Source organism: Somniosus microcephalus, chromosome 2 (assembly GCF_052327205.1).
Source record: "Somniosus microcephalus isolate GS21.2 chromosome 2, FLI_Smic_1.0, whole genome shotgun sequence".
In the NCBI taxonomy this organism is placed as follows: domain Eukaryota; kingdom Metazoa; phylum Chordata; class Chondrichthyes; order Squaliformes; family Somniosidae; genus Somniosus; species Somniosus microcephalus.
Genome location: NC_140988.1, coordinates 194,348,936 through 194,421,024, shown reverse-complemented (window position 1 = coordinate 194,421,024; position 72,089 = coordinate 194,348,936).

Here is a 72,089-nt window from a genome sequence, read left to right as displayed (position 1 = left end):
TGGAATCCTCCATTCGAACACAGAGTTCTAAGGTCTCTTGACAGTGCGATAGCATCGTCTTCTGTTGACATGGACTTCAGACAGTCATCGACATAAAAGTTTCTGAAGATTGTCTCCACAGCCTCGGATGGTGCTTTGCCCTTGCCATCTTCTGCAGTTTTTCTGAGAGCGTAGCTTGCACAGCTGGGAGATGATGTGGCTCCAAACAGGTGTACGGCCATTCTACATTCCACCATCGCTTCACTAACGTCGCCATCTGGCCACCAAAGGAAACGCAGAAGATCAGCATCTTCGTCAGGGATTCTGACTTGGTAGAACATTGATTCTATGTCTGCCATCATGGCAACGAGCTCTTGTCTAAACCTAGTCAAGACGCCAATGAGGGTATTAGTAAGATCAGGACCTTGAAGCAGCTGGTCATTCAATGAAGTTCCTCTGAATGAGGCGGCGCAGTCAAACACTACACGGATCTTTTTCTTCTTTGGGTGATACACCCCGTGATGAGGAATGTACCAGACCCTTCCATCGTTTCTGTTCAACTGTTCTTTGGGCACTTTTACAGCATAGCCTTTCGCTATGATGTTTCTCATGAAGTCTTTGTAGTCTTCGTGAAAGTCGGGGTTCTTGTTCAGCTTTCTCTTTAGCCTGATGGCGCGTTGCTCTGCTATGCAGCGATTGTTCGGCATCTTCGCGGTCTGTCTTCTCAGTGGCAAACCAATGTGATAGTGGCCATCAATGAACTGTGTAGACCTTGTCATCAAACCCATGAACTGATGGTCTTCTTGTGACATCTCTGTCTTTTCCTCACAGCTGTGTTCTGAGAAGTCTGCGTTGAACTGCTGTATCAACAGCTCTTCAATGCTTGCGATAGAGATGCGATTAACTGTGACGTTTTGTCGTTCCTCCTTGTTCGACTTGTGGCCATCATCTCTCCTTACCGGTCCATTGATTACCCATCCAAGGGCTGTCCTGACGGCGTAGGGTCCGTCATCCTTGCTGTTTATCACCTGCCATGGCTCCATAGTTTTGTAGGCATTGGTTCCAATTAATAGGCCAATTTCTGCTTCAATGTATGGGAGACGCACCTTTTCTAGGTAGGGCCATCTATCCACATCCTTCTGCAGGGCTAGGTTCCCTATTCTAACAGGAATCTCCCTCTGTGTGAAAACATTAGGCAGGTCTATGAAGTCCTTCTCTTCAAGTCCACACACTTCTAGGTCTGACAGGATATAACTTTGCATTGACTTCTCATGACCCATGGTGCGTAATAGGATTTCTGTTCTTCTGCCTCTAACGTTCAGCTGTCGCATGAGTGATTCTGTGCAGAACGTTGCTGAACTACCTGGATCCATGAAGGCGTAAGTCTCCACAACCTTCTCACTCCTCTTAGACTTGATCCTTACTGGTACGATGGCAAGAATACAGTCACTGTCACCGGCCCCAGTGAGTCCACAAGTCTTTGGTTCTAGCGACACCAGAGCACTTGAAACAACCTTCTCGTCGGTATTGTTTTCTTCACTCTTCTTAGAGACTTGTTCTTCTTTATGGATATGCAGCAGACTGGGATGTTTCCGAGTGCACTCTCTGCATGTTGTTCTTTGCTTACAATTTCTACTCAGGTGCCCCTGAGAGAGACATCCAAAACATAGGCCGTTGTACTTCAGGAATTCGATTCTGTCCTTATGTGGCTGTGCTTTGATGTCGCTGCAGAAATCCAATGTATGATTCTTCTGGCAGAATAAGCATGGCTTCTGAAAGGCATTAGCAGACGTCACTGTGCTGCTATTTTTGGGAGATGAGTTCTGGGGCCTTTCTTCCTCGGCCTGAGTGACGATAGTTGCAAAGCTGCTTCCCCTGGAACCACCTTTCCTGAGAGTCTTTGATTCAGCAGGCTTGGCTTTCACTCTTCCATCGGTGGTCGGGCTGACATCCTGGATGTTTCCAAACAATGGGTCCCTAGCAATTTTAGCCTGTTTGTCTATGAAATTCACTAAGTCTGCAAACCTGGCTCTACTTTTCCGTCTCTCCATTATCTCAAAGGCTGTTCTTCTCCATTGTTCTCTCATCCTGTAAGGAAGCTTAGAGATGACGATTCTCATAGTCGTAGGATTGTCCATCTCTTCCATGAATTCAACATCCTCCATGGTGTTGCGACATCCTATGAGGAAGAGAACATATGCGTTCAATGCCTCTCCGTCTTCCGATCTGATCTGTGGCCGCTTGGTAGCCTTTTCGATATATGCAGTGGCTATCTTCAGCTCGTTACCATAGTGCTCCTGCAGCAACTTCCTGGCTTCTATGTATCCCCGGTCTGGTCTCATGTGTTCACAGCTTCTGACCAGGTCTTGTGGTTTACCACTGGTGTACTGTCCCAGGTAGTACAACTTATCACTGCTGCTCTCTGTCTTGGAGTCAATGGCTTGTTCAAAGGATCTGATGAAGGGCTTATACTTGAGTGGGTCGCCTTGGAACACTGGTATGTCTCTTTGAGGGAGTCGAAACAGATTCTGTTGTTTTACAAGCATCTCTGTAATTTCGTTCTGACGTTGCATCACTCGGTATAGGCTTCTCCCTGTGTCTTCAGGCCTCTGGTGGTCATCAGCAGGGTCTAGTCTAGACCGTCTGACGTCTGGGGTAGCATCACGTGCTCCTGTTAGTGGAGAGGCCAGTCTTCCACGCTGTAATGCCGGGGAATTGCTTTCGGGCTCTGTTGTAACTCTTGAAGGTGCCCTGGATCCAACTCTATGTGGCAACGTTGACTGGCAGTGGCTCCCGCCGTCCCGTGAGCCTTCATAATCTTCGTACGCACTCAACCTGGCATCTGAGACCTCGATAGCTGTTTTCATCTCCAGCCGTTCTTTCTTTGCCTGCACCTGGGCCCGCTGGGCCTGTTGGGCCTGCACTTGGGCCTGCAGTTGGGCCTGTTGGGCCTGCAGTTGGGCCTCTTGGACCTGCAGTTGGGCCTCTTCCCGTTCAAGAGCTTGCTTCTCATCTAAAGATGCTGCGCGCGCCATCAACGCCGCCCGTTCAGCCTCCGCTCTCATGCGTCGCGCCGAGCTTGTGGTAGAAGCGACTGACCTGCGTCCAGAAACAGAGCTACCTTCTTTTCGATTTTTGCTCGGTCTGGCGGAAGTCTCTGAAATGCTATCGTCTGGTCCGACTTCATCGTCAACCTTATCTTTCTCTGCTGTATCAGCATCTTGACGAATTTTTAACATCCACTGCTCCGTGGCCTTGATATAGTCCTTAATGCTGGTTGATTTAAGATCAAACCAGTCGTGCTGATCAGTGTTTCCCTCTTCTTCAGACAGAAGTGCTAATACATCTTCATTGAGTATATTAAATTCTTCATGCAGCTTGGAGAAATCGTAATACATCATGTCTTCAGCTTTCTTAATATTAGCATTATCTTCCATGAGACGATCAATTATCTTCATTTTTCCAGTTATCTGAACTAATTTAGCCTTCCTTGCACCTATGCTTCTATGTAACTTCTCTTCCCTTGCCTTTGGGGTGAGCTTTATTTCCCTCTTTTGGCCAGCAATCCTTCTGGCTGGGGGAAGCTCCTGGCTCCTTAAGGCCTCGGCCATTTTACCCGCAGCTCTTATTTAGCTTCTCAACAGAATGAACAAAGCAAGTAACAGTCACTGTACCTTCGCTTTCTTAAATTGTCGTCTGGCTCCGTGACCATTCATGTATACGTTCGCCGACGATTCCGTCCCTTCCTTCTTAGGGAGCTAGTTTTTGACTAATGAAGTGGCGCTTCTTAGTTTCCAAACAGGCAGGCCACTGCGCTGTGGGGCCTTTAACAACGAGTAGACGCGTGTCGAAATAAAACGTTCCCAAACGTAGCTTTGTCTTTTAAACTGTTTACTATAACACTTAACAAACAGAATTACAAAGCAAACACGTATAAACGAACACGGTCAAAAACTGTACTGCTCCAAACCTCACAGCTTCTGCCTCTTTCACCACGTGCAGTTTAAACTGTGAAAAGGCTGCACCCATGTGTGGCTTAGGGACTGTTCCATTGTGGCAAGAATGAAGGGGGTGTCGGACTATACCACTGGAGCAAGAAAATAGGGGGTTTCTTAATACAATAAGTCGTTCAGGTAAATTAACTGTATTATGCCATTTAGCCACTATTTTAAAGTATTTTCTTAAGCCTTTATGGCTCTTACACCTATTATGTTCTCTGATTTGGGGTAGATTTTAACTTTCAATGTTGGGCAGTAGCCGGTCGAGCACCTAATATAAAGCTCGCTGAATCTTCCTTTGGATTGGCTTCAATGGAATGGAAAATTAGGCGGCTTGTATTACGGGCGGCCAATCTGCTATCACAGTTTTTCGCCCAGCAATTAAAGCTAAAATCTACCCCAAAGTTTTCATATTTGTAAACTGTAATTTATAAAATTGATGCATTATTATTGGTTTGACACATTTCAATAATATGTTTTATTGGCCCAGAAATTCGGGTCTCCATGGGTGAGTACGCACGGGGTACTCACCCGTAGGCCCGATGGAAGTGCCGGTTTCCTGCATGCACTGCGCATGTGCGGGAAACCGACACTTCCGTTCCTCTGAACGAAGAGGTTCAGAGGTCGAACGCATGCACGGGGGAGGCTGTGCGTGCGCATCAAACTTACGTTTTTTTTACAGGTTTCTCCGGGATACGTAAGCCTGCAGAAGTTAGAAGTGTAAAAAGCAGGTGTAAGGCCTGCTTTTTACAAGGTAAGTGGTGAATTAATGAAAATTAAAACATTTTTTCCACAGGTTTATTATTTTTAAATACTTTAAAGCAAGGTAAGTTTATTTTTAGCCCCGTTAGAATATAAAATTATTTATTTCAAAAATTTAAATTATTGTTTAAAATAGTTATTTCATGTAATTTATAGTTTATTTTAAAAATGTGATGATTTTTAAAAATTTATTTGAAGGTTTAGTGCTATTTTGAGGCCGTAGTATTTATAATTCTTGACAGCACTTCCTGTCAGACTTATGAATGGAGCAGTCCCTGCTCCGATTGGCTGCCCATGGCCCACATGATCCCAGGGGACCCATTGAACTAACTGCGCCCCTGGGATACGCAAGCACTGCACGCCGGCAGCGGGACCAGGCCCCGGATCGGAATTCCACGGGGCCCTACAGCTCAACGGCCGGCGCGCAAGGTAAGTGCAGGTCGGGGGCTTGCACCCGTGGGAAACCCCCGACCCGAATTTCTAGGCCATTATAATGACTGCTTGTGTATCATTTTACTTTACAGCTGTAAGCATACAATTAATTGGGAATAAAGAAAGATAAAATTAGACAAAGAAAAATGCCGATGAACTCAATCTATCTATTTTGCTAAACTTTGGTTTGCCAAGCAACATTTTTAAAAATCACTTGCTCAAGTACTACACCCTGCTGAAGAAATGATGATGGACAAAATGTTTACTCCTTTATATCAATTTATGCCACACTGTGACAAGTTAGTTACTTAGCCCAGGAAGAAAGGAACCATAGACATGTGAAAGCTGCACATCATGGCCCAGAAATTCAGGTCGGGGGCTTCCCGCGGGTGCAAGCCCCCGACCTGCACTTACCTACCGTGCCGGCCGTTGAGCTGTGGGCCCATGTGGGATTCCGATCCTGGGCCTTCTCCAACTGCTGGCGTGCAGTGCTTGTGTATCCCAGGGGCGCAGTTAGTTCAATGCGTCCCCTGGGATCACGTGGGCCATGGAGAGCCAATGGTAGCAGGGAATGCTTCATTCATAAGTTTGACAGGAAGAGCTGCCAAACCTAAAATACTATAAGCCCTAAAACATCACTAAATCTTCAAATAATGTTTTATTTAATCACATTTTTAAAATAAACTATAAATTACATGAAATAACTATTTTAAACAATAATTTAAATTTTGAGTTGGTTGGTTCTGAACAAGATGACAATTATATAAAAATCCCAGGAGCCTATTAGGCTCTGATAATAACTCCGAGGAGCGTTTGGAGCTGGAAAAAATAGTGGTGGTGGGGAGGGGGAGGGGTTGGGGGAAGGGGGCGGGAATGTTGATGCGATATTGGGTGGGAAACTCAGAAGAACTTTCAGCATGTTAGTCTGTGGTATTTTAATGCAGCCAGCTAATTATAATATTACTTCTGGGTTTGGCATTGAATGCACGCCGACAGGTGTGATGCTGACCTATGTGATGTGAACTCAACTGCATTATTTAAAGGGCCAGTCTACAGATGGAATTTGGAGGGGTTAGGAGTTGAACCAAGAGAGTGTTGTGTATGTACCTTTAAGAGAGAACTGTTTTACAGCTCCTGTATACTGTAGTACCGGCAGTGACCACACCTGTATATAAAGCCGGAGCAGGCTTCTGTACTTCAGTCGTGAGACTACTCTACTCTAGTAAAACACCTGTTGATTGTTAAGTTACAGCCTCCGTGTAGTTCTTGGGGAAACATCCTATTTAAAGAATCACAGATCTAACAGTGGCGACGAGGTTGATTCGAATCTGCCTGCAACTCTGCATTTCCCGTCAAGGAGTCGCTCCGGGAGGACGGTGGAAGAAAGTCGATGCCAGAAGCATGGGCGTCGACCACGAGCAACCACCCAGTCATCCGGCAGCAAGTGAACATCGCAGGAGTGGCTGTTGAGTGCCACGACGAACCAGCAACAGACTGGCAACAGGTGCAGCGCACACCCTTCTCGGACAGCGGCGGCGGGAGCCGACCGACGGCGTAGAAAAGCCGAGCAGCGTCGACGGGGTAAGAGAGAGGGTGAAGCGCACAGGGCGCGGCCGGGGGTTAAAGAACCGAGCGGCGTCGAGGAAAAACAAGCAGAGAGAGAGAGAGGGTAAAGCAGCAGCCGGCTTCAGGACCGAGCGACGGCAACGGGAAAGGCGCACAGGAGAACGCGCAGAGCACAGCCAGGGCTCAAGGGCTGAACCGCGTCCGCGGGGAGAAGAAGGGAGAGCGCGGGAGACGCCATTGAGCCGTGGAGAAGAAGGGAGAGCGCGGGAGACGCCATTTTTTTTGAAGCCGCAGCAGAGAAGAAGGGCGAGCGCGGGAAGGAAGGAAAGCGCGGGAGATGCCATTTTGTTCCAGCGGAGAAGAAGGGAGAGCGCGGGAGATGCCATTTAGACAGTGAAATTACACCCAGGGATGGCGAAGAATGGCAGTATCACGGCGTTCGACAATGAAGTCGATGATTGGGCGACATATGTGGAACGCATTGAGGTGTACTGCAGGGCGAATGAAGTGCCAGATGCTAGAAAAGCACTGGTTTTGTTAAATTCCATGGGTGCAAAAACTTATGGCTTACTGCGAAACCTGATAACCCCAGGGAAGCCCGTGGAGAAGAATTTTGAAAGTATAGTAGAAATCCTACAGGACCATTTAAGCCCCACACCGCTGCTGATAGCAGAAAGATTTAAGTTCCACAAAAGGAACCAGCATAAAGACGAAAGTAATGCTGAGTACTTAACGGAACTGCGCAAGTTATTGAAACACTGCCAGTTTGGAGCGGGACTATCAGATACGTTAAGGGACAAGTTTGTGTGTGGGCTTCAAAGTGAAGGAACGGCTTTTATCAGAAAAGGATCTTACGCTGGACAAGGCTTTCAGCATGGCAGTATCACACGAAGCAGCCGCACGGGGCACTGCAGAGATACAACAGAGACCGCAAGAATATGGCACTAATGAAATGTCATATGGAGCAGGGAAGTGTTATCGCTGCGGCAGAACAACACACGATCAGAAGGATTGTTGGTTCAAGGACCAAGTGTGCAGACAGTGTGGAAAAACAGGACACATAAAAACAGTCTGCAGGTCAGGGAAGAAAACCAACAGCAAGAAATCTCCACAGGAGAAGTACAAAAAGGTACATAAGGTGATGGACAGTAGTTCAGATGAACAGGGAAATGATACAGACTCCAGAAGCAAGGAGCTGGGTTGTCTGAAACTACATAAGGTAACCAAAATGGAGGATCACCAGACTATCTGGGTCACACTCAAGATAGACGGAGTCCAAGTGAAAATGGAATTGGACACTGGATCAGCCCTAACAGTCATAAACCAAAGGGACTACAAGCGGCTATTTCCACATATACCCTTGAAAGCTACAGAGATTGTCTTGAAGACGTACACGGGGCAAAAAGTCTACCCCAAAGGAAAAATAAGGGTGAAAGTGATATACAAAGGCCAGGAAATACCTAAAATGGACCTATATGTATTGCCAGATAGAGGACCACCACTACTAGGACGTGAATGGATCCGGAAGATACAATTAGATTGGCATTCCATACAGGCACTGAAGGTTGAGGCCAAAAAGGATGATGACGCCACACCTGGACGACTGTCAAAAATGCTAACTGATGCACAAGAAGTGTTCCAGGAGGGACTCGGAACACTAAAAGGCATAACAGCAATGATTAAAATAGAGGAAAATGCAAGTCCAAAGTTTTTTAAGGCCAGACCAGTGCCTTATGCGATCCGACCAGCCGTTGAAGCAGAGCTGGAAGGGTTGGAACGTTCAGGAGTACTGTCCAAAGTAGACTGGAGCGAGTGGGCTACACATATCGTCCCTGTAATAAAGAGGTCGTTGAGTAATACGCCTGGGGAACCAAAGAAGGTCCGCATCTGTGGGGATTTTAAGGTGACAGTGAACCCAGTCCTTCACACAGTACAATATCCGCTTCCACGAATTGAGAATATTTTCGCCTCACTATCTGGAGGTAAATGCTTCACCAAAATTGATCTGGCCCAGGCGTACTTGCAAATGGAGGAAGAAGAAGCCTCGAAACAATACCTCACTATCAACACTCATAAAGGTCTCTATCAATACAACCGACTGGTGTTCAGGGTAGCATCGGCTCCGGCTATTTGGCAAAGGGCAATGGATCAAGTCCTGCAAGGGATTCCAGGGACCCAGTGTTATTTGGACGACATCCTCGTCACGGGCGAAAATGACAGTGATCACCTCGCCAACATGGAGAAGGTGCTCACTAGATTAAAGGAATATGGGCTACGAGCTAATCGCCACAAGTGCGAGTTTTTCCAGAAGCAGATCTCGTATTGTGGCCACATTATTGATGAAGAAGTGTTACATAAGTCTCCTGAAAAGATTGAGGCAGTAGTCAAGGCTCCAGCACCGGAAAATGTGTCACAACTGAGGTCGTTCCTCGGGCTGGTAAACTATTACCATAAGTTCTTACCAAATTTGTCTACAGTACTACACCCACTGAATACCCTACTGCAAACGGGGGTACCATGGAAGTGGAATGACGAATGTAAACGAGCTTTCCAGAAGTGCAAAGAATTGATCACATCAAAAGAGGTGTTGGCCCATTTCAACCCAGCACTACCAATTCGGTTGGCATGTGATGCATCACCCTATGGTATTGGAGCGGTGCTGTCGCACAAATTCCCAGACGGGTTGGAGAGGCCAGTAGCCTTTGCGTCTCGGTCACTAACCTCAGCCGAGCGCAACTATGCCCAGATCGACAGGGAGGCCCTCAGCCTAGTATGGGGAGTAAATAAATTCAACCACTATCTGCATGGGCAGAAGTTCACCTTGCTGACTGACTGCCAACCACTTGTCTCCATCTTTAATCCAAAGAAGGGCGTTCCGGTGATGACTGCACAACGGTTACAAAGATGGTCCCTTTTTCTAGGGGCGAACCAATATGAAATAGAATATAAAAGGCACGAAACAGCATGGAAACGCTGATGGGCTATCACACTTGCCACTGCCTACTGTGGAGGAAGCACCAGCAGTGGACCCTATCAAGATAATTTATTCGTCAATAATTGAACGATTGACAGTAACTAACGCGGATATAGAGAAGGAGACCCGTAATGACCCGACACTGTCTCGGGTATATGATTTGACGGCGAAGGGATGACCAACACATGGCGACTCACTGTTGCCAGCATTCTCATCCAGAAGAGAACAGCTGTCAGTATGCCAGGGGACAGTGATGTGTGGATCCCGAGTGGTAATTCCACCCAAGTTAAGGGAGAGAGTGCTCAATGAGCTTCACGAAGTTCATCTGGGAGGGGTAAAAATGAAAAGCCTTGCTAGGGCTTATGTGTGGTGGCTGGGGATTGATCAGCAAATCGAGGACCTAACCAAGAGCTGCTCAGGATGCCAGAAGGTCCAAAATGCACCACCACATGCCCCTCTACACCCATGGGAGTGGCCCTCCTCTCCATGGCAATGGGTGCATATTGATTTTGCTGGTCCATTCATGGGCTCAATGTTCATAATAGCAGTGGATGTGCACTCGAAATGGCCTGAGGTGATAAAAATGTCCTCAACCACTACAGAGAAAACGGTTGCAGTCCTACGGACCATATTTGCCAGGAACGGCTTGCCAGAGCAGATTTGCTCTGATAATGGACCACAGTTTGTGTCCGAAGAGTTTCGGAAATTTATGAGAAGGAATGGGGTAAGGCATTACACATCCGCCCCGTATCATCCAGCCACAAATGGATTGGCTGAGAGGTTCGTACAAACCTTTAAAAAGGCGATAAATGCCATGTGCGATGATGAAATTCCACTACAGCATAAGGTGGACAATTTCCTGTTAGCCTACAGAAATGCAACACATGCAGTTACCAACCAGACCCCGGCCATGATGTTCTTTAACCGAAGGCTGAGATCTCATCTGGATTTGCTCAGACCAAATGTGCGAAGAAATGTTGAGGATAAACAATTCCAGCACATCAATGAGAAGCTGACAAGGTGCTTCAATGTAAGACAACCAGTCTTGGCCCGTGACTGCCGAACAGAGAAATGGCAACCCGGAACGATATGCACACAGCAGGGGCCATTAATGTACACAGTGGATGTCGGGGAGAACATTGTGAGATGCCACGTCGACCAGATCTTAGCGTCACAGGAACGAATCAACCCCATGTCTCGCGTACCTGGGGATGAACCCGACATACCGGTAGCATCTACCTCAGAAACAGTAGCAGTGGAAACTGATGAACCAACCGACGAAAGGGGGCCAGAATCACCTCCGCACCAAGAACAAGAACCTCAGGGAAGGCGCTATCCAGAAAGGATCAGGAAACTGCCCCAAAGACTGAATTTATAAATGGACTATTTTCAGTTAATGTTGCATGTTAAAAATGTTAATTGTTAAATGAATGTTATGCTACTGTTAATCTAAAAGGGGAGGAATTGTTGTGTATGTACCTTTAAGAGAGAACTGTTTTACAGCCCCTGTATACTGTAGTACCGGCAGTGACCACACCTGTATATAAAGCCGGAGCAGGCTTCTGTACTTCAGGCGTGAGACTACTCTACTCTAGTAAACACCTGTTGATTGTTAAGTTACAGCCTCCGTGTAGTTCTTGGGGAAACATCCTATTTAAAGAATCACGGATCTAACAGAGAGGAAGTAGTTTCTTGATGGATTCAGGACGGTCAAGTGTTGCACCTCAATTTAATGATGCTGTGGCAGAGCCACCAAGGGACTCTTATATCGATGTACGTAATTATCTGTAACAGAATGAATCTGTACCTGTATTCTGTTAAGTCTGTGTGTTCTAGTTGTAATTACTAACACAGACTACAAGATTAAAGTTCAACAGGTCTTTACTGGTTGGAGGTCAGGACTAATACTAAATACAATATTACTACACAGTGCTTATATACCGGTGGTCACCACCAGTATTATGTATACAGCAGCCAGAGAAAGTAGTACATCTCTTAAGGTGGAACAGGCTTAAGTTCTCTTAAGGTGGAACAGGTTACATACACCACAATCCTCCCTTTTTAGCTTAACAGTCAAATCCCCATTTAACATAACATAATAACATATATAACTTCAGGTATAAACAGTTCAAAGGTTCAGTCTTTCAGGAGGCCTTCTGATTCGGTTTGGATAACGCCTTTCAGTGGTCTCTGATTCCTGTTGCTGAGGTGACTCCTCTAGTTGGTCTCCCATGCATTGGGTGTTATCATCATCAGGTACATTCCCTGCCGAGGTAGATGCTTCAGGTTCATTAACGTCTTCCACAGTTGTCTCTGTCGCAACCATGGGTTCGACCCTTGCTCTCGATTCTACCAGTTGATCCGCATGACGCCTTATCACATTGTTACCAATATCTACTGTGTACATCAGAGGTCCTTGTCTGGCCCGAATTGTTCCGGACTGCCATTTTTCGTTTCCATAGCCCCTCGCCAACACTGGTTGTCCTACGTCGAAAGTTCGAGTGGTCTTGTTATTAATATGCCGGAACTGTTTGTTTTCCACTTCCCTCCGCACATTTGGTTTTAACAAATCCAACCTGGGCCGCAACCTCCTGTTATAAAACATCATGGCAGGACTTTGGTTAGTCACTGCATGAGCAGCGTTTCGATATGCCATTAGGAAATTGTCCACCTTGTGCTGTAGCGGAATCTGATCATCGTTCATGGCCTTTATTGCCTTTTTGAATGTTTGGACAAATCTCTCGGCCAACCCGTTTGTCGCCGGATGATATGGGGCAGAGGTATAATGTTTCACCCCATTCTTCTTTAAGAATTTTTGGAATTCTTCCGACACGAACTGTGGTCCGTTGTCCGAACAGATCTGTTCTGGCAATCCATTCCTTGCGACTATTGTTCTTAACACCGCAATTGTCTTTTCTGAAGTAGTGGTATTCATCTTGATCACTTCTGGCCATTTGGAATGTGCGTCCACCGCAATTAGGAACATGGAGTCCATGAATGGACCAGCAAAGTCAATGGCCCAGAAATTCCAGAACGGGGCTTGCAGCGCGTGCAAGCCCCGTATTTGCACTTACCCCGCGCTCGTGCCGATCAGCTTCTGGGACGCCTGAACTTGCAGAAATAGAAAGCACATTCCCGGGCAGCGTATGACGTCACGCCGCCCAGGAGTGCAGCCAGCACGAAGCCAGGAGCGTGCAGTGTAAGTGAGACACGCCCCTTGAGGTCTCAGTTTCACTGGACACGCCCCCAATGTTTCTGTCAAGCTGCTAAGGACTTTTACATGCAAAGCAGCAGTTTAAATAGGTTTTTGGAAGTTTTTTGAAGATTTTGGTAACTTTTATAAACTTTTTAAAATGTTTACATTATTTTAAGTAATCTGAAGTAGTTTTAAAGAGAATTAAAGCAATTTAAAGACTTTTAAAGCCCTAAAAGAATTTTTTTAATTCCATTTATTTATTTAGCAATGTCGTCGTCATACGTGTCTTCACACTGTTCCCTTTGGGGAACTGTATGAAGTGGTGGAAGGATTTATGGCCATGATTAACGCTCATTCCGTGACCGTAACCATCTTTGAACCAGCCATTAGGGCGGTTAGTCCTATGGCGGGAGGGTTTTACGGGCTCCCACAAGCTATACAAGGAGGGGGGACCACCCACACCCACGGACGCAAATATCCCACTGGATGTCAACCCAGAATTTAGAGCCGGAGCTCCGACTCCACTTGCCGGGACTGTCTGGAGCGGGGTTCGAAACCCTACCCTGATCTGGCCCAGCGGCGGGGATCCTACCGCTATGACAAAGGCCCAATCCAATTAGCAACGTGAAATGGCAGCATAGGGCTCCAGTCACGGAGAGGGAAAAGGCGCAGGAAACGTATGGGTGTCACCTTTTGTGCGGAGTGGGCCTTTTGCGTAGCAGTAAGCATCCCCGCCGCTGGGCCAGAAGGAGTAGGGTTTTGAACCCCACTCCAGACAGTCCCGGCAAGTGGAGTCGGAGCTCCAACTTTAAATTCTGGGTGGACATCCAGCGGGATGCTTGCGTCCGTGGGTGTTGGTGCCCCCCCCCCCTCAGATGGGTTGTGGGAGCCCGTAAAACCCGCCCGCCATAGGACTAACCACCCTAATGGCTGGTTCAAAGATGATTACGGTCACGGAATGAGCGTTAATCACGGCCATAAATCCTTCCACCACTTCATACAGTTCCCCAAAGGGAACAGTGTGAGGATACGTACGATGATGACCTCTTGCGCAATGCACCTCCTTGGACCCTCAGTCGCAGATGCGAGGGGGCAAGTTGTGCAATTGTTAAATTTTTTATTTTATTGACATGTAAAATGTTGGCCCAGTAATTCCCTTCCAAATGCGCTAGTACGGTCGGGGTACTTACGCATCTGGCCGGATGAAATGCCGGTTGTCAGCATGCACAGTGCATGTGGGGAAAACCGGCATTTCCTGTCCTCTGAACGAAGGGGTTCAGAGGCAGAACGCGTGCGACTGCACAGGCAGCGCGTGCGCAGTATAATTCGCCGCTTTCATTAATGCTTTCAGTGAGGTCCAGTCATTACAACTTACACATGAAAAAAGCATGGGTACAGTTGCTCCACAGGCTGCGGAGGAAGATATTTCTTATCGTGGAGCTTCTGAAAGTATGTATGTCTGTATATATTCCTTTGCGTGTTATGTATATATTCCTTTACTTATGTGTATGAATGTATTACTTAATTATGACTTTCAGAGAAAGTAACTTATTGGAAAATCATAATTAAAAATATACATTCATACACATTAGTAAAGGAATATAAAACATACATACATATACGTAAAGGAATATATGTGGACATACATACATAACTCATTCTCACATTCCATTCACACAGCCACAATTGCTCCTTCTACCTACCGTTCTGAAAACCCGTTTAAAAAAAAAAAATTAAAGTTTGAAACTTAGTTAAAATTTCTTAAAATAACTTCCCTCCCTTTCCCAAACCTAAATATTGCATTTCATAAGCTCCTCCATAAAATATATCTCCTTCCCCAGCCAATGAACAACTTTACACTTGCTTTTTTCAAGTGCAAGTTCTAGGGACTTACCCTCACTGAATCCATCAGTGAAATCTACAAAGTTCACTGCGCAAGCACTGCCTGTGCAGTCGCATGCGCTGTGAATAGACCTCGGGTCTGGAAATGCCGGCGTTCCCCGCATGCGCTGTTCCTGCTGAACGCCGGCATTTCCAACGGCCAGATGCGTGAGTAACCCGACCGTACTCACGCTTCTGGCCTGGAATTTCTGGCCCAATATGTACGCGTTGCCATGGGGCTGAAGGCCATTCCCATGGGTGTAGTGGTGCGATCGGAGGTGCATTTTGCACTTTTTGGCACCCAGCGCAGCTTTTCGTCAACTCCTCTATCTGTTAGTCAATACCCGGCCACCATACATAAGCCCTAGCAAGACTTTTCATCTTAACTCCCCCCAGATGACCTTCATGCAGTTCTTTTAGAACTCTTTCCCTTAACTTGGGAGGAATAATCACTCTTGTCCCGTACATCAAAGTACCATGGCAGACGGACAGCTGGTCTCGCCTTGCCGAGAATGCCGGTAACAGAGGATCACCACGTGTTGGCCATCCTTTCACTGTCACCTCGTAGACTCTGGACAGTGTCGGGTCGTTCCTGGTTTCTCTTTCAATACTTGCATTGGTGACTGGTAAACACTCGATGATGGTCGAATGAAATAACTCAACAGGGTCAACTTTCGTCGTTTCTTCTTCTTCAGGTAATGGCAGGCACGACAGTCCATCAGCATTGCCATGCTGCTTCGTACCTTTGAATTCTATTTGATATTGATGTGCCCCTAGGAAAAGGGACCATCTCTGGAGACGCTGTGCTGTCATCACTGAAACACCCTTCTTAGGGTTAAAAATGGATACCAACGGCTGATAGTCTGTCAGAAGTGTGAATTTTTGGCCCTGCAGGTAATGATTAAACTTCTTCACTCCCCATACAAGGCTGAGAGCCTCCCTATCGATCTGCGCATAGTTGCGCTCAGCGGAGGTCAATGATCTGGATGCAAATGCGACTGGCCTTTCCGTGCCATTTGGCAACTTGTGTGAGAGTACTGTCCCAATACCATATGGAGAAGCATCACAAGCCAACCGAATAGGCAGTGTCGGGTTGAAGTGAGCCAACACTTCCTCTGAGGTGATCAATTCTTTGCTTTTGCGAAATGCCTTCTTACAGTTTTTGCTCCATTCCCATGGTACCCCCTTCTGTAAAAGAGCGTTTAGCGGGTGCAGTACCGTGGATAGATTTGGTAGAAATTTATGGTAATAGTTAATCAATCCTAGAAACGACCTCAACTGAGAGACATTATCCGGAGCGGGAGCCTTTACAACTGCCTCTATCTTGTCAGGAGACTTATGAAGCCCCTCCCGGTCAATGACATGACCACAGTACGAGATCCGCTTCTGGAAGAACTCACATTTCTGTCGATTAACTCTAAGTCCATACTCTTTCAGTCTGTTGAGCACCAGTTCCAAGTTTGCGAGGTGTTCTTCATCACCATCACCTGTAATCAGAATATCGTCCGGGTAACATTGTGTGCCTGGAATTCCCTGTAATACCTGCTCCATGGCCCTCTGCCAAATTGCTGGAGCCGATGCCACTCCAAAAACCAGCCTATTGTACCGGTACAAACCTCGATGCGTGTTGATCGTGAGGTATTGGCGTGACTCTTCTTCAACCTCCATCTGCAAGTACGCCTGCGCCAGGTCTATCTTGGTGAAGTGTTTCCCGCCAGACAACGAAGCAAAAATATCCTCAATCAGCGGAAGCGGATACTGCACCGTGTGAAGCACCGGATTAACGGTGATTTTGAAATCTCCACAGATGCGAACCTTCCCTGGTTCTCCTGGCTTGTTGCTCGAAGGACGTTTCATAACGGGAACAATGGCGTAGCCCACTCACTCCAATCTACCTTAGACAGTACACCTGAACATTCTAGCGCTTCCAGTTCCGCTTCTACAGTAGGTCGTATTGCATAGGGTACCGGTCTGGCTTAAAAAATTTTTGGGTGTGCATGTTCATCAATCTTGATGTTTGCCGTAATTCCTCTCAGTGTTCCCAGTCCCTGCTGGAACACCTCTTTAACATCATCCAATATTTTGGACAATCGTTTAGTTTTGACACCTGTTTCCCCGGAATCTACCGTTAGTGCCTTCAAGGAGTGCCAGTCCATATTCATTTTCCTAATCCACTCCCGTCCCAGTAGTGGTGGACCTCCTTCAGGTAGCACATATAAGTCCATTACTTGGCTTTCTTCGCCCTTGTGGACCACTTTTACCTCTATCTTTCCGATGGGGTACACTCTTTGCCCCGTGTATGTTTTCAATATAATCTCCGTATCCCGTAGGGGAATATGTTGGAATAACCTTTTGTAATCTTTCTTATTCATGACCGTCAATGCCGATCCAGTGTCCAATTCCATCTTTACTTGGACTCCTGCTATCTGAAGGGTGACCCAAATTGCCTGGAGATCTGCATCCTTACCAACGTTGTGTACTCTTAAGCTACCCAGTTCATTACTGCTAGCGTCTGAATCTGACTTCTGTTCGGTCGAACTGTTCTTTGTCATCTTGTGTACCTTTGTGTATTTTCCTTGCGGTGACTTTTTGTTGCTGGTCTTTTTTCCTGACCGGCATACTTTAGCTATGTGGCCAAGCCTGCCACACGTTCTGCATTCTTGGTTTTTAAACCAACACTGGTTCTGATCGTGCGTTGTCTTTCCACAACGATAACATTTTACAGTACTCTAACCCAATTTATTTGTACTGAGTTCCGGTAACCGTAGCTGCATTACTGCCGTGCCTCTCGCTGCGGCTTCGTGTGCTGCTGCCATAGTGACCGCTTTCTCAAGCGTCAGCTCATTCTCCTCGAGCAGTTGCTTTTGTGTATCTTCTTTTAATAAATCACACACAAATTTATCTCGTAGCGCCTCTGTCAGTCTCATTCCAAACTGACAGTACTTTGCTAGCTTACGCAATTCCATTAAATATTCAGCATTGCTTTCATCCTTCAGCTGCCTTCTGCTGTAAAATTTAAATCGTTCCGCTAGCATCAGCGGCGTGGGGTTTAGATGATTTTTCAGGACAGTAACAATCTCCTCGAACGTCTTATCCACCGGTTCATCTGGTGATAAAAGGTGTTTCAATTGCCCGTATGTCTTCGCACCCATTAAGTTTAATAATGTTAGTGCTTTCTCTTCATCTGGGATTTTATTTGCTTTACAATAATTTTGTATGCGTTCTACATACATGGCCCAATCTTCGATGTCGCTATCAAAGGTATTAATGTTCCCATGTTTAGGCATCATTGCAATTTAATTTATTTTTATTTTTATCCAAGATGGCGGCTTCCCGCACTTGTCTTCATCCTCCGCCTACAAAATGGTGGTTTTCCTGCACTTGGCGGTCTTCACCCGTCCCCCGACGCTGTCTCCGCTTCACCGCGGCTCTCGCGCCTTCAGTTGCCCCAGACGCTGCGCCTTTTTAGCCCGAATGCGGCCCGGCCCTTATCACCAGCCCCAATCGATGTCCCCGCACTGCGCCTTTCGGCCCGAATGCGGCCCGGCCCTTATCTCCGGTCGCGATCGATCTCACCGCCCTTATTCCTCCGTCTTCCCTCCCCGTCTGTACAGCCAACGCGGCCGACTTTCTGGTCGCGTCGCTGCCCGGCTTACCCACCACCGAGGTAGAAAGAAGATAGCTGACAGCCGCTGACGGAGGCTTCGAGTTCAGGATGTCTTCTGCACTCTGGTTTCTCGATGTCTGCCGCGCGACGTGTCTTCCAGCAGGGTGATGAGTGTGGAAGCCTCTCTTCGACGCCCGTTCTGTGGACGAAGCTGCCGTGGATATAAACTGCCGCAGGGTAAGAATCGGACTCGTCGCCACTGTTATGTCTGTGTGTTCTAGTTGTAATTACTAACACAGACTACAAGATTAAAGTTCAACAGGTCTTTACTGGTTGGAGGTCAGGACTAATACTAAATACAATATTACTACACAGTGCTTATATACCGGTGGTCACCACCGGTATTACGTATACAGCAGCCAGAGAAAGTAGTACATCTCTTAAAGTGGAACAGGCTTAAGTTCTCTTAAGGTGGAACAGGTTACATACACCACATATTCGTTTTACTACATGTAAATAGCACGGTCTCTAGAGGGTTAAGACCAAATGCGATGACGTCACCATGTGGGTCATGTGACGTTCCCAACGGCGGGAAACGTGATGACGTCATGACGTCAGAGGGAGGGGCTCTCTCTCTCAGTCCTCGTGGAGCCAGCATTGAGCATAGACCTGTTTGTTAGTTCTCCTGTGTTTGATTGTTACTCCTGCAAAACAGTATTAAACTTCGTTTGGTTAACAGACTGACTCAATCTCAGTCTTTCGATTAGGAATCTGACAATTCCTACAATGCATCACTTAATACACTGCTGGGTGCAGTGAGGAATCAAAGAGAGATATTCTTCCCTAGCAATGGCAGGAAGAAACCTGCTGCTGCAACAAAGAAGGTGTGGTTGGGAAGTGGCTGTGGAGGTCAGCAGCAGGAGCCTTGTGCCATGCCCCTGGATTCAGTGCAGGAAGCACTTTAATGACTTAACCAGGTCAGGAAAGGTGAGCACAGTTGTATATTCACCGACAGGCTGTTGTGCACATCACCCCCACCCCGCCCCCCCGCACCACAACCCCACTCTGCTTTGTCAAGCCTACATAACTCCTCACACCCACCTCTTTTTACGTACCTCAATAACAGCAACAACAACAACTTGCACTTATTTGTGCCTTTAACATCCCAAGGCACTTAACATCCCCAACTTCCTCACATTACCATCTATTTATCTACCAGTGCCACTCACCCTGCTCCTTATGCAATTTGATGCTGTTCCCTGACAGTCACCCTCATCAAATGCATTGCATCCATCGGGTGAACACATGTAATTACAGTCACTCATAGGACTGTTCTTTCCCCGTCGCAGGAGAAGTGAGCACAAAACACAAGGGAGAGGGGGAGGACCTCCACAGATTTCCCACTTGACAGCTGCAGGGGGGGAAGTGCTGGAGATCTGTGGTGTTTTGCCATCCAACACTCACTCATGTTGACTTGATATCAGCAGTGAGTAAAATATGATCATCTTCATAATGATAAGTTGCAACATTCTTACATTGCCAGTACTAATTTTGATGCTGTACCCAGTGAGCCATCAATGAAAAGTATAATCATTGAGAGGCAGCAGAAAATCTGCGACGTAATGGCAGGCCTTCCACGCACATCGTCCACAATTGCACAGAGAATGGAGGAGTCTGCCTCAAGCATGAGTAGGTTAATGTCACTGGGTATTCCAAGGATGCCTTCTTCCATTGATAGAATTTCCAACTCCGTTGAACATCAATCGTGGCAACCAAATGAGTCCATACCGGCCTTGACCATGGTGGTGCAGGCTTTGGATGCTAACATGTCTGGTGCCTTAAATAGGATGACAGTCACTTTAGCCTGAGGCTTACAGCGTGTCACTGATCTGCACTAAGCTGCTCTCCAGGAGAGTGGTAGGAGTGAAGTGCGGCAGGTGCATGAGGAGGATGATGGCAAAAGGGGACATGGAAGTTGGAACTCCTTTCAAAGCGCTCTGACTTCTCACCTGTTGCACCCCCCCCCCTCAGTCAATAGCCAACATGCTGCCTCCTCTCCTGATGGCCAAGTCTGCCCCTGCACACGTGAAGGTGGAGCAATCTTTGGCGGGGCCCTCACGGACACCAACACCCAGTGGTCATCAGCCAAGTGTATCTCAACAGTCAGAGTAGGGATTTAAGCAGCCTAAATCTATCTCTGCTGAAGCCAGAGAGGTTGCATCATGTAGGAACAGTAGGAAGAGTAAAGCTTTGTAGTTGTACAAGGGTATGCACATGGGTGTTTGAAAAAATGATATATTGTTAAGTTTCTGTTGTTCAGTAGAATAACATAAAATGTATTACTTTGCACCACTTTCCCGTGTTGCCCATTCTTGGTCGCTGGGTGGCAACTTGCGTTGCAACATGAATTGATGGGGACCAATGGGGAGATGTGCAATGAGTGACTGGTTAGTTACAGGACTGCATTGTGTCGGTGGCATTGTGCGGGGGGGAGGTGGTGAGTGTTGCTGTTCCATGTGGTTGTTGCATGGGTCCAGTGGTGATAACTAACTGAATCTTAGAGCTATAAGGGAATCCCTAGAATCCCAGGCAGATATGTGAGTGGCTGGTGCTGTGTTGTGGTCACAATATCCATTCTCTGCCTCCTCCTCTCTTCATTGGATTTTCCGCAGATGATGTGTGCTCAGTGCCTTGTTCTTCCTGCAGTTCCAAACCTCGCTGCTGCGCAATTTTGTGCAGAGTGCAGCACACCACGATCAACCTGGAGACCTTGGGTGCCGAGTTCTGAAGGGCACCTCCAAATCTGTCCAGGCGCCTGAAGTGTTGAGCAGGCTGAACACCTGCTCAATGACACATCTGGTTGTATATGGCTGTGGTTGTACAGCTCTTGGTCGTTATTGGTTGTGCTTCTCATGGGTTTCATGAGCCAAGTTTGAAGGGGGTATCCTTTGTCTCCTAGAAACCACACTTTAAGTCTGCTTGCCCAAAGAGTTCGGGGAGCATGGACTGCCATAGGATGAAAATATCATGCAAGCTCCTTGGGAATCTGGACCATACCTGCATGAACCTTTTTCTTGTGGTTACACACCATTGATGGAATGGGACCCCTTGCAGTTTATGAATACCCCTGGTTGATCTGGGGGGGTGTGGATTGCCACTTGTGTGTAGTCGATGATGCCCTGCACCTGTTCAAAACCAGCCAGAGATGCAAACCCGAGCGCCCACTCATTCTGACTAGCATCATCACAGGCAAATTTGACATAATTGCAGGCCCTGGCAAACAATCTATCAGTGACCTGCATTATGCATTTTTATGCAGCCGACTGGGAGATCCTGGATATGTCTCCGGTGGTGCACTGTCTCATAACAATCGCTCTCACGCTCACGTATGAATAATAGTCAGTTGCAAAAAGGTATTGGAGGTGATCTGTGCCCTTTGAACTGTTCCTCAGCTCTTTCCAGATCGAGGAGGAGAAAATTGCCAAGAAAACAAACAAAACAATTCCAGGTAATGGCACAAGGCCATGTTTCCCCACAGGTAGCATTCATAGGGGGTGGGACATATTGGGGTCAATTTTCCCAAAGCTGTCGGGAAGAAGGCGGGACTGCAACTTTCGGGTTTTAGAACCGCCTACATTGACATCCGGCCAATCCGCGCGATTTTCCCTTGATTGACCTTGTTGAGCCCGCCCAGCGGGCTCAGCAGGCCAATTAAAGGCCACCCGGCAACAGGTGATGTCACAGACTGCAATTTCATCTGTCAAGAGTTCTTGACAGATGAAATATCAGTGTTTCACAGCTGTTTGAAGCTGCCAAACACTGACAGTCTGAGTTCTAACATGAGTCCTTCTGCACAGACTCAGTTAGAACTCTCAGCAGCACTCAAAGCTGAAGCCTGTCATTTTTCACAGATCGCAGCCATTCAGCTTTACGTGCCGGCTGAGTGATGTGCTCCTAACGCCTACAGGAAGAAAGGCTGTTAAGGTAAGTACAGGTAAGTAAAAGTTCTTTACACACTTTAGGCACACCAAACACACTTACCTTTGCACTCATGCACCCATCACTCACCTGAACACCGACATCGTGACCCCTCCAACTCCTTCAACCCGACGGCTCACCTGCTCTAACCTGGCGTGGTTTGGAGCCATCGGGAATCCCACACGACACCCCTCAAAATAGGGATTAGGCTAAAAACTGCCTGTTAATTGGCACTAATCCCTTCCCGCCTGGGGTCGGCGGGTCCCAGTGCGGGGCGGGTACCCGCCGCCTCTGAAATTTGCATGGAGTGGGGTTTTGGGCGGGATGGTGTCAGGACCCCCAAATTCAGGATTCCCCCCTCCCCCACATGCCTGAAACCCCGCCTGATGGCTCCAGGAAAATCGACCCCTTTGTGTCACCACAAGTACGCCCCACTACCGGCATGGACAGCACATCTGGTGTCCGGTGAGTGACGGCAGTTTCTGTTTTAAACCCGAGGCAGAAGTTCAAGTGGCCCAGGAACGGATTGTACCCATCCATGAACCCTCAACTGTTCACCTCATTGTCAGGGAAAACATCACCAACCTGCAAACTTATGTAGCACATTTTTGCTGTGAAATTCCCCCTCGACCAGAACATCTTACCACCCTATTAAAAGCAGTGGTCATCTCACAGAAACATTTCTATATATTAGAGCAGAAGACAGTCAAGATAGGGGCCAAGATCTTGGATATTGTAGTTCCACCCTGGTGGGATATTTTTGAGAATATAGAGGTCCCTTCTTGGATTTGACTGGCTTCACATCTTTCAGTAGTTTGCCAGCTCGGCAGAGTTTTATACCTGTTGTGTACAAAGTGCAAAGGAAGGGACCGGATGCTCCGCTCTCAACATGAGGGAGCATGGGACAAAAATAAAGTCTATCACCAGGTATAAACCAACCTTGACCGTTATTAAAAATAAAGTTTGATGAGTGTGTGTGTCATTTATTTTTCCTATGTGTAATTTTTCCAAGTGGTGCAGGGGTGTTGGACCCCTTCCGTGCTTGGATGTGAATGTAATTGAATTTTTCATAACTTGTATGTATATTTGTTAAACACCACACCTGAAAGGGAACGGGAGAGAGTGTTTTGTTTTTGGGTTTTAGTTTAGATAATACAGGGGAAGGTTGGTTCCTGAGGATCAGAAAATTTTGCTCACAACTAAAATAATAAAATAATGCAGGGGTGTGTGTAAGGATCGCAAAATTATACAGATTCCCCAAAGTAAGAAAAGAAGAGATATTGGACTGTTTGAAATAATATTGGGCCAAAGGGGACCTAAAATCAAAACCCCAGGAAGATTTGGCTAGTTTAAAAGGCATGTTCAGGCCTGTGGAAAAAAACTGCGACTAAAGGAGGTGGGATGGGCCCCCGAAATACAGACAGTTTGAGTATTGGAAAGGCCAGATTGTCTGGGAATGTTCTGGGCCATCCCAGTCATTCTACATAAAGACAATAAGCCCATGGAAAGACTGTTCCTGCCGAAACCCACAGGGCCACCAAGAACATGAATTATACAATACATGCCAACAGTCAACAAAGGAGAACCAGGCCTCAGCAGGAAAAGACAATCAAACAACAGTTTAAAACCAATCAGAAATATTTCCAAAACACTTTGTACATTTTAAACTGATTTCAAGGCAATCCCGAAACCAGTTAAAAGCCAATTAAAAATAAATGGGACCATCCCCAAAACTCAATGAGAATTGAAACATATTAAAAATAACAAGCCCGCCAAAATTAACAAAGGACCAGAGATTTGGTGGTCAGATAAGCCAGGCCTCAAAACAGTATAATTGAGGCCTGCTTGTTCAGTGAAACAGTTCACATCATCAGACAGCACGGTAACATCCAGGAGAGATCAAGATCATTGCTGCGTTAGAAAGACACGGTTCAGTCGGAGACTTGAAGAAAGGATAACAAAACAGAAGGAAAAGGAAAATCGCGGCAACCAAAGGCCTCAAGAAACCAACAACTGCCAATATTACCACCAACTAGGTAATATTGGGCCACCGCGACCAACAAGAAACCAACCATCGAGAAATCGAAAAATCACAGACTTGTTTCCACTCTACAGGCTAGTCTGACTTACCCCTGGGTAAGATTTGACACAAAAGACTGTAAAAACTAGACCTAACCAAAGAAAATTGGGTACTCACCCGATAAATCCAACTATGTATCAAACCGCATCAGCGGACAGGCGAAGACTGAAAACCCAACGCAGGTGCAGTCTTCCATCATGTCTGGGGTATGGCAGGCCCCAGCCGCCACAACTAAAGAGAACCCCGAAATCGCAAACCTCTACAATCTGTCAAGAAAGTCGTTTGGTGAGCATTTCCTGGTCCTCTGGGATTCAACTTAGTTAGTGTAGTGAGGTTGGGAGGGTAAGGTATTTTTGTCTATTGTAATTCTCTCTCGCATATTCCGAAGTGTTCCCCCTTTTAGAGTATAAGATTTATTGCATTGTACATTTTCCTGCCTCAAAATAAAATCTCAATTCTTTTGACCAACTCAGTTGTCTGTTGCAATTTCATCACAGCCCCCAAATAAGTCCAGGTCTAGAACCAAGGGAGTGGGAGTGATTCGAACCACTCAGGGAGTCAGAGGCAAAGCTGACCACACACACCACCCCATACAGATATTATTTTGGCTTCAGGGTACAATTAATCAGCTTAGAAGATATCACTGTGGAAGAAAAATATTAATTGCATGAAATAGTTAAATATGTTTTGATATTTTTTATTGTTGGTTGAAAAAAATCAGCATTTTTTCTCAAACAGGAAATAATAAAATATTATAGATGCAATTGCATTATTGGATGCAGCTTCCTGCTGCTAGCATCGCAATCACATAATTATCCCTTACAATCCTTCTGATTTATCTTTTCTGTAACCACAATGGCATGAAGGGATAATTCTCTGAGTAATCCCCCCATCCAATGCTCTGCTAGAAGACTGAGTAGGTTTGTTATTTGTCACTTATTATTTGTTACATTGCAGTGTATACAGAGAAATTAGGGTGTGAAATTTGGCTCCTTTATGCCTGCCATTAGCACCTCCTGGGGGCGCTAACAGGGTGCAAAGGGGTTATCGCCCGGGGAAGAGGAGAAAGGCAACTCCCGAGAAATTCGGATGGGTGTTGCTGAGGTGCTACCCGATAGAGCTGTGCCCCCGCCGGTAGCTCCCCGGGGGCCGCGCCTCCGGCGATGACATCATCCCCATGCGCGGTGACCCATTAGTGCCCTGCCGTGTCCCCTTACCGCCCCATGGCAGAAATTCGGCTGTGCCCTGAAAGGCTGCCACAGGTGATGTCAGCTCTAGCCTCGCGGGTCGCGAGCCAGGTCGACCGCCGCTCACGGGGTGGTAGTTAAAGGGGAGGTGCGGCTGCGACCCACGCTGCCATTTTCTTTTTCTGGCCAACCTCCAGGTCGGCCCTCCATGGTGGGCCACGGCATGGTCCTGGCTGCCATCGTGCAGCCCGGCACCATGCCCTGGCACCGGGCTGCTACCATGGCACCATGCCGCCCTGGTACCACGCCGCCCTGGTGGCCGAGTGTGGGCCTTGGATGCCTTGCAGAGTGCGCAACAGCCCTTGTAAGATTCGAAATTTTCAGCAATAATCACGCAAGAAAACAGGATAAAATAAGACAGTTTATTGACCAAAGTAAGCTTGCACAGAAAAACCTTTGATAAAAGGGCATACAAAATGGCCGCCGGGCCTCGTGATCAGTTTTCTGGACCGTTTGATTTCTGTTACTGCAAGCCAGATAGGCTTGTGGATTGAAGACAGTAAGCCCGCGAAAAGCCAGTATCGGGGAACCGAAACTCAGGGAAACAGCATACATATTCAATGGATTCTAAGTACAGGATGGGGCCCATCAAGATATGGGCGGACAATGCAAAAACACTTATACCCATTTAAGGTACAAAGGAGAAACCGTTTAACAGCCATCAAGGAAAATCTCCAGACCGATCAATATGCGAACCGAGTCGCGGTGACAATGTAAAAGACATTAAAAGACATTATCGGCCAGGAAGGCCAGTTAAGTTATCACCGGCTCCCGTTACAAGACAAAGCGCCCCTGCAGAGATTTCTGCCCGCCAAAATTAATACAAAGACAGGACTATGATTTGGCGGGAGATAAGGCTGTCCCAAAAGGGTATAACTATGGATTGAAAGTCCATCAGAACGGATGAACGGAGAAACGGAACGAACGGACGAATGAAGGACGGACGGTGACGGTTACACAGATCCAGGATCGGCGCCTCTTCTACCTCGGTAGCTTTGGAATCGATGAAGACGCTTCGTCTTTTTAAAGACGCTTCGGACGGACAATTTCGGTGAAACGACAACGTGGTCGGTGTTCAGCCAGACAAGGCTCGGTGACGACGGGAAGACGACGAGGGTGGCCCGGGTACTGTTGTCGGGAGATCATCGACGACTCAGGCCGAAGGAGAAGACACCCTCAGGAAAACTGACGATCCAGGCCGGAGAGAAAGGACATTCCGGGCCTGACACTTCCGTGCCTCAACATCCCATCGGGTTGTTGTTCTGCTCCATGAACACAAATCGACAACAGATCTAGTGGATCCAACCTTGACGAGCGCTCATCAAGGCTGTGTCTACCCCGCCGCCTCGAGAGAGAGAGAATATCGACTGCGCCAGAAGTTTCCCAATCCACGTGACGACGGAAAGCTGTGCCAAAAGGCTGCGAACCCCTTTTTCGCGATTTTGAGAGTGGTGAGCATGATCCCAAGTTCCTCAGGTCGAAACTTAGTTTAGGTATAGGGGAGGGAGTTAAGGGTAATCGTAATGTGTTTTCCCTTTTACGATGTGCCGTGTGTTCCCCATTTCCATAGAGTCAAGTTCATAAAATTGTGCATGATTGTAGTTACTTTAATCTGTGCCTATGACATGCATTTTGTAATGCTTCAAACTGTTTAAAAATAAAAGCATCCATTTCGTGCTATTCAACCTGGTCTATTGAGTCCTTTCTCTGCACTACAGTTCTCTGCATCTAAGTCCAAGGTCTAGAACCGTAGGGGAGAATGGGTCGAACCACTCAAGGGTAATTATTGCACAAAGCCTGGCAGGAGACCAGAATGAGCAAGAGAAACCCCCTACAGAAATGGTGACCGCGGCAGGACCTTGGCAGCAGGAAAGTAGTGTGTTAGATCAAGGTCTGAATAAACGAAATGTGATGGATGAAAGAATAGCGGATTATGTTTTTGGAAATGTCAACCTCACAAAACAATGGATATCTGACCTATTAAGGGATAGGTGCCCGCTAGACGCAGCCATCAAGTGGACAGAGAGTAAAGAGCATAAGAAATCTGTAGAAAAGGCGGTCTGGCTGATGTGCTACAAGAAGCAAGTCCAGCTTTTGGACCAAGTCGTTGCAGCACAAACAGCTCAGATCAAAGGGTTGCTTACAGACGTAGAGGATAAGGTTGCGGGAGGTCAAAAACTGATTGAATCGCTTAACGCGCTGAATCAGGAACGCCACTCCACAACTCACTGCCACGAAACCCGGGTAGAGTATTTAAAATGTCAGGTCATTGAAGCCAAGGCCTGTGAAGGTAGAATGAGAGAGAAGTGTTTCCGTCTAGCTAAGCAAATAGAGGCCCAAGAGGAAAAACTTCTGGGAGCCAGGGCAGCATATAAGATGGCCATGGAGGATAGATCTGAGAGCACCGACCACAGCGCTTGCTGCCGGGAGCAAGAGAACCTGAGAACGGCCCTAGCCAAGGCAAACGGGTTGGTGTGTCTCATAAATCCACCAGCGAGCCAGCTATTGCTAGCCAAGGAATCCAAAAGACCGATTCCACAAAAGATAGTTCGGGAACCAACCCCCGAACCCTCTGCGCCTCCTGCTTATGATGAGTCTTGGACTCCGGGGAAGGAGACGGAGACGGTAGATGAAGAGATTCTTGAGGTAGAGCAACACCAGATAGTAGAGTCAGGGCCGGCGCCGGTGTGTCCAACTCGACACCGGAGGCTTGGTCCGAATGAAGACAATGGCGAGGACGGACCCCTTGTGAATCAGATCATAATGCCCCACAGCGCACAACAGCTGAGGGCAATGATAAGTCACATCCCAAAACTCTCCGAGTCAGGAGATCCCTCCGTCCATTTTAGGGACGTGGAGCAGACCGCAGCAGTTAATGACTGCGACGGGGTTGAACAGTCTAAAATGCTACTGTTCTCCCTGGACAGCTCGCTCCTCCAGTGTCTCCCTGACGAGAGCAAGAGAGGGCACAGGGACTATGAGTTGCTACGGGACGAGATCCTGGAGATTATAGGAGAGGGTGACGGAACTCCGTTCCTCCGTTTAGAAAAGACAGTGCAGCTAGAAGGAGAACCCCCACGGGTTTTCGCCGAAAGGTTGTGGCCCGTGTATCGGCGCAGCTGCCCGGGAGGACCGGAACGGAACGCGCTAAATGATGAACAAAGGGCTCATTGGCTCCGGTGCCTGGTAGCAGGTTGCTTGCCAATAGTGAGGGAGCAGGCCAAAGCATGGTTTGACCCCACTAACGCCCGCTCCACGGAGGAACTAGTACTTGATCAGCTCACGATCAGTTACAGGAACAACAAGGGTAGGAAAACGCCTGTTTTAAAAGGAAAGGTGCATGAGGTGAGGCCCGCAGCTTCTGCTAAAGAGGAATGGCATCAGGAGGGAAATCGCCCTCCCCAAGCCAACAGCAGTTGTTACGGGTGTGGGAAGGAGGGTCATTGGCGCAAGGACTGTAGAAATCCATGGTAGGATAAGAGAGAGAGAGCGTTCGCCGCAGCCCAAGCCCGAGCCCAAGCCCAAGTCCAAGCCCACGCCCAGACCGTTGCCCCAGCACCAGTCCAAGCCCAGACCGCTGCCCCAGCACCAGTCCAGAACCCAACCGTAGCCCCTGCCCCAACAACAGGGGGTGGTGCGGTTGTGGATCCCGCTGCGATCGAGTCAGTCTTGGCGACTATGCGGTCTCTGATGACCTGGCAGGGGAAGGTAGCGGTCGCCAACAGCCCTATCGCTCCCGAGACCCCAACCGAAACACCTAAATGACTGACGCCTGCGCAGCCCGTCTACTTGTATCCGCTCCGCTATGACGCCTGGAGAAGACCTGTGGTGGAAATGGAGGTGGAAAGACAAAAGGGTAGTTACCTGTTGGATATGGGAGCTTCGTGTACCGTGATCCACACAGATAAACCTTTTGCCTCACCTCTGTCCGCCCAGGAGCCATACTTAGTAGCGGGTTTCACAGGCAGAGAACAGGCTGGCGCGTACTCCATCCTGCTCTCCATTCATTTGGGAGCACTCCACACCACATGGACGTGTATCCTATTGAAGTGGAGTGAGGGGGGTGGAAAAGGCATCCTCGGGGCTGATTTCTTGGTGGAACACGGGATCCTCGTGGACCTGAGAAATCACTGTCTCTGGGGAGCCGAGAGTGGTTTAGGTAAGGTAGTCGTAATCCCAGGGAGGGAAGAAAAGGGGGCCCTGTGCACCATGAAGCCGTCAGGAGGTTACGATCTCGAGCTCATGGTAACGAACGTCCCAACGGACTTGCAGGCGTGTGTGTCGGAAAATCTGACCGCGTTTGCCACCCACAAGCACGACTGTGGGAGAGTCACTGGGTTTGAAGTCAGCGTAGACGGGGACCCCATGATCCGACCCCAAAAGCAGTATAATTTCCCCAAGGAGGCAGAACCCGACATGGAGACCGCAATATCTTCATTGGTGCAGCAGGGCGTATTGAGAACAATAGCCACTCACGTGAACTCCCCATTATGGCCGGTAAAGAAGCCGGACAATTCGTGGAGGGCCACGGTGGACTACAGAGTCCTCAATAGTAACATCCCAGCCTGCGCACCCACGGTTGCAGCAGTTGCAGACCTAATAGGGAGTATTCCAGCATCGGCGACCACGTTCACGGTGCTGGACATCTCGAATGGTTTCTGGTCCATTCCGCTGCGGCGGGAGGATCAGTACAAGTTTGCCTTTACTTTCAGAGGGCAACAGTACACTTGGAACTGCTTGCCACAGGGTTTTCACAACAGCCCCAGCATTTTCCATCAATGCATGGCGGGGAGTTTAAAAGAGTTTGGCCAGCCCAACCAGATAGTACAGTATGTGGACGACCTACTCCTGTTCATGGACACAAGGGAGGAGCACGGCCCACTATTAGCCGAATTATTGGAACTGTTAGAAAGGAAGGGTGTCAAAGTAAACCCAAAGAAAGCACAGATCGGCCAGCAGGAAGTCAAATTCCTGGGTCTGGCCATCCGCGCTGGAGAAAGAGCCATAGATAAGGCCAGAAGGGAATCAGTACAAGATCTGCCGATCCCCAACACAGTAACGGGTGTAAGGTCCTTTTTGGGATTGACCGGGTACTGCAGAGATTTCATCGAGGACTATGCTGCCACAGCAGCCCCGCTACTTCGACTCTTACACAAGGGAGTCGAGTGGTCTTGGGATGAGGGGTGCCAGGCAGCATTCGAGAAGTTGAAAAGAGATCTGCAGACCGCGCCAGCCCTAGGGGCCATAGATGGGGGAGAGGAGTTCTTCCTGGAGGTAGCTGCTAGTGGGGACAGCCTGAGCGCCGTGTTGCTCCAGGAGCGGCACGGCAAGCTGAGACCGGTAGTTTATTCCTCCAGGGTGCTCACGGATGTAGAGAGGAGTTTCTCCAATTGCGAACGGCATCTCCTGGCCACGCATTGGGCTGTGAACAGATCAGTGATCTTCACAGGAACCTCTCCCATCACGCTCCTCACCCATCACACCCCCACAAAGATGCTTCTGGATGGAAGGATTAAGGATGGGACCGTAAGCAGCGCTTGGATTGCGCGCTGGACCCTCCTCCTTTCCCAGATGGATCTCAAAGCTAAAGGCCTCTGCGCGCCAAGGCTCGCAGCCAACATGGCATTTCCCGGAACAGCCCATCGGTGTTCCGTAGAAAGGGTATGGGAGGTCAACATAGGTTTACGGGCCGGGATACACCCCACAGGCCGCGAAATCTACGTAGATGGTTCTAGCACTGTATCTGCTGGCGAACGACTCACAGGGTGTGGAGTTTATGACCCTGCGGCAAACATTGCCCTGGCAATTAAGCTCCCCAGCACTATGAGCGCACAGCAGGCTGAACTGTCCGCGGTGGCGTACGTGGTTACCCACCCCGAGATTTTCCCAACCCCATACACGATTTGCTCAGACAGCATGTTCACATGCAATTCGTGTACGGAGTACCTCGCCATCTGGTCCCGACGCAGATATACCTCCGCGGACGGGCGGCCTTTAACAGTTAAGCCCCTGCTGGAAAAGATCCTGGCAGCTGTGGGAGAGGAAGGGGAGGTGTTCATCCATAAGGTGAAGGCTCATTCCACCACAGAACCCCGCAGCCAGGGCAACCAGCAGGCGGATGCGCTAGCCAGGGAGGGTGCCCGCAACGGCATTCTCTGGGACCCCTATGAACCCGGACCCGTGGCGGCGATCCAAGGCAGGGAGGGAATTCCAGGGAACACAGGGGTGACACCGCCCCCAGACCTAAAGACCGTCCAAACCCTGGATCCCGCCCTAAAAACAGCCCTAAATGCCATCACAGAAGGCAAGCAGGTAGAGGGTCCATACAGTACGGCAGCCCTCTCAGTCAAAGAAGGCATGCTGTTCCGAGAGGAGCAGTGGGTTGTGCGGCAGCAGCACCGGAGGGAATTCCTACAACTGGCCCACGAGGGTCCAGGGGCGGGACACCCCGGGCCTGAGGTTACCTGGCAGCGGGTAGAGCAGGCGGGATGGTGGCCGGGACTTCGGGACGATGTCCGCGAATTCTGCACAAGCTGTCTTGTGTGCGCTGCAAACAACCCAGACCCCCACAAAAGGAAGGTGCCCATGGGGCACATCAGGAGGGTAGAGGGACCATGGCAGTCGATTCAGGTCGACTACATAGGGCCCCTGCCCGCCGCCCAGGGAGGATATAAGTACTGCCTTGTCCTGGTAGATGTGTTCACCAAATGGGTAGAAGCTTTCCCGTGCAGAACAGCTACGGCACTGGGCACTGCTAAGATCTTGATTCGGGAAGTGTTCTCACGGTGGGGACTCCCCCGTTTTGTAGAGTCCGACCAAGGGAGTCAGTTCACCGGTCAAGTAATGCAGAACGCCCTCATGCTCTTTGGCATTGAGGGGAAGTGGCACGTAGCATACAATCCCCAGTCATCCGGGATTGTTGAACGCATGAATCGGACCCTCAAGGAAAAGCTGAGGAAAGAGACAATGGGCTCGCCCCAGAAATGGGCGGAGGTCCTGCCTTTAGTCCTCATGGGGATCCGAGCCAGCCAGTCCAAAAGTACGGGGTATTCCACGCACGAATTAATGACTGGAAGAATCATGCGAACACCCACCCATGTACTAGCCCCGGTGCTCACTGAGGGCCAGCTCCGAGAGGTAAAGCGAGACAAATTCGTCCAAACCCTTTTGGAGCGCCTGAAACAGATTTATGGGCAGGCGGCTGGGAACATGGGAAGACAGCACCAGGGAAATAGACTGTTACTAGAACCTCGTAAGCAACAAGAGTGGGTAGTTGGAGACCAGGTCATGGTCCGAAACTACGCCAGAGTAGGGAGTTTTGAACCATTGTACATGGGGCCTTACAGCATTGTGGACAAGGCCAGCCCCATGGTTTATGCAGTGAAGGTGCCCCGACGTACCAAATGGTTTCACATTAACCAGTGTAAACTGTTTAAATCGGGTGCACAAGGGCCAACAAAAGGGACCAGGTCTGAGAACAAAGATCCTCAGCCTGTAACAGAGTCACAGACCACACAGGCTGGAACAGTAGCCTGCGTGAAGGGAGGGGCCACCCCATCGGAGTGGGAGGTCTCCCCTCTAATTTGGGATTCGGACGAGGAAGAGCCCGAACAGCTCGACCTCGCCTTAGACCCAATCACGGAGGAGGAAGAGTCAGAGGACGACGATCCCGCACTCGACTCAAGCTTGGGGGAGGTAGGGAATGGGGGCGGAGACTCACTACCCGTAGGGACAGGTGAGGTGGAGTCGGAAGCCACAAATCCCGGCCCCGGGGGGGCGGAGCCAGAGGGAGGGGAGCTGGAGCCGGCAGCTGTGGAGGAACCACAGGCTGTGACGGTGACAGTCCCGACCCCCGGTCCATCAGCCCCGGGAGCCCAACCCAAAGCGGCCCCTCGCAGGTCGGCTCGAGCGCCCAGCCCAGAAAATTTTGGCCAGATTCTCCCCATTTTTCCCAACCTCGGTTTCGAGCAGCCCCAGGAAGGCATGGTTCCCGTTCAACAGCGACAGGCTGCGGGGGTCAAAGCCGAAGGCCAGTGCAGCCCCACCGCAGGGTGTGGCACGCTGCAGCCCTCACAGGGATTCAGTAGGCCGCCCCGCGGAGGGCGGCGCTGTACATAAGTTAAGTTAGGTAATTATGGTGATAGTTTGAGGAATATAAAGTTTACGGTGTTAAGAAATGTTAAGAGTACAATTTTGAAGTCTGCCCGGTATGTGTGCTTGTTTGGAAGCGGGGTCCAGGAACCCGCGCGTCCATTTAATTAGGCCAGCACCTATTGGGAGCCCGGCTACATCATTTTATTGGTTACAGAAACCTGGGATATGATGAAAAAGATTCTCATCATGTTCGTGGCGATCGGGTGCGGGTGGGCCTACCGAGGCCGCACCAAGGACGTCATCATCTTCGGGTGTTCCGGGGACACGGTCCCCATCGCAACGGATGGGACAGGGGAGCGAGAGGTTGAGGAAACCGCCACCTACTTCCACCAGGGGAGATGGCCAGGTTGGCTGGGGACGAATTCTACGGAATACTCCAGCAATTTCGGTTTTGCCTACCAAGAGACTTCGTTAACGTGCCCTCGGGTGAGGATCCTTGCACCCAGAGTCAGCGTTACCGTGGGAAAGAGGATCTGTCTGGTGTGTAATGGGAACGTACCACTAAGGCGATGGTGGTGGCTGCGAAAGCTGGGAAAGGACATGAGGAACTCTATGGTCGAGTGGGAGCGACTGGGTAATAATACCCATCGGACTATTAAGGGGACTCACGGACAATTACGTGTGTGTTGGGACAAATGGTGGGAACCAGATGAAGGAATATATGTCTGTATGTGGGGTTCAAAACACGTTTGCCCCAAGGGCGTATCCATCTTCTTCCAGAGGCAGTGGCAGGATGAAGGAAAGGGGGTGAGATGGGATGTCAGCACTCGAGCGTGCGGAGCCCCATACTCCCCTATTCCGGTAAACGCCACTGAACTCATCACCCGCCCACGCAAGCCCCTGCCCACGCTTCCGGTAGCACTAGCCCAGAAAGAAGGGTGCCCAACCACCACCAAGGGACCCGGGAACGGTTTAGTATTGGTACCCACCGGTCAGGTGCTGTACCAAGGGGTACACTACGCGGTGGCCTCAGTGATTTTAAACCTCACTGAGGTACGATTGCCGGAGTGGTGTCCCAAAGAAACGGAACAATTATACCAGGTCCTGTTAACCCGAATGTTTAGACAGTTTAACGAATTTGACTTTGCCGACATCGACAAAGACAAATTATACACCACACCACCAGAAGTTTTGGATCGAGTCGGGAGGCAAAGAAGGGGTACAGTAAATGACATATTCACTGCTTTTAATACCGGGACATCTGTCGTCAACGCTCTAGATAACGTGGAGCTGCAGACACAGATCAACGGTTTAAAAGCCCAGTTAAGGAACATACTGACAGACGAAAATAAGGTAGTGGGTTCTGAGTTACATGAGGACCAGGCCATGACACTACACTTTAAGGAAATAATAGCTGAGCTGGAGAAACACGCGAGAACGGTAAATGCGCTCATTAAGGAGGATCGGAATGCGTCCGATCAAGCTGCGCAAAACGAGGCCTGTGTGCTATACGGGGCGTGGTTGCTGGGCGAGGGTCGCAGTAATCTTGAGGATTTGAAACAGGGTTTGGTCCCGTCCTGGATCAGCAACAAGCACTTGCAAGCGCTCCACCCTTTTGAGAATGCATTAAGCCCGTGCCAGCTCAGACTAGCTGCAGAAGCGTACCCAGTCCCAGTGGACTGCGGATGTTCGAATCATACTATCATGGGGATAGTGGTAAGAATGCTGGTGTTGGGTCCTGCAGCAAAGCCCGCCCCGGTATACAGGGTGGAGAACATTGGAGTCATTCAGGGGGGTGCACACATTCGTTATGCAGTGGTCCCGCCTTACGTCATCAGATGGGAGCGTACGATGACAGGCACTGACCTCTCGGGATGTCGGAGCCGGGGAGCACACATCATCCTGTGTCCCCAACACCTGAATGCCTTTTTGAAACGACAGTGCGGGTTCAGAACCGCTAGCGTGAAGCCAATAAATTGCACCATGGAGGCAATGGCAGAGGACCATGTGCCCCCGCAGGTAGCATATATCGGGGGTGGGACATATTGCGTCACCACTGCAGTGCCTCACTACCGCTACGGACAACACGAGTAGTGTTCGATCAGTGATAGCAGTTTCTGTTTCAAACCCAGGGCCGAGGTTCAAGTGGCACAACAATGAATTGTCCCCATTCCTGCACCCTCCACCATTCACCTCACTGTCAAAGAAAATTTCACGGACTTGCAACGATTCATCGCGCATTTTGGTTATGTCATTCCCCCTCTTCCCAAACACCTCACCAAGATTTTAAAAGCCGTTATAGTTTCACAGAAACATTTTTACACACTGGAGCAGAAGACTTTAGAGATAGGAAAAGACATATTGGACATAGTCATCCAACCATGGTGGGACTTGTTCACTAACATAGAGGTCCCGGCCTGGATTAGAATAGCATCCCACATTCTAGTAGTGTGTCAGGTTTTAATTGTGATATTTTTGCTATTCGTGCATTGCAAAAGAGGCAAACGCCTCCAGAGGCACGAGAACACAGGAGAATGGAGAGAACGCTATGTGCGAATGGGGGAAGAAGACACCCCATTTTAAGCTGCTAGTATTGAAGGTTAAGCGTCCCTCCATTTTTTTAGATTTTGGCCATTTGCGTGTTTTTGTTTTAAGGATATGAATATTGTTATGTTATTAGTCGTTCTTAAGTTTTTGGATTAATAAAAGGTGTATGCAGGTGGTGCAAGGGGGTATCAACCCCTGCACATCTGACAGATGAATGTGTTATAGTTTAAGAAGTGCTGCCTAAGATTGTCCAAATGTGCACAAAGTAATTTTCGTTTTTTTCGGAAATGGGAACTGCATGTGTCGTGAGGGTCATAGATAGTTAAGTGCCAGGAATGTTTGGATGTGGGGAATCAGGGAAAATTTGCTCACCAAGGATTATTGATACCTCTAGCAAGCTATCAGTATCACAGGGGGGCCTGTAAGATTTGAAATTTTCAGCAATAATCACGCAAGAAAACAGGATAAAATAAGACAGTTTATTGACCAAAGTAAGCTTGCACAGAAAAACCTTTGATAAAAGGGCATACAAAATGGCCGCCGGGCCTCGTGATCAGTTTTCTGGACCGTTTGATTTCTGTTACTGCAAGCCAGATAGGCTTGTGGATTGAAGACAGTAAGCCCGCGAAAAGCCAGTATCGGGGAACCGAAACTCAGGGAAACAGCATACATATTCAATGGATTCTAAGTACAGGATGGGGCCCATCAAGATATGGGCGGACAATGCAAAAACACTTATACCCATTTAATGTACAAAGGAGAAACCGTTTAACAGCCATCAAGGAAAATCTCCAGACCGATCAATATGCGAACCGAGTCGCGGTGACAATGTAAAAGACATTAAAAGACATTATCGGCCAGGAAGGTCAGTTAAGTTATCACCGGCTCCCGTTACAAGACAAAGCGCCCCTGCAGAGATTTCTGCCCGCCAAAATTAATACAAAGACAGGACTATGATTTGGCGGGAGATAAGACTGTCCCAAAAGGGTATAACTATGGATTGAAAGTCCATCAGAACGGACGAACGGAGAAACGGAACGAACGGACGAACGAAGGACGGACGGTGACGGTTACACAGATCCAGGATCGGCGCCTCTTCTACCTCGGTAGCTTCGGAATCGATGAAGACGCTTCATCTTTTTAAAGACGCTTCGGACGGACAATTTCGGTGAAACGACAACGTGGTCGGTGTTCAGCCAGACAAGGCTCGGTGACGACGGGAAGACGACGAGGGTGGCCCGGGTACTGTTGTCGGGAGATCATCGATGACCCAGGCCGAAGGAGAAGACACCCTCAGGAAAACCGACGATCCAGGCCGGAGAGAAAGGACATTCCGGGCCTGACACTTCCGTGCCTCAACATCCCATCGGGTTGTTGTTCTGCTCCATGAACACAAATCGACAACAGATCTAGTGGATCCAACCTTGACGAGCGCTCATCGAGGCTGTGTCTACCCCGCCGCCTCGAGAGAGAGAGAGAGAGAGAATATCGACTGCGCCAGAAGTTTCCCAATCCACGTGATGACGGAAAGCTGTGCCAAAAGGCTGCGAACCCCTTTTTCGCGATTTTGAGAGTGGTGAGCATGATCCCAAGTTCCTCAGGTCGAAACTTAGTTTAGGTATAGGGGAGGAAGTTAAGGGTAATCGTAATGTGTTTTCCCTTTTACGATGTGCCGTGTGTTCCCCATTTCCATAGAGTCAAGTTCATAAAATTGTGCATGATTGTAGTTACTTTAATCTGTGCCTATGACATGCATTTTGTAATGCTTCAAACTGTTTAAAAATAAAAGCATCCATTTTGTGCTATTCAACCTGGTCTATTGAGTCCTTTCTCTGCACTACAGTTCTCTGCATCTAAGTCCAAGGTCTAGAACCATAGGGGAGAGTGGGTCGAACCACTCAAGGGTAATTATTGCACAAAGCCTGGCAGGAGACCAGAACGAGCAAGAGAAACCCCCTACACCATCCCCTATAACTGAATGGGAGGGGCATTTAAATGCACAGCACTGCCGATCGCGCCCCGACATCGCCTCAGTTACCGCCCCACTAGGAAATGGAGAGCTCAACATTGCACTCCACTTCCTGGGCGGGGCGGTCAGGCGAATTTCGCGGCTGGGATGGGCCTTCCTTGCCAGGTACAGGATGTCCCACCTCGCTAGCATTACCACCCCGAAACGGGGCACTACGGATTTCGCGCCCTAAGAGTTATGTTGGAAAATGCTACAAGAATATGCCTCTTCTGTTTATTTGTTACCTTGTGAAAGACCAGTTGACATAAAGGGGGTAATTTTGACTTTTATGAAAGTGTAAAACATGTGATATTGGCCATACGTTAAACACCTCTCCCTATCTTTGTTTCTATTGACCTTAAAGGGAATGAAAATCGTGAGAGATGTTTAATGGGTTCCCAAGCCAATATTGCCCATTTTACACTATTAACAAAAGTCAAAATGTCTTCTGTGCCAAACTGTCCTATATTTTGTAAGTTATCCCTGATGGGTCCTTTTATGTTTCTATGGAAAGTAGATCTCTACGAGACTATAGTTGTGTGCAGAAGAATCCTATTCCATTGGAAATAGCTGCAAAGAGACAACACTGGAGCATAAATGATTTATTATACTGAACAATGCACAAGGCAGGTAAGGAGAACACACCAATAAAATTACACGGTAAGCAATAAAATTACTTCTATTTGTAAAGATCAGTATTTCCATCCCTCAAATTTTCCTTCAATTATATACAAACAAGTAGCTTGAATAAGAATTTTCTGCTTTCAGATGCAAAATACAGGTATAAACATTTTTTAATTCCTTGTATGATGTACAGTGTCTAAAACAATGCTGGTTTCATATATCTTAGCCAGAATAATTTCCTATTTTGCAAGATACTTCATTTATCAATTCATTGGTTTTACGTTTAAGAGCTGCTCTGGGTGCAAAAACCAACCAGAAATGGACATAGTCTGAACAGAAATAACAACAGAACTCTGACGAACTGTCATCGCCCTGAAACGTTACCTCTGTTTCTCTCTCCACAGATGCTGCCTGGCCTGCTGAGTATTTCCAGCGTTTTCTGTTGTTATTTTGGATTTCCAGCATCCGCAGTATTTTGCTGTCATAATAGTCTGAACAGACTTCTCCTCATCACCTGAAATAGTGCTGGAGGTGAAACCAGAAAGAACACTAAGTAAAACAGGAACTGTATGGGAACCACACCAGCTCAGTGCCTGACAGTATCCCACTCTCTTTACCTCTTACCATCTTGTTCATTGCATCTACAAAATTATGTAGCCTTCCACACAGCTCTCAAGATGTTTTACTGCCCAGCTCCAAAACATCCTCCTGAAATGGATTTAGATATTTGCTAAATGGAAGGCTCTGGAAAGGAGAAGAGCTGTTCCTGATCTGGACACTTGAGTAAATGAAGCTTTTGCTTGGTGTAAGTGTTGTGCTGTGACATGGATGGATATGGCTCTGTTCTCCACTGCTGGGTGGATTCCTAATTTTTAAATAATGGTATGAAATAATGGCTGGATATATAGTAAAAATTGATCTGTGTTCTATAAATGAAGGGCTAGATTTTCAGTATAGGCAGTTTTGGGGCGCTAACATTAGCGCCCGCCCGAAGTTAGCTCCCGCCCCAAAGTAGCGCCCCGTTGCCGGGAATTCAGTGGCTTCGCCCTAAGAGGTTGGTGAAGCGCTAAAAGAGGCGTTCCACTACTCTCTTTAGGCGCTAAGCCGGCGGTCCAGAGGGATAGCGCCCAGGCGGGGCGCAGCGCGGGTGCGGTCATTTTTGGACTGACAGCAGACCCCGTGGCGCCGACCAGCTCTTAAAGGGGGAAGGGACGAATTGGTCTGCTGCCACGCCCTGCACACTGCAGCCTTGCAAAGAGGCCTCAACACTGCTGCTCAGCCCCAGGGAGTCATGGCAACGCCAGAGAAGGCCCGTCAGCGTGCCCTGCGCTTCTCAGAGGGTGATCTGGACATAATGGTCACAGTTCTGGAGGTGAGGCGCAAGATCTTGTTCCCAGAGAGTGGGAGGAATCCAACCCACCATGACTACACCAAAGCCTGGAAGCAGATCGCCCAGAGGGTGACGTTCACCGGCGATGCCCCCAGGACCCACAAACAATGTCGTAAAAAATACAACGACCTGACCAGGATTGTCAAGGTGAGTAGCCTTTCCAGTCTCCTCCTCATTCTTGCATGTACACCTGACATGATGGGCAAAGGGAGCTGAAAGTACTATTGGCCAGCCCTCAGCCAGCAGCATTGGGACAGTCATGAGCATCAAATGGCCATTCGGCACTCTACACTTTGGCCAAGCTATTCCACCATGGGAGGCTGTGCACACTACATCAGGGCTTCACTCTGTCCAAGCTATTCCACCATGGGAGGCAGTGCACACTACATCAGGGCTTCACTCTGGCCAAGCTATTCCACCATGGGAGGCAGTGCACACTACATCAGGGCTACACTGCGCACTTACAGCCCGTCCTTTCTCTTGCAGGCTAAAGTAGCCTTTAATCGCCAGGCCCGTGCCAGGGGTGGCCGCGCCAAGCTGCAGAAGCTCACTCGGCTGGAGGAGCGCGTGTGTGTGCTCATGGGAGCCCGTGTGATTGTCCCCACAGCGTGTGGAGTATCCGACCCTCCACTGCCCGGCAATGGTAAGGACCTCGCCTTTTGGCCTTCTCGCGTCGCACTGGCCCATCCGAGCTACCTCCTTTGCCACTGTCCCACCAATGCGCTGAATGCCACCAGTCCTAACTCCCTCGCTGACGCCGTCTCCTCACTCTGAAGCTACTCTTGTGCATTCCTGCTTTCAGCTGGTGACGACCAGGACCCTGAAGCTGCCAGTGACAGCACCTCCGAGCAGGAGGAGGAGGAGGAGCAAGCCGGACCATCGGGGGAACAGTCACGTCCCGCAGGAGAGGAGGAAATGCTTGACACCTCCTCACTGGACGAGTGCCTGGAGGAACTGTCGCAGGGCAATGCAGCTTCTGGGACCAGTGGCGTCCAGCCACCCAGGAGCCGTGCGCGTGGCCCGCAGCCTTCCCCCCAAAGGGGGGAAGGATCAGAGGGGAGTGCTGCTGATCGGCACACTCGCCGCCACCAACGTGGCAAGGGTCCCTTAGTTCGGCCCCCTCCTCCCCAGCGGGAGAGTCGCAACTCCAGTCCGGACACCTTCACCTCGGAGGAGGTGCGGAAGCTGGATAAGATGGCTGAGGATTCGGACCGGCGCCACACGGAGCTCATGAGCGTGGTGGGGCGCATGCCTGAGGCCATCGAGTCGCTGGCCACCAGTGTGCGCGAGTTCGGGGCAGCAACTGCCGCGAGTGGCTGCATGCTGACTGATGCCGTCAAGACCCTGGCGGATGTGATGCGCGCGCACACCAGGACAACAGGGGCACTCACTGCTGCCACACGCGCTGTCTCAGGCAGGCATCGCCAGGGCAGCCGCCGCGCTGGACCATCCCAGCAAGCCGCCCCTCGGCTGATTGTTGCGGATCCTGCAGTGCGGGCCCGGCCGAGTGCCACCGCGCCACAGCACCAGCCAACGCATCCCAGACGCCAGCTGGCCCACATTGCGCCATCCGTCGCCGCCATTCCCCCACTGGGGCGTCAAGGGCAAGCGGCTGCAGCTGATGGTGGCCAGGCTCAGGTGCGCCACTCAGCAGACGGCCCCTCGAGGCCCAAAGACCGTGTAGGCCGCCCCCCAGCGGCATCTGGCGGAAGGGCATCTGAGCCTCAGGCACCTTCCCCCAGCCTCGCAGCAGCCACTGGGCAGAGCTTGCGAAGGAGCAGCAGGCCGGGCAGGGGAGGCAAAAGGCTGGGCAAGGTCTCGCCCTCGCGGGCCACTCAGTAGAGTGTGTGGCCAGCTTTCCTTTTATATGGCGGTGGCCATCTTTATTTTGCCCATGGTTGTGTTGTTGGAGGGCTTATTTTTTGCGTTAGGCCGACGTTGAGGCCCGGTTTGAAGAAAGGTGGAGTGACTCCTCCCCAGTTTGTGGGAGTGAGTCATTTGTTGGGCTTTTTGTGGGGCCCGTTTATTGTTTTTGGGGATTCATGTGGGAAGGGCTTTTCATTTTTGTGTAATAAAAAATTATCTTTATTCATGCAGTCTCCATGGTTGTTCTTCTTAGTGTTTGTTGGCTTCGCCGGCTGAGGGGTTGCGGAGCGGCTGCATTCATCTTCCCTCATGGCCCCTGGCCATTCCCTGACAGGGGGCTTAGAAGTACCGTGTAATAAGGTGGCGTCGTGCGGCCCTTGGCCCTGGTCGCTCCCTCCTGGGAACGTACTCCTGCTCCTCCTCCTCCTCCTCCTCATGCTCCTCCTGCTCCTCCTCCTGAGGTGCTGGTCCAACGTCAGGTGGCAGTGCCTGAGTCCTGCGGATAGCCAGGTTGTGTAGCATGCAGCAAACCACCACAAATTGGGAGACCCGGTCCAGCGAATACTGAAGAGCTCCTCCGGAGCGATCAAGGCAGCGGAACCGTTGCTTGAGGACCCCAATAGTTAGCTCGATGATGTTGCGGGTGGTTTGATGGCTCTCGTTGTAGGCCTCTTCAGCAGCGGTCCTGGGCGCGCGGAGCGGGGTCATGAGCCAGGTGCACAAAGGATAGCCTTTGTCCCCGATGAGCCATCCTCTTGGGGGAGGCTGTGCCTGGAACATGTCATGCACAGTACTCTGCCGCAGGATAAAGGCATCGTGGCTGCTGCCTGGGAAGCTGGCATTGACTGCCATGATGCGCTGCTTGTGGTCACAGACCAGCTGCACATTCAGAGAATGGTAGCCCTTCCTGTTGCGACACTGCTCGCCATGCTCCAGAGGGGCCCGCAAAGCCACATGCGTACAGTCAATGGCGCCCTGCACCAAGGGGAATTCCCCGAGTCTGGAAAATCCCAATGCGCGCTGATGCTGGCTCTCCAGGGCCATGGGGAAGGAGATGAATTGGCTTCTCCTTCTGAACAGTGCTTCGGTCACCTGGCAGATGCAGCGATGCGCGCCGTACTGGGAGATGTTTGCTATGTCCCCAGCAGCGTATTGGAAGGAGCCGGTGGCATAGAAGTTCAATGCCACCGTCACCTTCACTTCCACCGACAGAGACGTCCTGCACCTGAGCTTTGGCTGCAGATCTCGGCGAAGCAGGTGGCAGATCTCTGAAATCACCTCCTTTCGGAATCGGAGCCTTTTAACACATCGCGCGGCACTCATGTTTAGGTAGGAGCGCTGCTGGCGGTATAGCCTGACTGGGTAAGGCCTACGTGGCCGACGCCTGTAGCCCCCTCTGCCTCTAGCCAGGGCTGCCCCTCTCACAATGCGTCTGCGAGCCCTACGGACATGGAGCTGCAGCTCCGCGTTGGCACCCCATGCAGGCCCCATCAAATCCTGGCAAACACTCAAATTTCCAAAAGGCCACTTGCAGCGCTCTGGCCTGAGTCCAAAAATACCTGAGCTCTTGCTGCTTGAAACCAGTTAGCTATCCTCCTTGTTGTGTCTCCAGAAATGCGTTGCACAAGAGTGTTTTCTGAAAAAAGGCTGGCCTTTATACTGGAGAGCACGTCCCCTTTAATTTGCGCCCCCCGGGGCCCGCGCTGGTTGTGTTGCGTTCCTTTTTCCAAATGCTCCGGCCGCCAGCCGCACAATGGGGCGGTCCGACTGAAGTTTGGAATCGGGGCGCACAAAGGGCGTTGCACGAGGATGTGACGTCATTTTCTGCGCGCGCATCCGGGCGGGCGCTAAACTTTGCGTCGGCGCTAACGGGCAACTTAATTTGGGGCGGGGCACAAACTGCGCTGCGCACGGGCGCTACACGCATAGCGCCCGAAAATCACTTCTCTTAAGGCGCTAACTGCTGGCGCTATCAACTGAAAATCTAGCCCCTTGTTTAGTAATGTTCCTTGTTTTTTTTTCATAATTGTGGCAGACAGTTAACAACATTTGTATGGCACCTTTAATGTTGAAAAACAGCCCAAGGCACTTAACATATTTTACTACTGGACTTTCCTACAAAGTTGATTATCTTTGATCCTTCTCCCTTTGTAGAAGGAATGTCACTTGTAGTTCTGGTTTGTCCTGGAACCTTTTCTCCTGTATGCAGTAATGAAGGAGGGCAACTGGACCTCACTGTACATACCATATAGTAGCATTATATGTGCGACGGATTTACAGAATGAAAGAGCAGAATTTCTTTCACACAGTATCCAGCCATAAAATTAACATATTGAAATTGTTAACTTTAAATGGAATTAAATGTTTACACTCAGTTCATGAAGCACCTGTGAAATTAATAACTTCCGGGAACTATTGTCGGCAGGAGTGCAGCACTTCATCTCCAATATGAACATTTTCCAAGAAGGTGAGCAGCTGCATTTGGAGAGTGATGCAAGACACAAGTCACATGAAATAAGAGTGTATCAGAGCATCCACTGTGTTTGTACTAATCCCCAATTACAATTACAAGGTGTAAGAGAGACGATGACTTGGTTCTGTAATTTACTCAACCGATCACATTCATTCTCTGTTCAAGCTGGTCAGTTAATGGTCTGTAATTTTCAGTAAGCCCTCTTTGGTATTCTCAATTTTTAATCATGAAATTTGTGCTGCTTTTTGAACTATTTCAATTATTGTTCCAGTAATATGTTGGTAGGTGGTTGCTCACATTTCTACCTCAGAAACTTGCAAAGATTTTTTTCCAAACTCCATTGACCAAAAGCTTTAATTCTGTTTTTACTAATTGGCTGTACAGCTGATATATTTGCACTCAATTCACAAATCCCAATTTAGGACACAATCAAAGAGGTTTTTCGAATTGTTTATAAAGATGTTCATCTCTATAACAGAGTGAAACTTGTCATTGTGCAATACCAACATCTGGACTAATTATCTGGGTTCTGATGCAGATGGGTCAAAGGGAAAAATGCAGCTCAAATGAAAAGAGAAGGTCCAGACCCTACTTGCTTTTACTTTCCAAAATTCTGCAAATAAATAATCCAAAAATTACATTTGAGCTGTTTTTGGTTTAAGCAAACCATTGGGATATATCAGGCAGAATTTTCCTGATATACCACCTGGGAACTTGCCCTGCAAAGGTAATTGTTGTGTATGTACCTTTAAGAGAATAACTGGTCTCAGACTGCAATACCGGCAGTGGCCACCCCTGTATAATAGGCGCTAGAGAGCCTCTGTTTTGTTAGATTCGTTTATGCCTTTCACCAGTAAAGTTCTGTTTGTTTCTCTCCTGCTAGTCTGTGTCTCAATCATTCACGGACTTAACAGTAATGACCCCCAGCCCAGGTGTCAGCGTTTGCAACAGTAGGCTCACGTCCCACTCTAAGCTCCCTTTGGCAGGAAGAGAAAAATCCAACCCATTCATGACGAGTGAACAGATAAGACTCAGGCTGCCAATAATAACGACAATCATAAGGAATGTACAAAGTATAGTGGGGAGGTGAAAACAGAAATGATAGATTATAGATAATGGCCCAGGAATTCAGGTTGAGGGCTTCCCGCGGGTGCAAGCCCCCGACCTGCACTTACCTACCGCGCCGGCCGTTGAGCTGTGGGCCCGCGTGGGATTCTGATCCTGGGCCTGCTCCAACTGCTGGCGCGCAGTGCTTGCATATCCCAGGGGCGCAGTTAGTTCGATGCGTCCCCTGGGATCACATGGGCCATGGGGAGCCAATCGGAGCAGGGAATGCTTCATTCATAAGTTTGACAGGAAGACCTGTTAAACCTATAAATACTATAAGCCCCAAAACATCACTAAATCTTCAAATAATTTTTTTTTAAATCACATTTTTAAAATAAGTATAAATTACATGAAATAACTATTTTAAACAATAATTTAAATTTTTGAAAAAATTAATTACATTTTCTAACGGGGCTAAAAATAAACTTACCTTTCTTTAACGTATTTAAAAATAATAAACCTGTGGAAAAAAGGTTTTAATTTTAATTAATTCACTTACCTTGTAAAAAGCAGGCCTTGCGCCTGCTTTTTAAAAGTGTAACTCCTGGCGACTTACCCTCCCGGAGAAACCTGCAAAAAAACATAAGTTCAATGCGCATGCGCTGCCTCTCCTGAGCACGCGTTCCACCTCTCAACCCCTTCTTTCAGGAGAATGGAAGTGCCGGTTTCCCGCGCATGCGCAGTGCATGCACAAAACCGGCACTTGCATTGGGCTTACGGTTGAGTACCCCGTGCGTACTCACCCGTGGAGACCCGAATTTCTGGGCCATTATGGATATAAAGTTAGATCATAAAAGAAAGAAATAGTAAGAGCTTTAATAACCATATTAAAAGCAAAAAAGGATGTACCACTCAGGCATGAAGGGAGGTCCAATTATGGTTATGAAGCCATGGCAGAGCTCTGAAAAAAAGGTGTTACATTTGTTTTTACAAATGTTGGTGCTGATAGCCAGAATATATGTGCAGTAAAGGATATGGAATTAAAAGTTAAAAAATAACTGTAGAAAAGGAATTAGGTCAGGGAAAGGTTAGAAGAACTCAAGGTGAGCAAGTCACCCAATCCTGCTGGCATGCGTCTTAGTCTGCTGAAGTAAATCAGAGGAGACAGCATACGCTTGGACAATCATTTTTTCAAACCGTACATGTGTTAATTAGTTCCAGGGTCTGGAAAGTAGCCAATGTAACAGCTCTTTTTCAAGAAAGAAGGGGAAAGATAAACTAGAGGCCAGTTGCAGCAAGGACCATTGCATCATTTAAGGGAAGATTTGAAGCAGATGAAACAGAGCTATAAGGAAAGAGACCAAAGTAGTGGATTTATTTTTGGCTTAATCTAGCACAGAGTTGGTACAGACATGATAGGCTTAATAGAGTGGAACCTCTTCCACTCCAAACGTGGTTTCCAACATCAGATTGAGTGTGCCTGGGGGCAGGGCACTCCCAGGCTGGAAATGTCCTCATCTCTGGCCTGGGAATCCAATGGCAGACTAGTAACCGCAGGGAGATTAGGGGATATGTGAGAGCAGCCTGAATTGTCTGTCCTCTGATTTTTTTCTCTCTCCCTCACTGTTGGTAAGTAATCTACTCCACTCATTCTCTTATTAGCCTTGTTCAGATTGGAGATCACTACATACAATATCATAGGTGCGGCCCCATAACCTACTGCTACATGGTGGAATATGTCAGTACAACATACAACCACTAGTCCTCACTGTTCAGATAACATTTAAACTGCTATCTGAATAGACCTTTTTGATACTCACTTGCAACTCCCTCAGTATTGAGTATTACAGCATTACCATCCTATTGACTACAGGCCAAATTGTCCATGGTGAGATCAATAATTGACTTTACAGTTTTTATTACTACATCAAGCAGCAATTGAGATAATTTTGAACTTCTTCTGGTTGAAACCTAATGGATTTGCTAGAAGCCTCTTGAAAGGAAGACAAATAATCTCGAAACTACAGTAATCAGTGAAAACAAGCAGAAAATTTCCAAGAAATTAGGATTGAAATTGGAGTTGAACTGAGTTAAAACATAATAAAATATTGCTGGATTAAATCAAGTTGTTATTTAGTTCAGAGAGTGGCACCTGTAGAGTTCAACATTTATGGTGATTACTTCAGAGAAAACAACACATTTGCTTTGGCATGCTTTTGGAAAGTTATGATTGGAATCTGGCAGGTTTCTGCTGACATATTTATGGCTACAGACATTAATAAACACTGATGGATATGATCATTAGATTCTGTTAGGCTTTCCTTAAAAATGGTATCAAAGGGTGGCTTACATTGTGTTACTTCTTTTACGACTTTATGGCAGAAGCTAGGTTTGTTTGCTCCTGGTGATGATGACAGTTTGTCTCGCAGAAGTTTTTTCATGACGTGTGGTACTAAATCTTTAAACAAACTGAAATGAAATACATGTTGGTGATGCTTTAAACTGATGAAATGAAACCTCCATTTTGCTTAATTCAGAGTTCGATTAATAAAGCATGACATTTGTTATATAATGCATATAATGGATTTCTTATTGTTGCTCTCTGCTCTCCTTGTGCATGAAATTCTAAACTCATAAAGCACTTACAGGGAGGATTATATTGGCAGTAAATATAATCTAGTTAAACTTTTATCATATTATTGACATTTCCTTCTCTCTACCTTTTTTTGTTGGGGAGATTATCATGGAGTAATATTAATTGGCTGTGATTTCCTCGAGTTTTTCAACACAACCCCTGCATCCAAGTGGAGTACCAATTTAGCCATTATTGCACCAAAACTTTGCTACAAGTGAATTTCCTCGATCTTTTTCCCACATCCATGATATGCCTGATGAAATCCTCTGCCACTCTGCCTCCTGCAAAAGAACAGCTGCCACGAGTTTCCTGATTTTATGCCACGAAAGAGCGGGCCTAGATTTGTGCCCGTATATTTAGGCACAGCAAGGCCCCCATTATCTGTTATCAGCATAATTGAGGACCTTCAAGACTAAATGTGAAGAGAGCCCAAACTTTTTTGCTGTTTTCTGGAGTTTGCTTGCGACTTTTGTCAAGTTTTCTTTTTACTTTTTCTTACTGCTACCCATACTGCACATAACCACTGACAGGCAGGGATGTCCCTCCCAATGGGCATTCCTCTGTTCTGCATTACAATGGAGGAGGAAGACGAGCAGCAGAGGCAAGAGGCCATAAGAGTGAGGTATCATGGCTGGACAGGAGCCCACTCGCTATCCCCCCCCCCCAGCGAGTCTACAGGCTGCAGAGGCCATACCAAGTCCTCTTAGAGGACCTGTGCATCAGGAGAATGCATTCTATGAAGGAAGCCATCAGCCTTCTGTGTGAAATTCTGCAAGATAGCCTTAATGAGCTTCGCGCAGAGTATTAACTGTAGAGATGAAGGTCACCACGGCCCAGAAATTTTACTCAGTCCCAGGGGAGCTATGTAATATCAGCGAGGGACCTTTAAGAACTTGCATTCAGCAGGTGACAGATGCCCTCTTTTTCCTGAGATCATAAGCTAGGAAATGCCCCACATGGAGCAAAGAGACAAGGTCATTCACTTTTAAAGACTTGCTGGCTTTCCTAGAGTGCAAGGTGGCAAACGACAGCACACACATAGGTGCCAACTCAGAACACCATGATATACACCATGGAAGGGGCTCTACTCGCTGAATGACTGTGATGCTCAACAACTGATACTGAACATCAAAGCACTGCATGTGGGAAGCTGCTTTTATCCTGGCCATTCAGCCATCGCACAGTTAATCAGCAAGGAGAGGTGAATCAATGGGTGGATCCTGGGGAACAAGGCCTACCCCCTGATGCCATGGCTGATGACACCATTCTATGTGATCCACGATGAAGCAAAGGAGGGTTACTATTGAACCCCTGCAGCACCCAGGCAGGTGGTGAGCATCTATGAGATGACCACTGCAGTTCTTACAGGACAATTCAGATGCCTGGATAAGTCAGTGTGTGTCCTGCGGTAAACGCCGGAAAAGGTGGCAAGAATAATTGCAGCCTGCTGCGCACTTCACCATTTCATCTTATGGGAAGGGCTCAGTCTGGATATACTTGGTGAGCAGCTTGTGACACCAGAAGATTCTGAGCTGTAGGTCCTGGAGTCCATTGATGACGCTCACTCAGACTTGTCATCGCTTCGAGCTGCCAGGACTGACAAAGGGCAACTTATTACAGAGCACTTGATTGCCTGCACCCACAAAACACAGTTTGCCCACCTTCTCCCCTACTCTCAGACAAAAGAGATTGTTTGAAAGCAGTATCTACCCATGCACATGAAAATGTCTCAAACACACATGAAAATGTCAACTTTCATCAGCTGAGTGAACAAGTCAGAACTATTCGCCTGGACCATTCCTCGTGTGACTGTGATCCCAATGATTAACAGACCAAAGAATAAAAGTGATAAATCAACCTTAATGCAAATATGAACAGAACACAGCCAAGCTTTCAGAAATGTCCACACATAAAATAAGCAAAGTTTCAACCTGAATACATAAATTGCAAGATCCAGAACATTCTCCATAGAATTGCATTAGTGACTCAAAACAGAATGAGTGCATAATCAAACTGTCTAATTACAAGATATAAGACATTCTCCATAAAGCTGTATTATTGCACATTGAACCTTAATAAAGAAATAGGCAAAGACAAAGAGGCTTGCATTAATGACTCAGAACAGAGTAAGTACACAGTCAACCATCATGCAGTTATGGCAATGTACAAAGCATAAGTAATCCCCAAGAATAAGAATGCCCAAAGTAAGTGCACCTTAAATTGGACATGATCAATGGCCAGATGCAACCAGACAGTTATCCTACTATTTTAAGACATGGCGCATACTCTGGTGCCTTAGATGTGCCTTTCTGACAAATTGTCTACTGCTGCATCTTTACAGTGCCCTCAGGACCAGCAAAGTGGGAGCCGGTGGTTTCCTGATGCTAGACTGGGGCTAAGATGGTTCTCGATTCACAGCAGCTGGCTCCTGGCATGGTGTTGCTGCTGCTGGCTGGCTGTGTCTCTGGATGCAGCTTCTGTGCAGCCTGGTCTCGTCTGCTATGTTCCAGTAGTGTGGGGGGTCTGAGGGTGAAGGCTGGAGCATTGGCTATTGTTGCTGTCCTGAGGCCTCAGCTTCGATGTCAGCCACCAAATCCTAGAAGCATTGGTTTCAATGGAATAAAAACCGGGCGGGTTCGACAATGGGTGAGCGATCCACTCAGATCTGATCAGGTAAATGCCCATTCAATGAAGATAATGATTTTCAAAATGACCTGGTGCATTACGTGATACCACATCAACGCACTCCAAAAAAATCAAAGGAGGGCAAATTTTAACCAAGCCTGCCCAGCAGGAATAGGATAGGCAGAGAGTTAAAATTGCATCAGGGGAAATGTTTCTGTTAAGATATGCGCGGCCACGCAGCAGTCTCGAGATCCTATGCAGGCCACTTGCTGGCTTTACAATCCAAAAAACCTCGCATGCGCAGATGTTTGAATGGGCTGCACAGCCCCTTAAAGTTGCCGCGCACCCAAAAAAAACAATTAGAGGGAACATTGATTGTGGGCAACCCTTACCACACTGCTCCTGCCGCCCCCCGCCCCCCACCATCTTAACTCATGTTTTTGGCTGCATGTCAGGTGCCTGCCCCAGGCAACTGGGGGTATTAATTAAAAAGTCAAAGCTCCGATGACATCATACCGACCCCCCACTGTATTTTAACTCCACCTAGTTTTCGGCCAGTCAGCAAAACCAATTGAGATTGGTGTCTGACAGCTCGTGAAGCAGTATAAAAGGGAGCTCTCAGCCTACTGGCCCACAAGACCTTTTACTGTCTGGTTTGCCAGGAGAGTTTTCAGCTTCCAGATCATGACGTCTACACTTTTGGAGCCTTACAACTCTTTAGTCAGCTTTCTCTACTTTCTCTGTGTGGTGTATGTAACCTGTTCCACCTTAAGAGAACTTAAGCCTGTTCCACCTTAAGAGATGTACTACTTTCTCTGGCTGCTGTATACGTAATACCGGTGGTGACCACCGGTATATAAGTACTGTGTAGTGATATTGTATTTAGTATAGTCCTGACCTCCAACTAGTAAAGACCTGTTGAACTTTATTCTTGTAGTCTGTGTCAGTAATTAATCTTTATACAACTGGAACACACAGACTTAACAGTGGCGACGAGTCCGATTCTTACCCTGCGACAGTTTATATCCATGGCGGCTTCGTCCACAGAACGGGCGTCGAAGAGAGGCATCCACCCTCATCACCCTGCTGGAAGACACGTCGCGCGGCAGGCATCGTTAACCCGGAGTGCAGAAGACATCCTGAACTCGAAGCCTCCATCAGCGGCAGTCAGCTATCTTCTTTCTACCTCGGTGGTGGGTAAGCCGGTCAGCGACGCGAGCAGAAAGTCAGCCGCGTTGGCTGTACAGACGGGGGGGAGGAAGACGGAGGAATAAGGGCGGTGAGATCGATCGCGGCCGGAGATAAGGGCCGGGCCGCATTTGGGCCGAAAGGTGCAGCGCGGGGACATCGATCGCGGCTGGTGATAAGGACCGGGCCACTTTCGGGCCAAAAAGGCGCAGCGTCTGGGGCGACTGAAGGTGCGAGAGCCGCGGTGAAGGCGAACGCAGCCAGTGCTAATAACCGGGCTGCAAGAAGGGCTGCGAGGCGCGACATCGGGGAAGCGCGAATGCCCGAGGGAGCCACGGTGAAGCGGAGACAGCGTCGGGGGAGTTACTAACCGCTGGGAAAGGGTAGCAGCAGCGGCATGCCAAACGCCATTGCAGCCAGTGGGTGAAGACCGCCAAGCGCGGGAAAACCGCCATTTTGTAGGCGGAGGATGAAGACAAGAGCGGGAAGCCGCCATCTTGGGATAAAATAAATTGCAACGATGCCTAAACATGGGAACATTAATACCTTTGATAGCGACATCGAAGATTGGGCCATGTATGTAGAATGCATACAAAATTATTGTAAAGCAAATAAAATCCCAGATGCAGAGAAAGCACTAACTTTATTAAACTTAATGGGTGCGAAGACATACGGGCAATTGAAACACCTTTTATCACCAGATGAACTGGCGGATAAGACGTTTGAGGAGATTGTTACTGTCCTGAAAAATCATCTAAACCCCATGCCGCTGATGCTAGCGGAATGATTTAAATTTTACAGCAGAAGGCAGCTGAAGGATGAAAGCAATGCTGAATATTTAATGGAATTGCGTAAGCTAGCAAAGTACTGTCAGTTTGGAACGGGACTAACAGAAGCGCTAAGAGATAAATTTGTGTGTGGATTATTAAAAGAAGATACACAAAAGCGACTGCTCGAGGAGAATGAGCTGACGCTTGAGAAAGCGGTCACAATGGCAGCAGCACACAAAGCCGCAGCGAGAGGCACGGCAGTAATGCAGCTACGGTCACCGGAACTCAGTACAAATAAATTGGGTTTGAGTACTGTAAAATGTTATCGTTGTGGAAAGACAACATACGATCAGAACCAGTGTTGGTTTAAAAACCAAGAATGCAGAACGTGTGGCAGGCTTGGCCACATAGCTAACGTATGCCGGTCAGGAAAGAAGACCAGCAACAAAAAGTCACCGCAAGGAAAATACATAAAGGTGCACAAGGTGACAAAGACCAGTTCGAACGAACAGAAGTCAGATTCAGACGCTAGCAGTAATGAACTGGGTAGCTTAAGAGTACACAACGTTGGTAAGGATGCAGATCTCCAGACAATTTTGGTCACTCTCCAGATAGCAGGAGCCCAAGTAAAGATGGAATTGGACACTGGATCGGCATTGACGGTCATGAATAAGAAAGATTACAAAAGGTTATTCCAACATATTCCCCTACGGGATACGGAGATTATATTGAAAACATACACGGGGCAAAGAGTGTACCCCATCGGAAAGATAGAGGTAAAAGTGGTCCACAAGGGCGAAGAAAGCCAAGTAATGGATTTATATGTGCTACCTGAAGGAGGTCCACCACTACTGGGACGGGAGTGGATTAGGAAAATGAATATGGACTGGCACTCCATAAAAGCACTAACGGTAGATTCCGGGGAAACAGATGTCAAACTTAAACGATTGTCCAAAATATTGGATGATGCTAAAGAAGTGTTCCAGCAAGGACTGGGAACACTGAAAGGAATTACGGCAAACATCAAGATTGATGAACATGCACAACCAAAATTTTTCAAAGCCAGACCGGTACCCTATGCAATATGACCTACTGTAGAAGCGGAACTGGAAGCGCTAGAACGTTCAGGTGTACTGTCTAAGGTAGATTGGAGTGAGTGGGCTACGCCCATTGTTCCTGTTATGAAACGTCCTTCGAGCAACAAGCCAGGAGAACCAGGGAAGGTTCGCATCTGTGGAGATTTCAAGATCACCGTTAATCCGGTGCTTCACACGGTGCAGTATCCACTTCCGCGGATTGAGGATATTTTTGCTTCGTTGTCTGGCGGGAAACACTTCACCAAGATAGACCTGGCGCAGGCGTACTTGCAGATGGAGGTTGAAGAAGAGTCACGCCAGTACCTCACGATCAACACGCATAGAGGTTTGTACCGGTATAATAGGCTGGTTTTTGGAGTGGCATCGGCTCCAGCAATTTGGCAGAGGGCCATGGAGCAGGTATTACAGGGAATTCCAGGCACACAATGTTACCTGGACGATATTCTGATTACAGGTGATGGTGATGAAGAACACCTCGCAAACTTGGAACTGGTGCTCAACAGACTGAAAGAGTATGGACTTAGAGTTAATCGGCAGAAATGTGAGTTCTTTCAGAAGCGGATCTCGTACTGTGGTCATGTCATTGACCGGGAGGGGCTTCATAAGTCTCCTGACAAGATAGAGGCAGTTGTAAAGGCTCCCGCTCCGGATAATGTCTCTCAGTTGAGGTCGTTTCTGGGATTGATTAACTATTACCATAAGTTTCTACCAAATCTATCCACAGTACTGCACCCGCTGAACACTCTTTTACAGAAGGGGGTACCATGGGAATGGAGCGAAAACTGTGAGAAGGCATTTCGCAAAAGCAAAGAATTGATCACCTCAGAGGAAGTGTTGGCTCACTTCAACCCGACACTGCCTATTCGGTTGGCTTGTGATGCTTCTCCATATGGTATTGGGGCAGTACTCTCACACAAGTTGCCAAATGGCACGGAAAGGCCAGTCGCGTTTGCATCCAGATCATTGACCTCCGCTGAGCGCAACTATGTGCAGATCGATAGGGAGGCTCTCAGCCTTGTATGGGGAGTGAAGAAGTTTAATCATTACCTGCAGGGCCAAAAATTCACACTTCTGACAGACCATCAGCCGTTGGTATCCATTTTTAACCCTAAGAAGGGTGTTTCGGTGATGACAGCACAGCGACTCCAGAGATGGTCCCTTTTCCGAGGGGCACATCAATATCAAATAGAATTCAAAGGTACAAAGCAGCATGGCAATGCTGATGGGCTGTCGCGCCTGCCACTACCTGAAGCAGAAGAAACGATGAAAGTTGACCCTGTTGAGTTATTTCATTCGACCATCATCGAGTGTTTACCAGTCACCAATGCAAGTATTGAAAGAGAAACCAGGAACGACCCGACACTGTCCCGAGTTTACGAGGTGACAGTGAAGGGATGGCCAACACATGGTGATCCTCTGTTACCGGCATTCTCGGCAAGGCGAGACCAGCTGTCCGTCTGCCATGGTACTTTGATGTACGGGACAAGAGTGATTATTCCTCCCAAGTTACGGGAAAGAGTTCTAAAGGAACTGCATGAAGGCCATCTGGGGGGAGTTAAGATGAAAAGTCTTGCTCGGGCTTATGTATGGTGGCCGGGCATTGACCAACAGATAGAGGAGTTGACGAAAAGCTGCGCTGGGTGCCAAAAAGTGCAAAATGCACCTCCGATCGCACCGCTACACCCATGGGAATGGCCTTCAGCCCCATGGCAACGCGTACATATTGATTTTGCTGGTCCATTCATGGACTCCATGTTCCTAATTGCGGTGGACGCACATTCCAAATGCCCAGAAGTGATCAAGATGAATACCACTACTTCAGAAAAGACAATTGCGGTGTTAAGAACAATATTCGCAAGGAACGGATTGCCAGAACAGATATGTTCGGACAACGGACCACAGTTCGTATCAGAAGAATTCCAAAAATTCTTAAAGAAGAATGGGGTGAAACATTATACCTCTGCCCCATATCATCCGGCGACAAACGGGTTGGCCGAGAGGTTTGTCCAAACATTCAAAAAGGCAATAAAGGCCATGAACGATGATCAGATTCCGTTACAACACAAGGTGGACAATTTCCTAATGGCATATCGAAACGCCGCTCATGCAGTGACTAACCAAAGTCCTGCCATGATGTTTTATAACAGGAGGTTGCGGTCCAGGTTGGACTTGTTAAAACCAAATGTGCGGAGGGAAGTGGAAAACAAACAGTTCCGGCATATTAATAACAAGTCCACTCGAAGTTTTGACGTAGGACAACCAGTGTTGGCAAGGGGCTATGGAAACGAAAAATGGCAGTCCGGAACAATTCGGGCCAGACAAGGACCTCTGATGTACACAGTAGATATTGGTCATAATGTGATAAGGCGTCATGCGGATCAACTGGTAGAATCAAGAGCAAGGGTCGACCCCATGGTTGCGACAGAGACAACTGTGGAAGACGTTAATGAACCTGAAGCATCTACCTCGGCAGGGACTGTACCTGATGATGACGTCCAATACATAGGAAACCAACAAGAAGAGTCACCTCAGCAACAAGAATCAGAGACCACTGAAAGGCGTTATCCAAACCGAATCAGAAGGCCTCCTGAGAGACTGAACCTTTGAACTGTTTATACCTGAAGTTATATATGTATATATGTTATTATGTTATGTTAAATGGGGATATGACTGTTAAGCTATAAAGGGAGGATTGTGGTGTATGTAACCTGTTCCACCTTAAGAGAACTTAAGCCTGTTCCACCTTAAGAGATATACTACTTTCTCTGGCTGCTGTATACGTAATACCGGTGGTGACCACCGGTATATAAGTACTGTGTAGTGACATTGTATTTAGTATAGTCCTGACCTCCAACTAGTAAAGACCTGTTGAACTTTATTCTTGTAGTCTGTGTCAGTAATTAATCTTAATACAACTGGAACACACAGACTTAACACTCTGCTTATTATGGAAGCCACTCTTGCTTCTTTCTTCTGGATGGAGCAAGACTAAGAGGAGGAACAGCAGTAGGAGCCTCAGCAACCACCACCACCAGCACCTGGGCCTTTCAGAATACAGCAGGTGAGGGTGGTTGCACATAGACCTCTGCAACGGTCTTGCAACAGGACCTGCTGCCTGATGGACCAGAGACCATACCCTGTCAGAGGCCCTCAAAGGCACCACAGCCTTCAATTTTTACATCACTGTTACAGGGGACATCAGCTGCATCTCAGGCTGAAATTCACAGCTGTATTAAGCCAGGGCAAAGCAGTACTTCACCTTCCTCACTGACCTCAGCAGTCAACGGGAGAGGCATTGCAGCAGTAGTTGGCTTCCCTCGCATCCATGGCATGATTGACTGTACACACTTGGCCTTTAGGGCTTTGGAACACAAGCCAGCAGCTAGTCAACAGAGAAGGAGACCAGTCTATCAATGTACAGCTAGCAGCCCAACACAGGAACAACATCATGCAGGTCTGTGCAAGCTACCCAGGGAGCTGCCATGATGCCTTTATAGTCATAGGGCAGGATTTTCATTGGGCCGTGGAGGCGGGATTGGAGGCATGTCGGGGATTAAAATCCCAAAATCGGGGGCACGAACCCATCCTGCCCCCAACCCGCCTCCATGCCAGTTTCAAAGGAGGCGGGTACCTGACCCGCACTGGGACCCGCCTCCCCGAAGCGGGAAGGGGTTTAGTGCCAATTAACTGCCTGTTAACAGGTAGTTAACAGGCAGTTTTTAGCCTAATCCCTATTTTCATTCTTGAAGTGTGGGATTCCTGATGGCTCCAAACCACGCCAAGTTAGCGAGGCGGGCCGTCGGGCTGAAGGGCTTGGCGGAGTCGAGATGTCCGGTGTTCAGGTGAGTGATGGGTGCATGAGTGCAGAGGTAAGTGTGCTTGGTGTGTTTAAAGTGTTTAAAAAAGTTTTACTTACCTTTACAGTCTTCACTCCTTCAGGTCTCGGGAGTCCCTCATCTCGTCGGCACAGAAAGCAGAATGGCTGCGATCTGTCAAAAATTGCAGCATTCAGCTTTCTGTTCTGGAGGGATCTCTAAATCATCCTGAGAGGAAGGAATTAACTTGGAGTACAGATTGTTAGTGTTTGACAGCTTCAAACAGCTGTGAAACGTTGATATTTCATCTGTCAAAAGGTCTTGTGGCCTGCTGAGCCCACTGGGCGGGCTCAACAAGGTCAATAAAGTCAAAATCGCGTGGGTTGGCTACAACTCAATGGAGGAGGGACTACAACTCTACCATCCCCCAGCTATTTGACCCTGGGAGGAATGTGACATGATGGCTGCTGGATGAAAAGGGATACCCCCTGTAAACCTGGCTGATGACCCCCCTGTGCAACCCTACCAAAGCAGCACAGATACAATCGAAGCAAGGACAAAAACAGGATCCTTATAGCGTACATGATAGGACTGCTCAAGCAGTGGTTCAGGTGCCTGGCCCGCTCGGTGGGGAAGGGGGGCTCTGTGCAATATGCCCCAGATAGAGCATCCCGCATCATCATGATCTGCTGCACATTGCACAACTTTACATTACAGAGAGGCTGCATTTGGAGGAGGCTGGGCAGCATGAGGAAAACCTGGGGGAAGGAGAGGCAGCAGGAGAGCAAAATCACCACCTTGCAGCTAGAGATGTCAAGGTTCTTCTTATCACTCAATGATTCCACTGAGCTTCTCACACCCCTGCCCTGAGAACTCAGACAGAGTCCATCGGCAAAACAGTCCTTGTCACATTCTTTATCACCCCCTTCATCCATCATTGAAGAACATTCAAACTATAACTTCGATATCAATAACATTCTGACAATGCTAACTCAGAAGCTACTATTAAATCACTCTGCCAACCAAAGTCCCAAATGCAATAAAGGTCATTCATTTTATGTCAAACATCATAAATGTCTTTAATTTGTTTCTCACTCAGGTGATCAACCCATAGTGCTTTTCTTTAAAGAAGATTTCCTGGCTCTACTACTCCCACAAGGTGCTCCACTAGTAGGCTGAGCAGAACTGGTGGAAAGCTGCTGTTCCTCATGTAGGAACCCTTGAGATCCTCGTGGCCGGTGACTTTGAGAGAGAGATAGAAAATGAAATCAGCCCTCTGAACCCTCCCTCAACTCTATGTGCTGAGGATTGGTTCACTACTGGTAATAGGGGCAGCCCTGGAGAGATCTTACCATAGGGCAAAGCCCTCTCCCAGCTCTGCTGAGGACAACACACATGAGGACGTTAAGGGCCTAGCCATGAGAAGAAAACTGCTGGCCTCACACAAACAGCTGTACGAGGTATTGGAAGGCGTGCCAAGGAGTTGCAGCAGTACAACTGAGAGTGTGGAAGAGTCCGCATACAGCCTCTGTGGTGTCATCCCGCAGTCTATCTTGGATAGGCAGTCGGGAGGGCAGTCCACCCATCAAATATTAATGAAGTCTGGGAGTTAAGATGGTCTTAGGATGTTCCATGCACCTCCTGCCCTTCTCCTTCTGGGTGGTGGAGGTCACAGGTTTGGTAGGTGCTGCTGAAATAGCCTTGGCTGGTTGCTGCAGTGCATTCTGTAGATAGTGCACACTGCAGCCATGGTACACCAACAATGGTGGGGGTGGAATTTATCCTCTCTTCCCAGTTCAATGACTTTGCATTGATAATGTACAAGGAAGAAAATAAATATGTATGTTCAAATATCCTAATGAGCTATGTGTGTGTACTGGCATATTAAGTAACATAACAGGATGCAGCCAGAGGCAGCTGTCATGGAAACAGATGTCTTTTTCCCATCTGATGCCTGCTCCAACTAGTCTTGTACAGCAAGCTAACTCTACGTTTCAACTTCTGCACACAAAAAGCAGAGTTCCAGGTGATAATACTATGTGGGAGAAACTCCCACAGGTAAAGTGACATGAAGATTTGCATCTGCTATTCCTTATGGCCATTTTGGGTGTATGTTGAATTTTCAGGGCAGCTGCACAGCTCTGGTGTTCCTGCATTATCATAGAAGTGTGCTTAAATACTATTAGTTCTTATTGGTACCATTAGTTCTTATTGGTATCTTGCAGTGGACTAAAAGTCTTGCTACATCTCTCCCTGATTGATGAGAATGGACTCTGACATGGTGTAAGCTATTTATCCAGTCCACTGGTTTGTGCTGCTTTGAACTGTTGAGTCCAGACTCTGCAGTCTTTTTTTAAATTCATTTTTATGAGATGTGGGCATCGCTGGCAAAGCCAGTATTTATTGCCCATCCCTAATTGCCCTTGAGAAAGTGATGGTGAGCCGTCTTCTTGAACCGTTGCAGTCCGTGCTGTTAGGTAGGGAGTTCCAGGAATTTGACCCAGCGACGATGAAGGATCAGCGATATACTTCTAAGTCAGGATGATGTGTGACTTGGAGGGGAATTGGATTTGGTGGTGTTCCCATGCATCTGCTGCCCTTGTCCTTCTAGATAGAAGAGGTCGCGAGTTTGGGAGGTGCTGCCGAAGAAGCCTTGGTGAGTTGCTGCAGTGCATCTTGTAGATGGTACACACTGCAGCCATGGTACACCTGTGGGGGAGGGAGTGGATGTTTAAGGTGGTAGAGGGGGTGCCAATCCAGCAGGCTGCTTTGTCCTGGATGGTTTCGAGCTTCTTGAGTGTTGTTGGAGCTGCACTCATCCAGGCAAGTGGAGAGTATTCCATCACAATCCTTACTTGTGTCTTGTAGATGGTAGAAAGGCTTTGGGGAGTCAGGAGGTGAGACACTCGCTGCAGAATACCCAGCCTCCGACCAGCCCTTGTTGTCACAGTATTTATGTGGCTGGTCCAATTAAGTTTCTGGTCAATGGTGACCCCCAGGAGGTTAATGGTGGGGGATACGGTGATGGTAATGCCATTGAATGTCAAGGGGCAGTGTTTAGGTCTCGTTTGTTGGAGGTAGTCATTGCCTGGCACTTCTGTGGTGCGAATGATACTTGCCACTTATCAGCCCAAGCCTGAACGTCGTCCAGGTCTTGTTGCATGCGGGCATGAACTGCTTCATTTTATGAGGAGTTGTGAATGGCACTGAACACTGTGCAGTCATCAGCACACATCCCCATTTCTGACCTTATGTTGGAGGGAAGGTCATTGATGAAGCAACTGAAGATGGTTGGGCCTGGGACACTGCCCTGAGGAATTCCGGCAGCGATGTCCTGGGGCTGTGATGATTGACCTTCAATCACCTTCAGTCTACCAAACAGAGTTAAAATATTCCACCATTGGGCTGGCATCTGCCTTGCAGAACACTGAAGCTGCTGACAGTGACAAGGAGAACCATGTGCTGTAAAGGATTACTGTTCTTTTACAATTTTCTTCTAGCCATCTTTAGCCAGCTTAATTTCTATACCCAGCCAGGTAGCTTTTTTTATTAATAAAATTGATTAGTGCCCTTAATAGAAATGGATGTCCAACTTCACAATCAGCCTTTTTCAATTTCATCCAAACAACTTGGGTCAACGATAAATTTCAGAGTTTACCGTAGAGGGATTATTTTTCAAAGTCGTATCCCTGGTATAGAGCTTCAATCACTGGGAGCATATAGCGGGGACTCAGGCAAATTCTCCGCATGATTTCTTGTCCAAAATGGATGGCAAATCATCAGGAGCTCACACCTAAATTCCTGATTCGCATTTCTTGGAGCTAAAGCTCCATGTTAGGAAAGGAAATTCATAAAATTATGCTTTAGAGTTTTAGCGGTGGTTGTTCACATCCCTGAGGAACTAAACCAACTGAGGGAAATCTATATAGTGAAAATGTTAGTTTGTCTGTTGGAAGTAGCAGCTTGATGGGCTAAGTACCCCTTTCCCATTCTATACTTTTGCTGAAAACACCCTGGCCTGGAAATTGGATCCCATGTGCCTATTTTATAGATGTGGTGGGTGGCGTAAGCGCAGCCATAACATGCCGGAGGTGCAATGCCCACCATACTTGGTAGAGCTTCTCCGTAGGAGTTCAGGGCGCATGCCTGAAATTGGCGATAGGCCATTTTCATATGCATATAGGGGGCGTAACGCCTGTTTCAGGCTCCCCTTGCAAAATTCGATTGCAAATGACCATAACATGTGACGATTGCTTACCCCCATCGTTACCCCTATCTCCCTCCGCCCCGCCACAGACTCAGCTGAGGACCTCTGCCAGTGTCTGAGCTAGTTGAATTTGCTTTAAACTGGCGGCCGTAGCTTACCAGCAATAAACAAGGCCGATGGACCTATTTTCTGTGGCCCTTCCACCAGCATGATTAGAATGGGCAGTATGTGTTGCACCAGGATCGTACCTCAATTCAGGCACGATTCAATTTCTAGGCCATTGTGTTATAAAGTGTTAGTCATCTATGTTCATATTTATCCTTACAATTGGTCTTCCTCAAGGCTTTTCAAATTTGTACCCGCACCCGTTTTAAAATAAGTGGTTAACCCCTTCCTCAAAATTGCCGAGAAAGAAAACTCATATGAACATGTTAACACATTTGTTACTTATTTCAATTTCAACCCATGATTCTGTTATCACAGTTTAATTAAAATAATCTGCTTACACCCACATGGCCAATGCTTCTTATTGCTCTTTCCTCTAATGACAACAATTTCAGCCTCTTCCCACAGATCAGAGTTAAGTTCTGGAATTAACTTGGGTTGCTGTTCTCTTAAAACTTTGTCACGCAATTTGGGAAGGGATGGTGTCCCAATTTGGGAAGGGATGGTGTCCCAATTTGGGAAGGGATGGTGTCCCAATTTGGGAAGGGATGGTGTCCCAATTTGGGAAGGGATGGTGTCCCAATTTGCACGGATTTTCATATTTACTCTCCCCAGTGAGTTCTATATATTGGATTGGATCATTTGGAAAAGTTAAAAAGATGAGGAGAACAATTGCATCATTCTGTGTAAAATAACATGTAAATTTACAAGGAATGAAGTGCTGGATTTTCTGCTCCAGCTGGAATCTGGCTGGCTGGATCAGTGGTGGGGTGGGATTTGTGTCTGCCCAACCCAATGAGCGTTGCAACCCCCTCCCTCCCACCACCCCCTATCCCATTCAGGCTCATTTCCATGTTGTTGGGCTCCTGGCAGTATTTACAATGCCACTGGATCACTTCACCTCAGGTTGCCACAGCTTAGTGTGGCTGGCAACCCTAGTTGAAGAAAACAAACAGTTTACAGTGTTTGAATCTCTCACCTTGCCTAGTGTCACTCATCATCTTGTGAACACTTGCACAAGGCATGATGACCCTGTAATTTAATTTTATTAACCTTCTGCTGCCCTAGTAATATTAGACACCAACATTTATGATGCCCAGGGTTAGTAAGGAGGTATTGACATATTACCATCATTCATGTCTAATTTGAGTCTATTCCACCATCTGTTGTCAGTTGCAGCTGGAACTCCAGAAAGTGGCGCCGAATTCTGAGGAGCCAGCCCATCTGACCCCAAGACCCCTCTACTGCCCGCAATCGGGTAGCAGTGCCATGGAAAATCCACTGCAAAGTCTTTCAAAATGGCTAAACTAAAAGCTTTAGGTGTCGGCATTGATTATCCCTTTTAAACTCTGGAACAAGGAATTCATTAACCTTTGTTAGAACACCAGAGAAATAAACATTTAAGAAGCCATTATACACAATTGGTGGTACAATTACAAAGCCATTACTATAACACCAAGGTCTGTGAGGCAGCAAACTAGGATCGAAGCAGTTAGATAAAAGTAAGAAGCCTTGGTAGATTTTGACTGACAAATCACAGCACAGTCTGAGGTATAAATAGAGGTGGAATGCCAGGTTTATTTTTTTCTCTGCTTTGATTTATTCATCTTTATTCATCTCCCTCTATTCCTCTTGCAGGGGTGAATTTTAACATGGTGGGGTACATGGGTTTGGAAGCGGATGAGGGGTCAAAACCAGGGAAATTGGCAGCACGTCGGGAAGCCGACTCCAACCCACTGACTTTTGGGTTTCACTCCAGCGTGTTAGGCTGCATGCGCACAACCCGCTTGCAAGAGGCAGGTTGCAATTTAACAAATGATAATTGCTCAATTAGAGTGATATTTACACAAACTTTTGAGTTTAACTTTGGGTCCACGGGCTTCCCAGGTTTCCTGAAACTTGCCAGTGAAAGCAAGTCGAGTATGTCATGAATTTTATCATGACTCATGAAGTAAGACTGGGCGGCCAGCTGGTGGTGCCGTCCAAGGAGTATAAATACTCGGGCGTGGGACCAGCTTGCTCAGGATGTTTCTGTAACCAGGAACTAGTGGTGTAATTAGATATCTCATGGTTTTGAAACAGTTGATTAAAGCCTTGTTTTATACTCAAACCAAGCACTCAGTAGTCTTTTTACATCAATTTAATCAACTGAACCTGCTCCACGCTCTGAGTGGTCTTGGGAACAGACGGCTATGATTCAAACCATAGAAGGGAACTCGGACAAAGTAATCGATCCATCATGGAGAAACTACTCAGACTTGCCTGTCTTGACCTGGACCCGAATTCACCTACAACTGCTAAGGTATGGAAACACTGGTATCGTACCTTCAACAACTTCCTCAGGCTGTGTGGTGAAAATGTTCCTGATAAATTAGAGATACTTGCCAATTATGTATCTCCTCATGTGTTGACTATATTGAAGACTGTGTAGACTATGACTCCGCTATCAAAATATTATAGCGACTATATGTTAAGGCCCCAAATGAAATTTTTGCTCAGCACCTACTGGCCACAACTCGACAAAAACCCAGGGAATCACTGGACAAATTCCTTCAAAAGCTTCACAGGCTCAGCAAGGATTGTAATCTTAAAGCTGTCACAGCTGAGCAGTACCAGGAGGAGTTAATTTGTGATTCCTTTATTAATAGGATTGCGTCTCCCTTCATACGCCAGTGTCTGTTGGAGAATAAAACCCTTGAGTTACAGGCTGCCTATGACCAGCCATGTTCTTTGGGCTTAGGAAAGAGGAATGCAGATACCTATCTTTCACCACGTGCATGGCTGCTGCTATCACTTTTAGTAACTCCTTCGATAGGCCTCGGGTGGAAGCCCTCACTGATGTTGACTCTAACCTAGTTGATGACAACCCTACACTAGAAGCCTTCACTGATGATGCCCTGCCCTAGCGGCATCTTGGCAATCTGGAAGGAAGTGTTTCTTCTGTGGAGATGCGTTCCACTATAGGAAATTTTGTCCTGCTCATAACACAATCTGCAATCATTGCAGTAAGAAAGGTCACTTTTCTAAGGTATGCCAGTCAAGAGCCTCTGTTAGTAAAAAAGGCCACTTTTCAAAGGTATACCGGTCGAGAGCCCCTGTTAGTTTTGCAGCTACTATCTATAAAACTGCTCCTCCCCCAAGAGCCATGTGGTAAACCACGTTCACTATCGTATCACTGTTAGTAGTTAGCACTGTTCACCACTGTTCGTTATAACTGTATCACTGACCACTATTGTATCACGGTACGAGGTCGCCTCTTGCCACACTGCTATACCTGGGATGACCACCGCCGACTCCGCCTTGGCTCCACCCACCAGGCCAGGTATAAAGGTGAGCGACTGACTGGTATTCCTCCTGCTTGGATCGGATCACCCACGAGAGTGGGCTCTGTTATTTAGTCAATAAAAACCTTTAGTCACCTTCGTAACTCTTCGCCTTTTATTGGAGGAATTGATAGGTATATCAATTTTATTGACTAAATTTAATGATGTCCGACAACGAGTCACAACCGGCGGAGGAGCCACCAGCGCAGCTCCCAGGAGCACAGCCACACCAGCCAGCTTGGCTGCGAGCCCTCAGACCGCCGTACCTGGACCTGAACCCACGAGCAGCAAACTCAGCCGCAGACTTTAAACACTGGCTGGTCTGCTTCGAATCATACCTGAGAGAATCCAGCGTCCCTCAGGCATCCAAACTAAGTGTCCTGCAGGCGCAACTGAGCCCGAGAGTATACACTCTCATCGAGGACATGACTACCTACGAGACCGCCATCAACCTGCTGAAACAGAAGTACCGGACCCCGGTAAACTACATGTACGCTAGGCACCTCCTAAGATCACGGCCGCAACAGCCAGGAGAATCAGTAGCCGAATTCTCACAGGCGCTATATGCACTCGCCAGGAACTGTGACTTTAAATCGGTGTCGGCAGCCGAAAATACTGAAGATAATATCCGCGACGCATTCCTGAAAGGCCTACGGTCCGAGTACTCACGGCAAAGACTGCTGGAAGCTAAAGACCTCAGCATGGAAAAAGCTGAAGCCCTCGCTATCTCCCTGGAAGTGGCCCACCAAGATCAGGAAGCATTCACCAGGTACTGCTCGCGACCCTGGGACTCGGGCCCGACCCCTACCACAGCACCCTTCCCAGCGCCGCCCCCGGGACCTACCTCTGCGTCGGCGTCCCGGACCCGACCGGCCCCGCCACCCCCGGCACCGGCCCCGACATCGGGCATCCGCGATCGGGCCGCCGGCTGTTTTTTTTTGTGGCCAGGAGAAGCACCCGAGGTCGCGCTGCCCAGCCAAGAACTCCACATGCAGAACCTGCCTGAAGAAAGGCCACTTCTCCAAGGCCTGCAGGAGCGGATCCTCAGAGGCCAGCAGTGCCGCATGCGAACTATGGGGGCGGCCATCTTCGTTTAGGGCAACTGAGGCCAGCATCCCCACACATGAGTCATGGGGGTGGCCATCTTTGTTTAGGGCAACTGAGGCCAGCATCCCCACACATGAGTCATGGGGGCGGCCATCTTTGATTAAGGCAACCGACCCCAATAGTGCCTCATGTGAGCTACGGGGGCAGCCATCTTCTCCGTCATTTTGCCCTACCCCGTGGGAGACGCCATTTTACTCACCACGCCCGACCGCCTCGCCCGCAGATGACAACGACTCGCTCAGCTACACACTAGCTTCCGTCACCCTGGACCAAGCCCGCCCGCACCATCTGTCCAAGTCAATGATGGACATCAAAGTGAACGGCCACGCCACGACCTGCCTGTTCGACAGCGGAAGCACGGAGAGCTTCATCCACCCAGACACGGTGAGCCACTACTCCCTCTCTGTCCTACCAACGCGCAGCCGAATCTCGATGGCATCGAGGTCCCACGCCACGGACATCAGCGGCTACTGTGTCGTGACCCTGTCGGTTAAGGGCACGGAGTATAAAAACTTTAAACTCCTCGTCCTCCCCCATCTCTGCGCTGCCGTCCTACTAGGGCTGGACTTCCAATCCCACCTCCAAAGCGTAACCCTAGCATACGGTGGACCCCTCCCCCCACTCACAGTCAACAACCAGCAAACGTTAAACCGCCCACCGCGTAACACCTGCAGCCTCTCCACCCTCAAGGTCCCGCCACCCTCTCTGTTTGCTAACCTTACCCCTGACTGCAAACCCGTCGCTACCAAGAGCAGGCGGTATAGCGCCGGGGACAGAGCCTTCATTAGCTCTGAGGTGCGGCGCCTCCTGAAAGAGGGCATTATCGAGGGGAGCAGCAGCCCCTGGCGTGCCCAGGTCGTAGTCGTAAAGACCGGCGATAAAAACCGCCTGGTCATCGACTACAGCCAGACCATAAACAGATATACCCAGCTGGACGCATACCCCCTCCCCCGCATATCTGACATGGTCAATCAGATTGCACAGTATAAAGTATTCTCGACCATCGACCTGAAGTCGGCCTACCACCAACTCCCTATCCACCCTGAGGACCGCCAGTATACCGCCTTCGAGGCGAATGGGCGCCTATACCACTTCCTTAGGGTCCCCTTCGGTGTCACTAATGGGGTCTCGGTCTTCCAAAGGGAGATGGACCAGATGGTTGACCAGAACGAACTGCAGGCTACATTCCCCTACCTAGATAACGTCACTATCTGCGGCCGCGACCGGCAGGAACATGACGCGAATCTGGAGAAATTCCTCCGTACGGCCCAACGGCTGAACCTCACCTACAATAAGGAGAAATGCGTGTTTAACACCACACGCCTTGCCATCCTCGGCTGCGTAGTGGAGAACGGAATCATCGGCCCCGACCCAGAAAGAATGCGCCCCCTCATGGAGCTACCCCTCCCCCACTGCCCTAAAGCACTTAGGAGAACCCTGGGGCTTTTCGCCTACTATGCCCAATGGGTACCCAATTACGCGGACAAAGCCAGACCCCTCCTGAAAGCCACTTCCTTCCCCCTCACGGAGGAGGCGTGCGCGGCCTTCTCCCTCATTAAGGGAGACATAGCCAAGGCCACGATGCACGCAGTGGACGAGTCCATCCCCTTCCAGGTGGAGAGCGACGCATCCGACTTCGCCTTAGCCGCCACCCTAAACCAGGAGGGGAGGCCAGTGGCCTTCTTCTCAAGGACCCTACAGGGCCCCGAGATCCGACATTCGTCGGTCGAGAAAGAGGCCCAGGCGATCGTGGAGGCAGTACGGCGCTGGAGGCACTACCTGGCAGGCAAACGATTTACCCTCCTCACCGACCAGCGTTCGGTGGCTTTCATGTTTAATAACAAGCTGAAGGGCAAAATCAAGAATGACAAGATTTTGAGATGGAGAATCGAGCTCTCCACCTACGATTATGAGATCTTGTACCGGCCAGGCAAGCTGAACGAATCCCCTGATGCCCTTTCACGAATGACATGCGCCAGCGCGCATATCGATAGGCTTCAGACCCTCCACGACCAGCTCTGCCACCCCGGAGTCACCAGACTCTACCATTTCATTAAGGCCCGCAACCTGACCTACTCCATCGAGGAGGTCAGGACCATGACCAGGAACTGCCAGACCTGTGCGGAGTGCAAACCGCACTTCTATAGGCCGGACCGAGCAAGCCTGATCAAGGCCACCCGCCCCTTCGAGCGCCTGAGCATCGACTTTAAGGGGCCCCTCCCGTCCTCTGACCGTAATGTGTACTTCCTCAACATCGTTGATGAGTACTCCCGTTTCCCCTTTGCCTTCCCCTGCCCCGACATGACCAGTAGCACGGTCATCAAGTGCCTGAATGCCCTCTTCGCCTTGTTCGGGTTCCCGAACTATATACACAGCGACCGGGGCTCCTCCTTCATGAGCGAGGAACTCCGGCAATTCCTCCTAGAGAGAGGTATTGCAGCAAGCAGGACCACCAGCTACAACCCCAGAGGTAACGGTCAGGTGGAAAGAGAGAACGCGACGGTATGGAAGGCCGTCCTCTTAGCCTTAAAGTCTAAGGGCCTCCCAACCTCCCGCTGGCAAGAAGTCCTCCCGACAGCGCTGCACTCCATCCGGTCATTACTTTGCACGGCCACTAACACCACCCCCCATGAACGAATGTTCGTTTTCCCCAGGAAGTCGACTACGGGAACCACTCTACCAACCTGGCTGACCGCCCCGGGGCCGGTCTGGCTGCGGAAACACGTGAGGGCCCATAAAACGGACCCCCTGGTCGAGAGGGTGAACCTCCTGCACGCCAACCCCCAGTACGCCTACGTGGCGTACCCAGACGGGCGGGAGGACACTGTCTCCCTACGAGACCTCGCACCCTCAGCCGATCCGGAAACACCGCCACCACCCCCCCCAACCCCAGCCCAGGTAGACGGCATGCCGGAACCCCACGAGCCCTCGCCGACCACGCAAACACCAGCATCAACACCGGATAAGGCACCAGCACCGGATAAGGCAACACCACCGCTGCGGCGATCGGAGAGGCTTACGAAGCCTCCGGACAGACTGACCTACCAGAATTGGTAGTACACTTCACCCCGCCGGACTTAATTCTAAACAAGGGGTGAATGTGGTAAACCACGTTCACTATCGTATCACTGTTAGTAGTTAGCACTGTTCACCACTGTTCGTTATAACTGTATCACTGACCACTATTGTATCACGGTACGAGGTCGCCTCTTGCCACACTGCTATACCTGGGATGACCACCGCCGACTCCGCCTTGGCTCCACCCACCAGGCCAGGTATAAAGGTGAGCGACTGACTGGTATTCCTCCTGCTTGGATCGGATCACCCACGAGAGTGGGCTCTGTTATTTAGTCAATAAAAACCTTTAGTCACCTTCGTAACTCTTCGCCTTTTATTGGAGGAATTGATAGGTATATCAAGCCACTACTAAGGTTACAGCTGCTATCTATAAAACTGCTCCTCCCCCAAGAACTACTACTAAGGTAACAGCTGTCAAGGGTAAAATTGTTCCTCCTTCCATCACAGCTGTTTTTCCCCAAAGTCTGTCCCATGCAGCAATGAAGGTTTTGGTAAATGGACACATTTTGAGTGCACTAATCGACACACGCAGCTCTGACAGCTTTATTAGTGAGCAGGCTGTCAGTAAGTTAAAACTGCGTATTTACCCCTCGGACAGGGAAATTGCAATGGCTCTGATGACACTGACCACCAACTCTTCCGACTTTTGTCTTGTCGACCTTATTCTCAATGGTCACACTTATTTCTCCACCCGGCTCGGGGTGCTCAAGAACCTATGCAGTGATGTGTTCCTGGGACAGGATTTCCAGAAACAAGACAAAAGACTCACTTTCGAGTTTGGAGGGTCAAAACCGGAGCTTACTATTTCCAAAGTACCGTTTTGTGCGCTTTCGGCGGCTTCGCTCGATGACCCCTCCTTGTTTGCCAATCTTTCCCCCTGATGTAAGCCCATAGTCACTAAATCACGACGTTTTAGCCAAGATGATCTGCCCTTTATCGAGGCAGAAATCTCTCAGCTTCTAGCTGATGGTATCATTGAGCCATGTTCATCTCCCTGGCAGGCTCAAGTCGTCGTTGTTAAAAATCCTCTGGTGCAACACAAGAAACGTCTTTGCATCTATTACTCGCAAACTATTAACCAGTATACCGACCTGGATGCCTACCTACTACCATGCATTGATGACATGGTCAATAGCCATGTCAAATACAAGGTATTTTCAACTTTTGATTTAAAGAGTGTGTACCATCAAGTACCGTTAAAAGACTCTGACAAAAAGTATACGGCCTTTGAGGCCAATGGTCGGCTTTACCAGTTTTGTCGCCTTCCATTTGGGGTCACCAATGGGGTGGCTGCCTTTCATAAGAACATAAGAACATAAGAAATAGGAGCAGGAGTAGGCCAATCGGCCCCTCGAGCCTGCTCCGCCATTCAATAAGATCATGGCTGATCTGATCCTAACCGCCAATCTACTATCACAGAACCATCTCCTGAATCTAACAGAATTAGACACACGAAATAAGAGCAGGATCAGGCTACACGGCCCCTGGGCCCGCTCCGCTACCCACAGGGCCATGTCCGATCCGAACCTAGACTCATGTCCAAATTTCTGCCCGCTCCCCGTAACCCTTAATTCCCTTTACTTCTAGGAAACTGTCTATTTCTGTTTTAAATTTATGTAATGATGTAGCTTCTACAGCTTTTTGGGGCAGCATATTCCATGGACCTACCACCCTCTGAGTGAAGTACTTCCTCCTCATCTCAGTTTTGAAAGAGCAGCCCCTTATTCTAAGACTATGCCCCCTAGTTCTAGTTTCACCCATCATCGGGAACATCCTCCCCGCATCCACCCGATCCAACCCCTTCACAATCTTACATGTTTCAATAAGATCGCCTCTCATTCTTCTGAACTCCAATGAGTAGAGTCCCAATCTACTCAACCTCTCCTCATATGTCCATCCCCTCATCCCCGGGATTAACCGAGTGAACCTTCTTTGTACTGACTCGAGAGCAAGTATGTCTTTTCTTAAGTATGGACACCAAAACTGTATGCAGTATTCCAGGTGCGGTCTCACCAATACCTTGTACAACTGAAGCAATACCTCCCTATTTTTATATTCTATTCCCCTAGCAATGAAAGCCAACATTCCATTGGCCTTCTTAATCACTTGCTGCACCTGCATACTAACCTTTTGAGTTTCGTGCACCAGGACCCCCAGATCCCTTTGTACTTCAGTACTTTCCAGTTTCTTGCCATTAAGATAATAACTTGCTCTACGATTTTTCCTGCCAAAGTGCATAACCTCACACTTTCCAGTATTGTATTCCATCTGCCAAATTTCTGCCCACTTACTTAGCCTGTCTATGTCCCCTTGCAGGTTTTTTATGTCCT